Source organism: Lathyrus oleraceus, chromosome 1 (genome assembly GCF_024323335.1).
Source record: "Lathyrus oleraceus cultivar Zhongwan6 chromosome 1, CAAS_Psat_ZW6_1.0, whole genome shotgun sequence".
Lineage (NCBI taxonomy): Eukaryota > Viridiplantae > Streptophyta > Magnoliopsida > Fabales > Fabaceae > Lathyrus > Lathyrus oleraceus.
The window spans coordinates 397,919,507-397,991,595 of NC_066579.1; the positions used below are offsets into that span (position 1 = coordinate 397,919,507).

The following is a 72,089-nucleotide window of genomic DNA, read 5'->3' on the forward strand; positions in this document are numbered from 1 at the left end:
TCATTTGTTTTGTTTTAGGAGATTGGTGTAAATCCATTTATTGGTATCCGGTATCCACCTTTGTTTGTGAGATTGGTGTAAATCCATTTATTGGTATCCGGTATCCACCTTTGTTTGTGAGATTGGTGTAAGCCCATTGATTGGCATCCGGTATCACCTTGCTTTTATTTGTTACTTGCATTGTTTCCTCATTCCAAAGAACACACTTGAATCATCTTCTATATGATTTCAAGAGGTGAACTTCTAGGAAGTTTTACACTCATTAATCCACACCCTTTTGATTCTAAACCCCTTCTCACTTGTTGGTCTTTTAAAACTTGTAAATACATAGTGTGCAAACATTTACATGGCTTTTTCAAATTAGAAACCTGGACCTTAAGTCCTTGATTTTCAAACTTCACTTTTGATAACACTTCTTTCTGAATTGAATCTTAATCATACTTTGACCATATTTTGTGAATACTCATAATCAATTAACTTCACTCATTCAATTGTTTTGTGGCTTTGTCCATTGTTGATATGTTTTCATACATTAGCCATAGGTTTCAATTCTCATAGTGGTTGATGTAAATCTCACCACATCCTTAGTGAGTTGATTGTAAGTCTTCCATACTTATTATAGGGTTAACCCCTCACTAGTATGTTGAAGCTATCCTTGCATGGTGGATTGTTGGTCTTGGTTGAGTTTTCTCCCGTTGAGAATGAAAAGCCTTAGTGCTCTTGTTTTAAAATGAACCCACTAATGTTTTGGAAATCTTTTAGCCGAACTACGGCGTTTTTATCCTTTACCTTTTCATGGAAAGGTACGTAGGCAACGGGTTCATCCGTTCAAACACAAAAATAATAACTTGTACATTCTTTTCTCATCTTCCCAATCATGTTTGCACAATATGTCATAAACAAATAAACTTTTTATACAACAAGTGTGAAAAGGGCTCCCTAGGAGTACCTAGGACGTTTTGGGTGCCTAACACCTTCCCATTGCGTAATTTACCCCTTACCCCGTTCTCTGATCTTTTCATTAGTTTTCTATGTGTAAAACTTCTTAGGCTTTTGTTCGCTTTTTAGCCATTCCTATGGATAAATAAAAGTGCGGTGGCGACTCGATTTCTTTGTATGCTTTGCTTATGGTTTAATCAATAAATCATATAGCGACGAATACACCGCTACAGAAAAGTGGCGACTCTGCTGGGGAATAGTTCCTTGGTGTTATGGCCTACTTTTCACCCTTGTTGTGATATATTGTTATCTGTTATGTGACATATTTCTGTACAATTTGGGATAACTGTATTGATTGTAATGTTTGAATTGCTTGATATACATATGCTGTTTGCTTTGGTGATCTCTGTGAGATGAGTTCTGTACCCGAACTCGAGTGCACTCTAGGATAGGAGAATGGCATAGTCTTGTCGACTGGTGTGGAGTATTCCTTAGCCAGTTGACTTGCGAGTCCATTCACTTGGTGGAGGTCATGTTGGATTAATAATGTCACACAAGTTATTTGTGGTTAGGCATTATTCTTTCAATCATGTGCCTTAGAAGCCAAGGACCTTAGTTTACCAAGCCCATCTTGGCCTATTTTTAGGACGTAGTGCGGAGGTCGTTCAGATGTCAGTTCTGATGCGATTGTTACGCGATACTACACTCATAAGAGTCTCTCTTGAGAATATTTTTGGAATACGAGTATTCGTTCCTCCGATAATATTCGAAAGATGGGATGATGACTATGGGAACCTCTGGTAGAACATGTTCGGCAGGTTTAAACCCTAGTACACTCCCTTTGGGTGGTTCTTAACCGAGACTCCATGCTCGTGACTCTCAGCAAACCCGTGATTCATGGTTGAGTCGTTCAGACAACCTTAATATCAATGGAACCTGTGTGTTGATAAGGTGTAAAACCTAAATCCGCCAAAACGGATGGTTGATATTAAGGATGTTTGAGTCGGTTCATGTACCGTTAATATCAATGAAACTTGGGTGTTGATAAGGTGAAAACCTAAATCCACCAAAATGGATGATTGATATTAGGGATACAATGAGCTTTCCCATGACCTTTGTTTGGTGTGACTTGCTTGATCCTTGAGTGTGATTTCTGCATTCATGCATTCATGCATTCATCTACATTCATGTCATCAGAAAAATCAGAAAATTTTCAAGGAACTTAAAAGGGTTTATTTGCAAAATTTTCAGACATGGAAAGACCAAAAAGGCATACAAAGAAGTACAGCTTTAGACAGCCCGATATGAAAGAGTTAAGGAATCTAACATCTTATGTATTAGATCCCTTGGGTTTCAAAGCTCGTTATGGGAAGCTTCTGCCTCTGTTGACTACTCAAGTTGATGAGGGACTGATGAGTACTTTGGCACAGTTTTATGATCCTCTGTATCACTGCTTCTCATTTCCGGACTTCCAGTTGCTGCCTACGCTTGAGGAGTATGCTCATCTTATTGGGATCCCGATTCTGGATCAGGTGCTGTTCAGTGGCTTGGAGAGTATTCCGACTACTCGAGAGATTGCGAACTTGTTGCACATAGATGAAGCATTGATTAAAGCTAATCTGAATACCAAAGGTGGAATTCAGGGTCTTCCTTCCGAGTTCCTCATTGCTCAAGCTACCGTTTATGGAAAGGCCAGGAGTGAGGATGCCTTTGAGGCTTTATTTGTGCTGCTCATCTATGGGTTGGTCTTGTTCCCCAACATCGACAAATTTGTGGATGTGAACGCCATTAGGATCTTTTCAGTTCTTAATCCCGTTCCGACTCTGTTGGGTGATGCCTATGTCTCCTTGCATCTGAGGAATGCGAAGGGTGGAGGAGTTATTGTGTGTTGTCTGCCTCTACTGTATAAGTGGTTTATTTCGCACTTACCGCAGACTGTCGCTTTCAAGGAGAACAAGGGATGTCTACGGTGGTCTCAGAGACTCATGTCTCTCACTAATGACGATATCTCTTGGTATGATTGCGTGTATGATACTGTGCAGATTATTGACTATTGTGGTGAATTCCCTAATGTGCCTCTTCTTGGTACATGTGGTGGGATCAGCTACAATCCCATCTTAGCACGTCGTCAGCTTGGGTTCCCCCTAAAGGATAAACCCCATAACATTTTGTTAGAAGGTGTGTTCTTTCAGGAGGGTAAAGATCCCCAAGGCCTGAAAGCCAGATTTGTCCGCGCTTGGCGCAATATTCATAAGAAGGGTAGGAATGAGTTGGGTCCGAAGAATTGCATTGCTTTGGAGCCATACACTTCTTGGGTCAGACAGAGAGCTGCCGAGTACCTTATGCCTTATGATCATCCGAGACCTACACCGTTGGTTGTGGCTGGGCCTTCAACCCTCCCTAACCAAGATGTAGACGAGTTGAGAGAAGAAGACCTTTCACGTGCTTGGATCCGTGAAAGAGAAGAATTGCTTCATCAGCTGAAGGAGAAGGACGCTCTAATTGAGTTTCTCGAGCATCAGGTGATCGATGATCCGAATGATACTTGGACTTCTCTGCTTCCTCAGTCTTCCAAGTTCTGGAAGAGGAAGTATGATCGACTTGCAAAGGAGAAAGCGGATATGGAAGCAGCCTATGAGAGAGAGATCAAGAAGCTGTGTGCATCTCGTCTTCCAGTATCCCGAGCTTCTAGGGATCCATAGGATGTTTATTTTCCTTTTCTCTGTGTAATGATAAAAAATGCTGTACTTCTTTGTTCCAAATATATTTGATGAGATATTTTCCGTATGCTATTAAATGTTTAAATATTCAAAAATTGCAAATGAATGCCCTAAAATTTCCTTGAAATAAAGCAAAGCATATGCACAAGCATTTCATGCATCATCTTGCATAAGCAGGTATCTTGTTCTTGGTCTTCTTGTCTGTGGCCTGACTCTGTGCTCTTCATTTATTTTGAAGACAAGCTGACTCACCGGTACTATACAAGAGCCAATTCCACCAGAGTAATGGATCAGTTGGAACAAGAGAACCGTGAGTTGAAAGAAGAGGTCGCCAGACTTGGCGCTTTGATGGAGCAACTCCTTGCTGCTCAGAATCAACCTTCTCAACCGTCTGCAACTCCTCCCCAGAGAACGGTTATTTCAGAAGTTGTAGCTCCGACTGTGCCAGCTGCCAGTGCTCATTTTGTGCCCAATGCCATGCCAGCCGGGTTTCCTTGGGGTATGCCTCCAGGTTTCATGCCTGATATTCCTGCTCCAACCTTTGCTTCTATGCCGACATCTAGCCCGGTCCTTGCTGTTGCTCCTCCTGTCGTGCATACCATTCCTAGGGTAGACGACACCATCTATCATTCTGAGCCGTCTGAGGGCCCAGATGTTAATGAGAAGATGGAGGTCATGAACGATCAGTTCCTTGAGGTGCGTAAGGAATTGAAGACTCTCAGAGGGAAAGATCTGTTTGGCAAGTCTGCTGCTGAACTTTGCCTTGTTCCCGGTGTGAAAATTCCGATCAAATTCAAAGTGCCTGACTTTGAAAAGTATAAGGGGAACACCTGCCCTCTTGCTCATCTGGTCATGTACGCCAGAAAGATGTCTACGCAAACGGATAATGATCAGCTTCTGATCCATTATTTCCAGGATAGTTTGTCTGGTGCGGCTCTTCGTTGGTATATGAGCCTTGATAGTGCAAACATCTGGTCCTTCAATGATCTTGGCGAAGCCTTCGTCAAGCAATATAAATACAATGTTGATATGCCGCCTGACCGTGATCAACTCAGGGCCATGTCCCAGAAGGATAAAGAGACATTCAAGGAGTACGCCCAGAGGTGGCGAGAATTGGCTGCTCAGATCACTCCTCCGCTAGAAGAGAAAGAGATGACTAAGATCTTTTTGAAGACTCTTAGCTCATTTTATTATGAGCGGATGGTAGCAAGTGCTCCCTCTGATTTCACCGAGATGGTGAACATGGGGATGCGTCTGGAGGAAGGAGTCCGTGAAGGACGATTGGCTAAAGATGAGAGCTCTTATAAATGATATGGGGCGTTTAAGAAGAAAGATGGGGAGGCACATGTTGTGCAATCCCATTCTAAGCCAAGAAGACCCTCTGTTCAGAGGAAGCCTGTACATTGTACCGGCAATCAGCACCAGGTGGCTCATATAGCACCTGTTTTCAGGGATAATCCTCAGTATCAGCAACAACATCGTCCACAGCAACAGGCTTACCAGCCTCGTGGCAGCATTAGTAACCAAGCTAATCTGAATTATGATAGGAAGAAGATCAGCTTCGATCCGATTCCTATGTCATACGCTGAGCTATATCCTTCCTTGTTGGAAAGGAAATTGGTTACTTCCAGGGATCCTCTTGCTGTGCCTACAAACCCTCAGTGGTGGTATAAGCCAGACCAACACTGTGTGTATCATTCCGGTGCTCCGGGACATAACATAGAGAATTGCTTTCCGTTGAAGACTAAGGTGCAAGACCTTATGAGATGCAGCATTCTGAGCTTCGAGGACTCAGGCCCCAATGTTACAAAGAACCCATTGCCCGAGCATGGGAAATCTGTGAATATGGTCCAGGGGTGCCCTGGGAAGTACAAAGTCAAATATGTCAGTCATATTAGACAGTCACTGGTCGAATTACATCGTTTGCTGTGTCAATACAGCCATATGGAGCATGACCATGACAGATGCCGCATCTGTTCTGTTAACCGTCTGGGTTGTCGCCAAGTGCGAAGAGAGCTTCAAGAGCTATTGGACGAAGGAATCATAGAGATTCTTCAGAACCGCAATGTTGATGAAGATGAACCAGAAGTGAATGTTATCTCTCTTGTGTTCAAGTTGCCTGAGCCTGTTGTCATCCGTTATGATGGCAGCAAGCCGAAGGTCTCTCCTTCTCTAATAATTAAGCCTGCAGGCCCTGTGCCTTATTCTTCTGACCGAGCCGTTCCTTTCAGATATAACCCCGTTGCTGTGGAAGATGGGAAAGAAGTGTCGTTGCCTTCTACCTCTGTCACCAATATTGCCGATGTAAGTGGGTGGACCCGGAGTGGTCGTGTGTTTTCTGCTCCTAAGCCTCAGGCTAGAGCTGTTGCTTCTGATACTGTTGAGCGTCCGGTTGGGACGGCTGTTAATGTTCAGAATCCGGCACCTGTTGCCAAACCCTCCTCTGTACAAAAGACTCCCGATTCTTCTGTTGGCCCGAGTGGCGTTGTGAATGAAGAATGTGATGAGATGTTGAGGCTCATCAAAAAGAGTGAGTACAATGTTGTAGACCAGCTTCTACAAACGCCATCCAAAATCTCCGTCTTGTCTTTGTTGCTGAACTTGGAACCCCATAGAGAGGCTCTGCAGAAGGTTTTGAACCTGGCGTATGTCGATCATGATGTCACTGTAGAACAGTTTGATGGTATAGTTGCAAACATCACTGCTCGCAACACTTTGAGTTTCTGTGACGCTGATCTCCCTGAGGAGGGAAGAGACCACAACATGGCTTTACATATTTCTATGAATTGCAAGTTTGATGCCATGTCCAACGTGTTGGTGGACACTGGATCATCTTTGAATGTATTGCCAAAATCCACTCTTTCGAAGTTGTCATATCAGGGGCCTCCTATGAGGCAGAGTGGTGTTGTTGTGAAGGCTTTTGATGGGTCGCGTAAGACTGTGATTGGGGAAGTTGATCTCCCAATCAAGATTGGACCAAGTGATTTCCAGGTTACCTTCCAGGTTATGAATATCCACCCATCATATAGCTGTCTCCTTGGTAGACCATGGATTCACGAGGCTGGCGCCGTGACATCCACCCTACACCAGAAGCTGAAATTTGTGAAGAATAAGAAATTGGTCGTGGTAGGGGGAGAAAAGGCTCTCCTAGTTAGCCACTTGTCTTCCTTCGCGTATATTGATGCTGAGGATGAAGTTGGAACTCCGTTCCAAGCTTTATCTATTGATGAACCAATTGAGAAGAAGTCTCCTTCATTTGCTTCCTACCGTGATGCGAAGCTGGCCATTGAATGTGGTGCAGTTGCTGGTTTGGGGAAGATGATTGAGCTTGAAGACAACAAATCCCGGGCTGGCATTGGCTACTGTTCTGGGGCATTCAACGAGCTCGGTTTGTTCAAGAGCGCAGGATTCATCCATGTTGATCAACCTGAAGAGGCTCCTGCTATCTTGGAAGAGGATGCAGAGGATCTGAACAATTTCATCATACCTGGTGGTGTCTGCCACAATTGGGTCGCTGTAGATGTTCCTACAGTCATTCATAGATCAGAGTAATTGTTCACTTTGTTTAAAACCCTTCTCCCATGCCAAAAGGAGAAGTGATGACATTGTTGGCAGCATATATACAATGATGTTTTCATTCAATTAATGCATTGTTAAACATTTGTTTTTCCATTTGTTTTCACTTTTTGCTTTTTGCATGAAATCAATGATCACAAAAAACCCTAAAAAACAAGAATAAAAGCAATCCTTTTTCATCTACATAATGGTTTGCTTGTTTAAATTCTAAAGTTTTTATTATCCAAAATCATTATGCAGGTTGATTCTAAAACCCATTGAACATAATGATCCAACGCCATCTCCCAATTTTGAATTCCCTGTATTCGAGGCAGAGGAAGATGATGTTGAAGGGATTCCCGATGAGATTACCCGTCTCCTTGAGCATGAGAAGAAGATCATTCAGCCGCATCTCGAAGATCTGGAAATAGTCAACTTGGGGTCTGAGGATTGTGTTCGTATGGTGAAGATTGGGGCACTTCTTGAAGGGTCTGTCAAGAAGGGGTTGATTGAGTTGCTACGAGAATATTCAGATATCTTTGCTTGGTCATATGAAGACATGCCGGGTCTAGATACATATATTGTGCAACATTTCCTGCCTTTGAAGCCTGAGTGCGTGCCTGTGAAGCAGAAGCTCAGAAGAACTCATCCAGATATGGCAGTGAAGATCAAAGAGGAAGTTCAGAAGCAAATTGATGTAGGGTTTCTGGTAACTTCTACATATCCTCAATGGGTGGCCAATATTGTGCATGTGCCTAAGAAGGACGGAAAGGTCCGTATGTGTGTTGATTACAGAGATTTGAATAAAGCTAGTCTGAAAGATGATTTTCCTCTACCACACATTGATATGTTGGTAGACAATACAGCTAAATTCAAAGTCTTTTCCTTTATGGACGGATTTTCCGGTTATAATCAGATCAAGATGGCACCCGAAGATATGGAGAAGACAACATTCATCACACCTTTGGGAACATTCTGTTATCGAGTGATGCCCTTCGGTTTGAAGAACACCGGAGCCACATATCAAAGAGCTATGACTACCTTGTTTCATGACATGATGCACAAGGAGATAGAGGTCTATGTTGATGATATGATTGCTAAGTCCCGAACGGAAGTTGAACATGTTGAGCATTTGTTGAAGCTTTTTCAGCGTTTGAGGAAGTTTAGACTTCGCCTGAATCCGAACAAATGTACATTTGGAGTCCGTTCCGGCAAGTTGTTGGGTTTCGTTGTTAGCGAGAGAGGTATTGAGGTTGATCCTGCAAAGGTCAAAGCAATACAAGAGATGCCTGCACCCAAAACTGAGAAGCAAGTCCAAGGCTTTCTTGGCCGCTTGAACTATATTTCCAGATTTATATCCCACATGACTGCCACATGTGTGCCGATATTCAAGCTCCTCCGGAAAGATCAATCCCATGATTGGACCGAGGATTGCCAGAAAGCTTTCGACAGTATCAAAGAATATCTGTCTGAACCTCCGATCTTGTCTCCGCCTGTGGAAGGAAGACCTCTGATTATGTATTTGACTGTTCTTGAAGACTCGATGGGTTGTGTACTTGGTCAACAAGATGAATCAGGGAAGAAAGAATCTGCTATCTACTACCTCAGTAAGAAGTTTACTGATTGTGAGTCTCGATACTCAATGCTTGAGAAGACGTGTTGTGCTTTGGCTTGGGCTGCTAAGCGTTTGCGCCAGTACATGATAAATCATACGACTTGGTTGATATCCAGAATGGATCCGATCAAGTATATTTTTGAGAAGCCTGCTTTAACTGGGAGAATTGCCCGTTGGCAGATGTTGTTGTTTGAGTATGATATCGACTATCGAGCTCAGAAAGCTATCAAAGGTAGTATCTTGGCTGACCATCTAGCGCACCAGCCGATTGAAGATCATCAGTCTGTTCAGTATGACTTCCCAGATGAGGAGATTCTGTATTTGAAATGAAAGATTGTGATGAGCCTACACTTGATGAAGGTCTGGAATCTGGTTCCAAATGGACGATGGTGTTTGATGGCGCTGTGAATCAGTACGGAAATGGTATTGGGGCAGTAATCATTACTCCTCATGGCACGCATATTCCGTTTACAGCAAGGCTAACTTTCAAATGCACGAATAATATGGCTGAGTATGAGGCTTGTATTATGGGATTGGAAGAAGGCATTGATTTGAGAATCAAGCATCTTGATGTGTATGGTGATTCGGCCCTAGTTGTTAATCAGATCAAGGGTGAATGGGAGACGAATCAGCCTGGTCTCATTCCGTACAGAGATTATGCAAGAAGGATTTCAACATTCTTCACAGAAGTTGACTTTCATCATATTCCTCGAGAGGATAATCGGATGGCAGATGCTCTTGCTACGCTTGCTTCCATGATTGTGGTCAAGTATTGGAATGAAGTACCCAACATTGCCGTGATGCGCTTGGATAGACCAGCTCACGTGTTTGCAGTTGAAGAAGTGATTGATGACAAGCCTTGGTATTTTGATATTAAGAATTTCCTCCAGAACCAGGTCTACCCGCCTGGGGCATCTGTGAAAGATAGGAAAACTTTGAGAAGGTTGTCAAGCAGTTTCTACCTCAGTGGTGAAGTGCTGTATAAGAGAAATTTTGACATGGTTTTGCTCAGATGCGTGGATAGACACAAAGCAAACCTGTTGATGACTGAGGTCCATGAGGGTTCATTTGGTACTCATTCCAATGGACATGCCATGGCTAGAAAGATGTTGAGAGCAGGCTACTATTGGCTGAAAATGGAGTCTGACTGCTGCAAATATGTGAAGAAATGCCACAAATGTCAGATTTATGCGGATAAGATTCATATTCCTCCGACGCTGTTGAATGTGATTTCGTCACCATGGCCTTTCTCTATGTGGGGAATCGACATGATCGGCATGATTGAACCAAAAGCGTCCAACGGGCACAAGTTTATTCTCGTAGCAATTGATTACTTCACCAAATGGGTTGAAGCCGCTTCGTATGCGAATGTGACTAGGCAGGTGGTTGTGAATTTTATCAAGAACCAGCTGATTTGCCGTTATGGTGTGCCAGATAAGATCATTACTGATAATGGATCTAATCTGAATAATAAGATGATGGAAGATTTGTGCGCTGAGTTCAAGATTGCACACCATAACTCCTCTCCCTACAAACCTAAGATGAATGGGGCTGTTGAAGCTGCTAATAAGAATATCAAGAAGATTATCCAGAAGATGACAGTTACGTACAAAGATTGGCATGAGATGCTGCCATTTGCTTTGCATGGGTATCGTACATCTGTCCGCACTTCAACAGGGGGAACCCCTTTCTCTCTTGTTTATGGCATGGAGGTTGTTCTCCCAGTAGAGGTGGAGATCCCATCAATGAGAGTCTTGATGGAAGCCAAGTTGACTGATGCTGAATGGATTCAGAGTCGTTATGACCAGCTGAATTTGATTGAAGAGAAGAGATTGACTGCCATGTGTCATGGTCAGTTATATCAGCAGAGAATGAAGAAAGCATTCGATAGGAAGGTCAAGCCTCGTGGTTCTGAGAAGGTGACCTCGTGCTCAAGAAAGTCTTGTCTTTCGTGCCCGATTCCAGGGGCAAGTGGACTCCAAACTATGAAGGTCCATATGTTGTTAAGAGAGCATTTTCAGGCGGAGCTTTGATGCTTACAACAATGGATGGGGAGGATTTCACTCGTCCTATGAATTCAGATGCAGTCAAGAAATACTTTGCCTAAAAAAAAAGTATATGCAAATGAAAAAACAGAATAGCTCGCTAAGTTGAAAACCCGAAAGGGCGGCTTAGGCAAAAATGAGCGTCTCGGTGGAGAACCCGCAAGGGTGATCCAGGTAAAAGTTAGAGACTTGAAAAAAAAGTAATTTGCATCCCGCTAGATTGAGTACCTCACCCTGGGGCAATCTAGGCAAAAAATTAGGGATTTGGCAAGTAACTGCATCCTGACAAGACCGTCTGTTTCGCAGCTGTCTTTTCGTCAAAGGTTCTCGATTCGTCGTCAACTGAAGCTTCACATACATCGAGATTCAAATTGGTAGAGAAAGGATCATTATGTTCAATATAGCCCTCTTCCAATATATATCACTGATTTCAAATTTGTACAGATCTATGGAGTCTTGCCATTTGCTGGCTACCATTCCATCAAATAAATTTGAGCTTTTTATCCAATTATTTGCACTCTTATTTGTTTCAATTCAACAAATGTTTTGCATGTTTTAATTGATAAAATGTCATTGTTTAAACAAATAAATTTTTCAAAATTTGTTGTTTTAAACAAAATGAACATTCACAAGGATAGAAGGATACTAAAGAACGTCTCAGTCCTCTCCCAAGGGTGGCATGATGTCCAGCAGGTAAGGCATTTGTTCATATTCCTGGTTTGGTTGTATCCTCTTTCTCCTGCTTTGTTGTTGGGGTTGTTCCTCAAGCAGAGTTGTTGTTGTGGGTTGTTACCCAAGCAGAGTGTTGTTGGAGACTTTATTTTCTTCTCCAGCAGTAGTCTCTCCCCACTGCAGTCACTAGCAGAGTTGTTGATTCTCTCCTCAGCGTGGTTGCTTTCTCTTGGAAGATTCAGTGGTTGGTGGATTGATGTCCCGGTATTTTACCACTTTCCTCAGCGCAGTCGCCTGCAGATTTGTTGCTAGCTCCCCATCAGTGCGCTTATCCCTTCAGCAGGGCAGCGATTATGTTCCTCCTCAGCAGTTGTGGGTGTTCTCCTCAGAAGAGTTAGCATTTGGTGATCGATCCCCAGCTCTTCCATATCCCAGTGGATTCTTCAGTGAAATTCCCGGTAGATCTGCCAGTAGATTTGTGGTTTGGTGGATTGTATTTGTGCAAAATCCCCAGTGGAGTTGGTGTCTCCAACAGAGTCAGGTTTGCTTCTGTTGTTTTCCCTCAGAGTCTCCGCCAGAGCTGGTATCCTCGACAGAGTTGCTTTTGTGGCAGTTTTTGCTTGTTGAAATATCTGTTTTCCCGATAGGGTGGGTTGGTGATCTAGCATCCAGAGATTGGGTTGATGTCTTGACTGGTTGATCCTCAGTAGAGTGGCTTGTTGCAGAATCTACTTGTGTGATCTGTTTTTCCTTCAGTGGGTGTATTCCCGATGGAGTGGTTACTTGTGTTCTCCCCAGGTAGAGTTGCTTGTGCAGAAGTTTCTACATGGATGATCCGTTCTCCCTCAGTGGGTTGTTCCCCAGCGGAGTTGCGTGGAGTTGCTTTCATAGCAGTTTTTACTTGAGCAGCGAACTTTTGTTTCTAAGTTGTTACTGAAGATCCCCTGCAGATATCTCGGGATTTCTCCTGTTTCCCCAACAGATTCGTCTTTGTGGCTGGTTGTGCCTGTTGTGACTTTCTGTTCGTCAGTTGGGTTGTTGTTGATCCATTACTCAGAGATTTGATGTTTCTTTGATATCTCTGATCTTTTGGCTTTCCCGCAGATCTTTGCTTTTCAGCACGTAGATCTCCGGCAGATTGGCTTTCCAGTTGGTTTTTCCCCTGGAAGTATAGTATCGGGCGTTTGATTCCTGGACCCTGTTTGTGTTAGATATGTCTGTTTTGTCAGCATTCATCAAACATAAATCACGCATATTCATGCATAATCATAAACATTCAGATATTCATGTTGCATTTTTGCCATTTATCTTTTGTTTGTTGTTCTCCTGCTATGGGTTTCATAGATCTCTCCAATAGATCTCCCCAAGCGGATGTCGGGTGTTTAAATCTCTCCATATAGAGTCAGCCCCATAAGCAGAAAGCGTTTGTCTTTCCTTTTGCAGTTCCCCACTGAGATTATCCTCGTGGATGACGGTTTCTTCCGTTTCCTCCCAACACATATATTGGGATGGATGTTCCTATTGAGTTATATCCTCATAGGACGTGTTTTGATTCAGTCTGTCTTTTCGGTTTAACCCTGAATTGGCATTTGTCAACTGTTTCTTGTGCTTCCCTGTGGGATAAATGAATGAATTGCCCAGTAACCGGCGTTAGTTCTTTTATCCCCCAGCGCAATCTTTTAGGCCTCTACCCAGTAACCGGTAGTTGTAAGTCCTGTGTTTCTTGCCTTCTTGGCGGAATTTGTGGTTATACACCTTTTATTCCTCGGCAAGAGTTGATTTGGTTTTCTACCTAATGTTCGGTAGTCGTAAATCCTATTTTCCTGCTCTCCAGTAGTTTGTGGTTTGTTATAAACCCTATTTTGTTTCCCGTGCGGAATTGTGATTCCTTCATTTCCCACACGGAGTTGTTTGGTCTTCTACCCCGTATTCGGTAGATGTAAACCCTAATTCTTTTTATCCTCATCAGAGTTGTTGGCTACTACCCCGTATTCGGTAGTCGTAAGTCCTATCTCTTTTCCCCTAGCAGAGGTAACCTTTGTGGTTCAGTCTGGTTGATGGTGGATTTTGTGCTATTGTGGTTTTATTCCCAACGGAGTCTGTGCTTCTTGTGGATAATTGCCGGTTGCTAGCAATTTTATCCTCAGCTAGAGTTTTGGTATTCTACCCCGTATTCGGTAGTTGTAAACCCTAATTTCTCCCCTTTGCAGAGTTAACCTTGTTGTTCATCCTAACCGACGATGGTTACTCTTTATGGTTATCTTCATTCGTTGTTCGATGTTGATGTTCCTCCTTGCTTCTGGGCAATTGCCGTTTGCTAGAAATTGTTTTCCCAGCAAATCTTCTGGATCATTGCCGTATGCTTGCAATGTTATATCCTTTGAAGTCGCTAGTGGGTCCTTTCACCGTTTGCTAGTGATTTGTTCCCCGGATCATTGATTGTTTATCAATGCATCCCCAGCTAGTCCTTGTGGGTAATTGCCGGATGCTTGCAATTCATCCCCAGCGGGTCTTCTTTCATCTACCCGTTTGCTTGGTAATGATTGTTGCTCCCTTTGATTGGTCATCTTTATATACCTAATTTTGGTATCCCGATGCCTTTCTTTTCGGTCGATTTATCCTTTGTTAACCCAGTAACCGGTTGTGGATAATCTTCCATGCGAGTATGTTATCCACGTTCTGATGGTAATGGATAATATATCTCATGCACTCTTCAGTCGAAGCCGTTTTGTGTTTCCCTAGTTGAGTAAGATTCGTTTTTCCTTTGTGGAACCGAATATTCTTTGTTTCTAGGATAATTGCCGGATGCTTGCAATTTATCCCTTTGAGTTGTCTTTCGTTTACCCGTATGCTTGGTATCGATTGTCTCTCTTTTTGGTTAGTCACCTATTATATGCCCTAACCGGTATCTCTGGTGTCTTTTCCTTTCGAGTATATTATTCACGTTCTGACGGTAATGAATAATATGTCTCATTCACTCTTTGGTTGGAGTCCTTTGTTGATTTTCCCCAATAGAGTAAGATTCGTATTCTTTGTAGAATCGAATATCCATCCTTTAACAAGTTTGTGTTTTGGATGATGAGTGTTTTGGCAGTAAAAACCAATCCACGTTTCCGGTAGATCACCTATTATATACCCAGTAACCGGTATCCCTGGTGTTTCTTACCATGCGAGTATATTATCTACGTTCTGACGGTAATAGATAATACATCTCATGCGAGTATTCTATCCACGTTCTGACGGTAATGAATATTATATCTCATGCACTCTTCGGGTTTGTGTCCCCAGTTGAGTAAGATTCGTTTTCCCGTTGTGGATTCGAATGTCCATCCTGTAAGTCGATTTGCTTTTTCAAGCCCTCCTTTCGGATGATGAGTGTTTTGGCAGTATACCAATTCACGTTTCGGTTGGTCACCTATTATATACCTCGGTATCCCTGGTGTTCCATCCTGTTTGCTCCCTATTATGACCTCGGTCCCCTGTGGAGTCAGATTTTTCTGAGTCGATGTGCCTTTTTCAGGTCTTTCTCAGATGTTTGGTTGATCGATATCTCTCACCCTTATACCGGTCTTAGATATTCTTTCTTCCTGAGCTTGTTACCCTTATACCGGTAACACTTCATTTTGTTGCTTTTCCCCAGGAGTCAGCTTGTGTCTTTCCAAGGGATGTTTTGTCCTTTGGAATTCTTTCTTTCCCTAGTTAGAGTCCTTTACTCCCCAGTGAGGTCTCTAGTCCAGTCGTGTTTTGTTCACGTAATGTCAGTTTTTTCCCCTAATCCAGAGTCGTGTCTTGCTCACGCATTTCTTTCTCTTTTTTTAGTATCCCCCATGAGAGTCCTGTTAGAGTCTCTGTTCCTGGTGAGTGTATTACTCCGACGGATCGTCTTTTTTTTTCTGTGTGAACCATATCCCCACAGAGTTTGTGTCTTTTGCATGCATACATCTGCATCATGAGGTCTCTTAGGGACCAAAATTTGTCTCATTACTGTTATTTAAGCCTATTCTACCGCATCGAGATGAAGATTTCTAAACTTCACTTCTCCGGCTAGAATGACCTTAAATAGGGGCATCTGTAAGACCCCAATTTTGTCCCTAAAGATCCCTCATGGCATCATATCACATCATATCATTTGCCTCAAGGATCATTGTGCACCTTGCCTTCCCTGTGGGTGGGTTGTCTTTTGAGAGTGATTCTTGATCACCAAGCATGTTTTGCATTTGTATATCATTGCTTTTCATTTGTTTACTAACCAAAAGTACAAAAATATTGTCATTTAACCTTGTTACTTGTAGATGAAGCAACATTAGGTCAAGCCAGTCAAAGGCATTCATTGAGCCATAGATGGTGGGCATTCTGAAGAATTTGGGCACCATTGATCATTCACAAGAGTTCATATGAACCATGGTATCATTTTGAATCAAGATCCCAAGTGGTAGAGGCTTGGATTTCATCAGAGCACAGCTAGGTCAACTGAAACCCTAGAAAAGTCAACACAAGTCAACTGTGCATTCAATCATGGATTTGAAGGTGTGAGATGGTTAGAGAGACCTCATTCATGTCCATACAAGTCTCATTTGACATTTCAAATATCAACAATGAAGAATTTGAGGTCAGATGAAAAGTTTCCAAAAATAGTAAGTGACCTGTAATTTGGAACTGCCAAAAATGGAAAGGTCTTCTTCTCAAGTTTACATCATCAAGTAAGCTTCAAATGAAATTTAGTCCAACATGAAAGTTGAAGATCTTGCTCTCACCTTTCCAAAAAGTCCAAGAACATGAATTTCTCATTTGTGGTTGAAAAGTTATGGATCAATCTTTGCCAAGAAAATTTGAAGTTCAAAAGAGGATAACTTTCACACCACATGGCCAAATGAAGTGGTTCTTTTTGCAACATTTCTCTCTTGATGTGCACTATCATAATCATGCATCACATTTCATCAATTCTCATTGCAAAATTTTTGAACTTTTCACTTGAACTTTATTTGAATTTTGGAGGGAAAGTAACAATTTGAAAATTATGCTTTATTTCCACTTCCAATCAATTGCCTTTGCCTCCAAACAAGATTTGCAAGTGAATTGGCATAAAAATCATGCACTGTAGCATTGCCATGCACATGAAAGGGTGATTTTGCCATTTTGCATAAACATGCCAATTTCACTAATCACTTGCATTGTGGCTAAACATGATTAATAAGCTTGATTAACAGATGGTATATATTCATAATCATAACAGAAAATGCTAACAACAACTTCACAAACTCAGATCTGAAAATTTTCATCTCAACTTTCTCTCAACTTTTCATCGAATTCTTCATCTCTTTTGCTTTGCTTTTGATCTGTTCATCATCCATAAGCATTATTGAAGTGGATTGAAGCAAGGTCCTGCAGAATTCTTCAAGAATCATGGACTGTGGAGCTTATGCACATCCATGGCATTTGAAGATTACATCAAGATCAAGCATTGTTGAGTTGTTCTTCATCATCCATTCATCTATCCAAGCAGTGTAGAGCATCTGTTTCGCATTTCCAGGCCTTGAATCAAGCAAATTAACTTCTGCATCTTCATTGAGGTTAGATTTCGAATGCTCCAATTCTTGAAATAATCATGTGCTTCTTGTAGATCTTTGAACATAGGTCACACTGAGCTTTAGATCTCTTAATTTCATGCGGAATTGAAGTAGTTATGTTGATCTGAATTTTGGCATGTGAAACTTGTTGTGCTCGATCTGTTTGATATAGTTAGAATTAGGTAAAATTAATGCTGGATTGATGATGTGTGATGAAGGATGAATCGATTGATATATGTTTGGTAGATTTCTATGCATGTTTGTTCTTGGTGATTGATGAACACGATGAACTGTATGAATGTTCTAGGTTTTCTTTTCCAGATGCTTGTTTGATCCATTCCTTCGCTGATTGCATGTATTTTCATGTTATAACTCATGCATTGGTCCACATCATCATACACATGGCCATTTGATTGGTTCGGTTTAATTGCCTTTGCCACGTAATTTAATGAAGCGCTGCATTTTGGCAGCCAGCGCGCTTCATTCAAATTCTTACTCGGTTCGATTCCGAGTTCAAGCATTTTCCAAAGCTGCCTTGCATTTTAATTCATTTCATCATCCATGATCATGCTACTTCATTCATGCATTTTTATTTTTTTCTCTTCATTCAAAATTTCATAATTCAAAAAATACTCATCCAAATCACATGAAATTTTTTGCACAATGATATTCATGATGTCTTCTATTTTCTGGATATTTTTACAGAATTTGTTCACGGTTGAAAATGTTTTTGGCCTAGGGTTTATGTTTGTATGTCATATCTTGTACCTTGCTTGCTATTTTGGTTGTGAAATGATGATGGTTAATCCAATGAACATGAAAATTGACATGCATAAACTAGACATCCTAATGGTCATTTTGGTATATAGTTTGCATTTTTCTCATTTCTGGATGTTGAGCTATGATGTGATTAATGGAGGTGTGACAATGTGTGTCACACTATTTCTTGTCCAACTTGCTGATTTTATTTACCTTGCCAAATAAATGCCAAATGATCTGAATTTTTGCATGATGCTACTTCTGGATGTTAGGATTGATCATGATTTTTTGTAGAACTTTTGGATCCATTTCCAATTTGTTTGAGATTTTCTTTGCTGGTTGGTCATAATTGGACTTTTGATGAGTGTTGAACTTTCATGATTTGTGAAATTCTTATGCCTTATCATATGAGCTTGAAATTTTGTACATTGATTCTTGACATGTTGAAGTGTGTTCTGGCTTTGGTTTGAGTCATTTATCTTATGTCATTTCTGTTTTAGGATTGCCTTAAGTTGATGCACCATTTGTGGTCTTGTTTGAGCTTGTTTATGCTTACCTTGACTTGATGATTTTAATTGACATGCTTATACTTATCCAAATGCCTTAATTTTTGGTGTGTTGATCGTTTGATGTGTTCTGTTTAGACATGAGTTTTCTTGGAATTTATTGAGCCATTTTTGAGTTGATGTGGATTGGTTCATTCTGTTTGCATCATTGAGCTTTCAACTTGCATGCTTTGACATGATTTGTTTATGAAATGAAATTGGTTGATGCTTTTGACATGGGACCACTTGGATATTGTTCTTGATTAATTAATCTTGATTCTTGTAAATTTTCATGTTCTGTTTTGGATTATTTCTCCTTCTTTGACCCTAGGCCTTGTCCTAGTGGTTTGCTTCTCATGTTTGAGTTTGTTTTCAGGTTAAGAAGTACATGGCCTTAAGGAGATTAATTCACATGGCTTGAGTTGGTTTGTTTGATTGTTATGGACTAACATTGACTTGTTTTGTAGGATGCTTTAGCTCATTTGAGTTGAACTTGTGCCTTGCACATTGTGGCCTTATTTGTTTGATTGTATATTGTCTGTTGGCTGTTGGATTATCTGTTTGACTCTTTGAATTGAGTACTGATTGAGTTGGATTGTTTTCAGGTACATTAGTTGCTTAAGTTCATTTTGAACTTGCTTTTGATTGGTTGCTTAACCAATTAGGTATAATTTCTCTTCTTCATGTAGTCTTGAAGACCTGGCTTGTTATGTGGCCAGGCACCTGTCTGAAGTCCTCCTTAAGAGGCAATGTTTGTGATTGTTTATCTTTGTCCCCAAGCAGGAAAAGTCCTTTGATAAGGCAATTGGTAGATAAAAGAGATGTGTAGTCCATCTCCTACTATTCTGCGTGTCATCCCTTTGCTCACATTACATGTTGTAGCATTGTGGATATTAACCCAAGATCTATAGAGTCATTAACTTGTGGAGAGAGTTCCAACTTTCTGAACTCCCACACCTTCTATCATTTGAAGCTCTCCCTGATCAGGGATAAGAGCCATGAGGCACACCCCTCATATCCTTTCATCTGCTTCACCTTAACCCTCAATGTTAAGGTTAAGAGCACCACTCACCCCATTCCAGTTGACTTTAAAGTCTAACCCTTGCTTGAGCCTAATTGCTTGTATATAGTGTGTGTTATTTGACTTGATTGGTTGATTCATCTGTACATGTTTGTGTGTTTACCTTTGTGCATTTATCATCATTAATTGCTCATTATTGCATGATCATCATTTCATATCTTTGTGACACATATGTGTTTGTCCATTGAGGAATCAACTGTAAGTCCATTCATTGGCCATTGTTCCTATGATTTGGAAGGGATTGAGTGTAAGACCATTTCATTGGCCACTTATGTCATCTTAGCCTAGTGCTTTTGTTTGTTTGTTGTATGTGAGGATTCAATTGTAAGTCCATGTTGTTGGCATTTGTTTTCCTATGATCATCCTGTGGAGATTGGAATAAGTCCAGATAGATTGGCATCTGATATCCATGTTTTGTTTTGTCTTGGGAGATTGGAGTAAGACCATTTATTGGCATCTGGTATCTTTGTTTGTTTTGCTTTGTGAGATTGGTATAAGTCCATTTATTGGCATCCGGTATCATTTGTTTTGTTTTAGGAGATTGGTGTAAATCCATTTATTGGTATCCGGTATCCACCTTTGTTTGTGAGATTGGTGTAAATCCATTTATTGGTATCCGGTATCCACCTTTGTTTGTGAGATTGGTGTAAGCCCATTGATTGGCATCCGGTATCACCTTGCTTTTATTTGTTACTTGCATTGTTTCCTCATTCCAAAGGACACACTTGAATCATCTTCTATATGATTTCAAGAGGTGAACTTCTAGGAAGTTTTACACTCCTTCATCCACACCCTTTTGATTCTAAACCCCTTCTCACTTGTTGGTCTTTTAAAACTTGTAAATACATAGTGTGCAAACATTTACATGGCTTTTTCAAATTAGAAACCTGGACCTTAAGTCCTTGATTTTCAAACTTCACTTTTGATAACACTTCTTTCTGAATTGAATCTTAATCATACTTTGACCATATTTTGTGAATACTCATAATCAATTAACTTCACTCATTCAATTGTTTTGTGGCTTTGTCCATTGTTGATATGTTTTCATACATTAGCCATAGGTTTCAATTCTCATAGTGGTTGATGTAAATCTCACCACATCCTTAGTGAGTTGATTGTAAGTCTTCCATACTTATTATAGGGTTAACCCCTCACTAGTATGTTGAAGCTATCCTTGCATGGTGGATTGTTGGTCTTGGTTGAGTTTTCTCCCGTTGAGAATGAAAAGCCTTAGTGCTCTTGTTTTAAAATGAACCCACTAATGTTTTGGAAATCTTTTAGCCGAACTACGGCGTTTTGATCCTTTACCTTTTCATGGAAAGGTACATAGGCAACGGGTTCATCCGTTCAAACACAAAAATAATAACTTGTACATTCTTTTCTCATCTTCCCAATCATGTTTGCACAATATGTCATAAACAAATAAACTTTTTATACAACAAGTGTGAAAAGGGCTCCCTAGGAGTACCTAGGACGTTTTGGGTGCCTAACACCTTCCCATTGCGTAATTTACCCCTTACCCCGTTCTCTGATCTTTTCATTAGTTTTCTATGTGTAAAACTTCTTAGGCTTTTGTTCGCTTTTTAGCCATTCCTTTGGATAAATAAAAGTGCGGTGGCGACTCGATTTCTTTGTATGCTTTGCTTATGGTTTAATCAATAAATCATATAGCGACGAATACACCGCTACACTAATCATAAGATCACACACACTTTTGAGCCATTATCCAAGCAACCAAGCCATTACACAATGAATCATTCCATTTTTGGCATAAAGGTTACACTTCCATTTGTGTAAAGTGGCTTTAACCCAACATTAAGTATCATTGAGCTCCCAAACGGCTTTGGCTATGATACATACCAACTCTAAACATCAAGTCCACTCCTACACTTCAGATAAAGCTCAATAAAACACTCCAAGCCCCCCATGCTTTTGCCATGCTTCCCACTTGGTGTTTTGTGCAAGAACCAATCAAGCAAGCAAACCAGTACAAGTCATGATTATTTTATGATATTTGAGGCTTATTGAACCCTCAAGGAGCCATATAAATAGAGGACAAAGCCTCATCTATCCACACACTAAGCTTTCTAAGAAAAACTCCATTCTTGAGAGCTTTTCAACCTTAACCTCTATTCTCTCGTTTGGCTCGTGCATTCTGCAAACCAAAGGCTCCAATCATCTTCTAGAATCTCATAAGCATTAAAAGAGGCATCAAAAAGTAGTGTTGAAGAGGCATTGGACCTTGCTCCAATAGGTATATTCTTGCACTTTGAAACTCATCATACATACATCATTTTATTTTGATTTCTGAAGAAAATATGTAGCATTTATTGTGTTAAGAAGGATCATTAGCTTACATGTCATTTATATTGTTGTTTATGTGAAATTATATTGCATGAAACCCAAAGTTTCAGTTCTGGATTTTGCATCCATGCATCTCCATCTTTGAGTATTAGCCAAAACCTATGGTACCATTGTGTTCCTTGCATTTTTCTATGCGATTTTGATCTTTATTTCATGAAAAATGGTTGAGAAATGAGAGAAATATGATTGATGGAAGATTGGAAAAATAGTGAAAAAAAGAAAACGAAAATGAGAGAGATGTTGAAGATGATGCTGAGTTGGCATTGGAAAAAGTATATGGAACCCCAAGGACGTGGGTTCGAACCTGGATAGCGTAATGTTTATTTTTTCTCACTTGTTAAATGTTCATTTTTCTTCATAACTTCAAAAACCCATAACTTCATGATCCTTTAACCTTTTTGACCCATTCTTTTTGCCATGTGTTCATAAGAATGCCTATTTTATGATGATACCAAAAAAATACAAAAAATATTATTTATTTCACCACTTTTTATTGGATAGAAAACATGTTCTTTTTAGGTGTTTTTAGTGATCATAATCAATCTCTTTGGTTCATCTCTTGTTTTTTCTTGTTGTTGAATGTCTGTATGATCATAGCACACTCTTCAATTTTATATATTGTTGTACTTAACATGTTTAAACTTGATTATTTTCATATCATGTCTAAATTGATTCACCTTGAAAACATGTTTGAATGAAGGGTTAGGAGATGGTTAGGGTTTCCACTTGCTTGTTTCTTATTCATGCCATGATTAGGGTTTAGGTGTAAACTTGTCCCTAACGTGCTCTTGCCTCTTGTTTAAATTGTATGACTAGTGGTCCATTTAATATTTTACTTTATCCATACCATGTTCATATGATCCATATTTTGAATATCCTTCTCTCGTCACAACTTGACTTGACAACCAATATCTTGATTATGATACTTGTCTTATGTGGTTTGATACCCTTGTGTTGAGTAATGTACACTTGTTTAAATCATGTCTTGTAATTCTATCCCAATTTGTGATGTTATATCCATATATTGTAATTGTTTATCACTTCATCCAAGTATTTCCTTTATAAACTCCCATGATGATTGAATACGTATCTCATACCTGTTCATGTGATATCTCTTGTGGTGTTACGTAAACCTTTGTCATGTCTTGTTTATGATCATCATACTTCAAAAACATGTAAGTATCTTGTTCATGGCTTACCAATTTATGTATCTTTATTTACCTAAATCCAAGGGAAAGGATCTTATGTTGACTTCTTAGTCATATATTGTCTGTTTGTTTGTTTATTTTATTTGTCCATTCATGCATTAACCCTACCCCCTTTTCAAACTAAAACACCCATTCAAACCTTGAATTACCTTTAGTCAATGGATCTTTCAACTACACTTGAAAATGCTTTAGTACACATGAAGCATTTCAAACACAGCCTTCGACTTACTTTTAGTCAATGGATCTTTCAATTACCGATGCTTTAGTACACATGAAGCATATCAACTCAAACTTTGACTTACCTTTAGTCAAGTAACACTTTCCAAAACATTTTTTTTACCCCTTTTATTATCCCATCAAAAAAATGCAAACAACTCTTAAAAACATAGATGAAATAAAAAGGTTCATGTAGAGTACTATAGATGTTTAGGGTGTTAATACCTTCCCTTTGCATAACCATCCCCCGTACCTTCGATCTCTACTTGCTTTGCTCCTAGTTTTATTATTTGCTATGCATGTTTATTTTGGGTTTATTTTAAATCTTTTCCCTTCCTTTGGAAAAATAAAATTTCGGTGGTGATATCAATGTTTTACGAGTCAAGTTAATCTAATAGCTTGGTCTCTGATTCTCATCGGGACAGAAATGGCGGCTTCACTGGGGAAACTTCCCAAGAGGGTTACACCTATTTTGTTTTCATCTATGTTTTATTATTTGTTTGTTTATATTTGCTTGGGTGATCTTTGTGTTAAGATAAGTCCTAACCCGGACTTGAGTGCATATTGAGATAGGAGGGTGGTATAGTCAAGTTGGCTTGGGTGGAGTAATCCCGAACAAGCCAACTTGAGAATCCCCCAATCAGTGGAGGCCCCTTTAGGGATGGTATTTGTTGAATGAGAAATCGTGAAGACATTTGCTATCTTTAACCTGGGAGCCTGAGAAGTTGATGACTTTAGTATCCCTTTACCCTACTAAGCCTTGTTAGGATGTAGTGTGGTGACTATGGAGGTGTAAACCTGAATTAGTTGATACACGATACTACACTCAGATGAGTTTCTCTTAATAATATTATTGGTTGACAAGTAATTGTCCAAACCGGTAATATCCGAAAGATGGGATTATGACTCTGGGAACTTTCTTAGAACCTTGGTTCCCGTCTTGATGATAAACCCTTAGCACTTAACCTGTTAGGATGGTTAAACCCATGGCCTCATGCTCATGAACTCAACCCTATGAACCCTATGTATTTGATATTGATGTGTTTGTGAATTCATACATTCATGCATTCATTAACATCATCTTAATTAAAGTCTTCAAAGAACTTAAAAGCATTTGATGCAAATATCATAGGAATCTTTCACTATGGATTTTGGAAGAAGAAGAACTCAAAAGTACACTTTCAAAAGTCCAAAATTGGAATGTTGAATAGAGTTAGGATCTTTGGTGGTTAGTCCTGAAGAATTCAAAGGTAGATATGGGAGACTTCTACCTCTTTTGAAGACCAACATGATGGAGGGGATTCTTGCTATATTGGTCCAATTCTATGATCCATTTTACCGGTGCTTTACCTTTCCAGATTATCAGCTTGTGCCTACCTTGGAGGAGTTTTCTCACTTGATTGGCCTACCCATCCATGATTAAGTTCCCTTTTCCAATTTATAAGAAATTCCAAAGCATCAAGACATTGCAGAAGCTACTCATTTAAAGATGTCTGAGATTAAAGCTAATATAACTACAAAAAAGGAGGAGTTCTTGGCTTGCCTGCTAAATTCTTAATAGAGGAAGCTCGTTATTTTGCTTGTATGAATAGTATAGATGCTTTTGAGGCTATTCTTGCCTTTCTTATCTATGGATTGTTCCTCTTCCCTAATGTTGATGACTTTGTTGACATTAATGCTATCAAAATATTCTTAATTGGAAATCCAGTTCCTACCTTGCTTGCAGATGTTTACCATTCAATCCATCTCAAGAATTTTCATAAGGGAGGAATGATCATATGTTGTGCAACTCTGCTCTACAAGTGGTTTATTTCGCACTTGCCTCGATCTACTGCCTTTTGGGACCTTAAGGACGGTTTGTTATGGTCACAAAAGATTATGTCTCTCACTCATTCTGATATTGATTGGTTTGATCGTGCTTATGAGGGGGTGACAATTATTGATAGTTGTCGTGAGTTTTCTAATGTATCTCTTCTTGGTACAAATTGGGGCATTAACTACAACCCGATTTTGGCTCTCCGTCAGTTTGGATACCCAATGAAGGACAAGCCCAACACCATCTTCTTAGAGAGTCTCTTCTTCAAGGAAGGAGAGGACAACGAAGCATTCAGAGAAAAGATTGTGCATGCCTGGCGCCACCTCCATAAGAAAAGAAGAGAAGTTCTAGGAAAGTTAGATTGGGTCTCTTTGGAGTCTTATCTCCAATGGGTGCAAGTTAGGGCCGTCAGTTTGAAAATGCCTTATCCTCGACAAGAGCCTTTGTCTTTAATTGTTAAAGAACCTTCTCTCATTTTCATGACTGACGCGGAGAAACTCAAGATTTTTTTGACTAGGGTGCAACGAGAAAAGGATGCTTGGAAGAATAAGTATCAGATCGTCCACACAAAGAACGAAGAGCTTCAAAGACACTTGAAACAGAGGAATGATGAAGAGCTTGCTAATAAGAAAAGAAAGGTGCAAGAGGATTTATTTTCCTCTAGCATTATTCCAGTTCCTGGTTCAGATAATCGTCCTACCTCAGGCACTTGGAAGAAGATTGTCGACAAGCTAGTGATTGAAAAAACTCAAATGAAGGACCGAATCAAGGAGCTTAATAGGAAGGTCAAAGAGGGATTGGATCGTCTTCTCAGCAACTTCCTTAGGATTCTAGTTGTTTTCCTTGTATCTTTTGAAAGTGCACTTCAAAAAAATTGTAGCCTTTTTAATATTAGTGAAATGAGATTTTTTTTAGCCATCAAAAGAGTAATGTTTCTCTCCATGATGTTTGTAATAATTGTGTTTATTAAAGTTACTTAAAAGACATTTTCATTGCACATCATGAATCATTCTAAACATTACATTTTTTTTGCATTCCCAAGACGTATCCCTGTCTTTCACTCCAATAGACAAACTGTTTCACCGGTATAACACTCGAGCTAGTCGTCAGAAAAGGATGGAACAACTTGAACAGGAAAATCAGGATCTCAGGGAAGAGGTTACTTCACTCAAAAGCAATTTGGAGAGACTCATAACGATGATGGAAACACTGGTGGCTGTTCAGAATCATCCATCTCCAGAGACCATTCAAACAACTGTAATTTCAGAAGTCAAATCTACGCCCATTTCTGTGGCACCTGTGAATGCTCCTCAATATCAGATGCACCCCAAATTCCCTTGGGGCATGCCACCAAATTATACACTAGGAGGTTACCGTCCACAAGTTCCTGAAGCTCCCGTAGTGCCTGCTGTCATGTATGTGCCACCTCTTGTGATACACACTACTCCATACCATGAAGAGCCCATCTTTCACGCCACTCCAAGTGAGAGTATGGGAGTATATGATAAAATGGATGATTTCCAAGATCAATTTGCTGATATGCAAAGAGAGATTAAAGCCTTTAGGGGAAAATATCTATTTGGGAAGAATGTCCACGATCTCTACCTTGTGCCAAATGTCAAAATACCTGCCAAATTTGAAGTACCTGACTTTGAAAAGTACAAGGGGGATTCTTGTCCAAGGAGCCACTTAACTATGTATGCTCGAAAAATGTCCACTCAAACTGACAACCACCAGTTGTTGATTCACTACTTTCAAGACAGTCTGAATGGTGTCGCTCTCAAGTGGTACATGAACTTGGATAGTGCCCATATCCGCATATTCAATGATATCGGTGAAGCTTTTATCTGGAAATACAAGTACAATGTCGACATGGCGCCAGACAAAGATCAACTCTGGGCTATGTCCCAAAGAGACAAGGAAACTTTCAAAGAATGTGCACAAAGATGGCGCGAAGTTGCCGCCCAAATTTGTCCTCCTCTCGAAGAAAGTGAAATGACTAATATTTAATTGAAGACTCTAAGTTCTTTCTACTATGAACGAATGATAGCGAGTGCACCAAATGACTTCGCGAACATGGTGAATATGGGGATGCGTCTCAAAGAAGGTGTCCGTGAGGGACGATTGGTTAAAGATGGTGGTTCATCTAGCGGCGTCAGAAAGTTCGGAGTTGGGTTCCCTAAGAAGAAAGAGCAAGACGTCAGTGCGGTGGTACACAGAAGACCAAGGCAGAGATATCAACAACAACATATTGCAGCGGTAGCTCCAGCCTACCAACCACAATTCTTACAACAGCCTCAACCACAAGTTCAACAACGACAACAACAACAACCTCAGTACATTCAACATAATACCATGCAACAACAACAACATCCTCAACAACAGGCATGTCCACAATACAACAATAACCAAGTTTAAAGAAGGCCACAATTTGATCCAATACCGATGACTTATACAGAATTATTCCCATCTTTGGTCGACAAGAAACACATTCAAACTAGACCTCTTCCCCCTGTTCCAGAGAAAATTCCGTATTGGTACAAAGCTGACCAGTTTTGTGCTTACCACCAAGGGGCACCCGGACACAATCTAGAAGACTGTTATGGCTTGAAGTCTGATGTCCAAAGATTGATCAAAAATGGAATTCTATCTTTCAGAGATGTCAATCCAAATGTACAAGTCAATCCACTACCTCAACATGGAGGAGCTTCTATCAACATGGTGGAAGGTTGTCCTGGTACTTTCAGAGTTCATGATGTACGTTATCTAGAGGGAGATTTGGTTGAAATACACCTTAAGTTGGGTGAGCTCATCTATATAACACCACAAAACTATGCGGCTTGCGGACTTTTCGGTACAACTCTCCATGGTTGTCGCATTGTAAGGGAAGACTTGCAAAATGAAATAGACAACGGACTTATCCGAGTTGATCGAAATTGGAACTTCAATCAAGTCAATATGGTTGAGGGTTGTCAGGCTAATTACCAAATCTACGATGTGAGATTTGTGAGAGGATCTTTGGTTGAGATGCACAAAAGTTTGTTTCGGCTTTCTTTTGTTCCATCACATGATTATACCACCTGTGAAGTTTGTTTGATAAACCCACGTGCATGTTCCCTTGTGCGGCAGGACATCCAAGGATTGTTGGATGCAGGAACTATCACTGTTGTCCATCCCAGAAACCTCGAGAACAATGTCAATGTTATAATCCCTCAGTTCAACATTCCTAACCCCTTGGAGATCACATTCAATAGTTGTAGCTCTACAAAGTCGCCTTTGGTTATCTACTTAGAAGGCCTAGCTCCGTACCAATTTGACAAAGCCGTACCCTATAAGTACCAAGCAACCATGATCAAAGATGGGAAGGAGGTTCCTCTACCCTCTATGCCTTCTATCATCAACATTACCGATGTAAGTGGGGTCACAAGAAGCCGACGTGTATTCACTACGGTACCACCAAGAAATGTTGAAGCTTCAGTTGGAAAGAAAATGCAAGTTGAGGCGTCAACTATGAGCAATAAACCTGATATTGTGGAAGAGTCTAGTTGGGCTAATATCAATTCAAAATTTGATGAGGTTTTGAGATTAATCAAGAAAAGCGAATACAAAACTGTGGATCATCTCCTACAAACCCCTTCCAAAATATCTGTTTTATCCCTGCTAATGAGTTATGAGGCTCATAGGGAGGCTCTACAAAAGGTGCTCGAGCAAGCTTATGTCGACCATGATGTAACGATTGACCAATTTGACAGCATCGTTGCCAACATAACTGCCTGCAACAATTTGAGCTTCAGTCATGAAGAACTCCCAGTAGAAGGCAAGGATCACAACATGGCTTTGCATATTTCCGTGAATTGCCTTACTGATTCTCTATCCGGTGTATTGGTGGACACAGGTTCTTCACTCAATGTCATGCCAAAATCAACTTTGTCTAGATTGACTTTTCAAGGAGCTCCTATGAGATCTAGTGGGGTTATCGCCAAAGATTTTGATGGTTCTAAAAAGACTGTCATCGGAGAAGTGGATCTCCCCATGACCATTGGCCCACATACCTTTCAAATCACCTTTCAAGTGATGGATATCCATGCTTCTTACAATTGTTTGTTGGGTCGCCCTTGGATCCATGAGGCGATGGATGTCACTTCAACTCTTCTCCAGAGGCTCAAGTTTGTAAGAAAAGGGAAGCTAGTCACAGTATGTGGAGAAGAAGCTTTAGTGGTAAGTCACCTATCATCTTTTTCTTTCGTTGATGCTGAGGACGAGATTGGAACCCATTTTCAAACTCTATTTGTTGCTGACAAGAATGTACAAGAGAATGGAGCTTCCATTCGTTCCTTCAATGATGCATGGCAGTTAGTCGAAGATGGATCAACGAGTGGACGGGGATAAGTTGTGAGTCTCCCTGAAAACAAATTTTGTGAAGGCCTTGGCTTCTCACCTACATTTTCAAAGTTTTCTTAACAAGACGCGGTTCTCCGTCCTATTCAAGAAACTTTCCGAAGTGGAGGGTTCATCAATCCTACTCAATCTGAAACAAATGTTGTCATTGAAGAAGACCCCGAGGAGGATGCACAAAGCTTCGTGACGCACGGGATGGTATGCCAAAATTGGATAGTTGTTGATGTTGCTAAGATTGTTCATGTTTCTAAGTAATATTTTATTGTCATTTTAAAAAGAAAATTCCTTTCGTTCTGCCCAAGACGAAAGAGTATTTTGTTGGGCTTTGTTTCAAGTTCCCCTTATCATTAATAAAAATGTTCATTTTGTGTTCCATTTCGTTTTATTTTTTGCCTTTCAAAAAATGGTAACCTAAAACAAACAAACAAAAATCACTTTCAATATCTGCATACAAATTCCATCATTTTATCCTAAAAAACAAGCATAAATCATGTGTGCAGATTAATCAAAGTCACACCCATTGAAAGCAATGACCCTATGCCTCTCCCAACTTTGTTTTCCCTGTATTTGAGGTCGAGGAAGAAAGTGATGAAGAGATTCCATATGAGGTATCCCGGCTACTTGAACAAGAAGAAAAGGGCATTCAGCCCCACAAAGAGCCAATAGAAGTGATTAACTTGGGTTCCGAAGAAGATAGAAAGGAGGTCAAGATTGGGGCATCGCTCATCCCGGATGTCAAGGAAAGGATGATAGATCTTCTTAGAGAGTATACAGATGTATTTGCTTGGTCTTATCAAGACATGCCACGTCTTGATATCGATATTGTGGAGCATCATTTGCCATTGAAATCAGAATATCCACCGGTCAAACAGAAATTAAGAAGAACACGCCCATACATGGCTCTCAAAATCAAAGAAGAGGTTCAGAAGCAGATTGAGGCCGGTTTTCTTATTACATCTAAGTATCCTCAATGGTTGGCCAGCATAGTGCCCGTTCCAAAGAAAGATGGTAAACTTTGAATGTGTGTCGACTATAGAGATTTGAACAAAGTCAGTCCAAAGGATGATTTTCCTTTACCTCATATTGATATGTTGGTCGACAGCACTGCAAAATTCAAGGTATTTTCTTTCATGGATAGATTCTATGATTACAATCAGATCAGAATGGCGCCCGAAGATAGGGAGAAAACATCATTTATTACACCTTGGGGAACATTCTACTACAGAGTAATGCCTTTTGGTTTGAAGAACGTTGGTGCAACCTATCAGTGAGCCATTACAATGCTCTTCCATGACATGATGCACAAAGAAATTAAGGTCTACGTGGATGACATGATTGCTAAGTCCAAGACCGAAGAAGAGCATGTTGAGTATTTATTAAAGCTGTTTCAACGTCTGAGGAAGTACAAACTCCGTCTGAACCCCAACAAATGTACTTTCGGTGTCCGTTCAGGAAAGTTACTAGGCTTCATTGACAGCCAGCAAGGTATTGAGGTAGACCCTGATAAAGTCAGAGCCATTCAAGAAATGCCTGCACCAACAACAGAGAAACAAGTCAGAGGATTCCCCAGACATTTGAATTACATCTCCTGATTTATATCTCACATGACTGCGACTTGTGGGCCAATTTTCAAGTTTCTTCGCAAAGATCAAGGTTGTGTGTGGACTGAAGACTGCCAGAAAGATTTTGATAGTATCAAGGAGTACTTGTTAGAGCCTCCTATTTTGATTCCTCCGGTGGAAGGAAGACCTTTGATTATGTATTTGACCATATTAGAAGATTCCATGGGTTGTGTGCTCGATCAACAAGATGAAACTGGAAGAAAGGAGCATGCCATTTACTATTTGAGTAAGAAATTCACAAATGTGAGTCTCGATACTCTATGCTCGAAAAAACTTGTTGTGCTTTAGCTTGAGTTGCTCGTCCTCTCCGTCAATATATGCTCAATCATTCTACTCGGTTGATCTCCAAAATGGATTCGATCAAGTACATCTTTGAAAATCCTGCTTTAACTGGAAGAATTGCTCGTTGGCAGATATTGTTGTCAGAATACGATACTGAGTACCATACCCAGAAGGAAATAAAAGGAAGTATCTTGGCTGACAATTAAGCTCACCAGCCAATTGACGACTATCAATCCATTCAATTTGACTTCCCCGACGAGGATGTAATGTACTTGAAAGCAAAAGATTATGATGAATCGTTGCCAAGTGAAGGGCCAGATCCAGAATCCCGTTGGGGTTTGATATTTGATGGAGCTGTTAATTCTTATGGTAATGGAATTGGGGAAGTCATTGTCACTCTTCAAGTTTCTCATATTCCATTTACTGCAAGATTGACATTCACTTGTAGAAACAACGTGGCAGAATATGAAGTGTGCATTATGGGTCTGGAAGAGGCTATCGACTTGAGAATAAAAATTCTTGACGTATATGGAGATTCAGCTTTGGTGATTAATCATATCAAAGGAGAATGGGAAACCTGTCAGCCTGGCTTGATTCCTTACAAAGATTATGCGAGGAGGCTGTCAACATTCTTCAACCAAAGTGAATTTCATCATATACCTCGTGAGGAGAATCAGATAGAAGATGCTCTGGCAACTTTATCCCCCATGATTGTTATGAACCGGTGGAATGATGTGCCTACAATAAATGTTATGCGCCTCGACAGACCTGCTCATGTGTTCGCCGTAGAAGAGTTCATTGATGGCAAACCATGGTATCATGATATTAAATGCTTTATTCAAAGACAAGAGTACCCACCCGGGGCATCAAACAAAGATAAGAAGACTCTTATAAGGTTGGCTGGTACCTTCTTTCTGAATGAAGATGTGTTGTACAAAAGAAACTTTGACATGGTCTTGCTCAAATGCGTGGATAGACACGAAGCAGGCATGTTGATGACGGAAATTCATGAAGGATCATTTGGTACCCATGCCAATGGACACGCAATGGCTAAAAGGATGTTAAGGGCAGGTTACTATTGGCTAACAATGGAGTCTGACTGCTACAAATATGTGAAGAAGTGTCATAAATGTCATGTTTATGCTGATAAGATTCATGTGCCTCCAACTCTCCTTAACGTTATCTCCTCTCCTTGGTCTTTCTCTATGTGGGGAATTGACATGATTGGTATCATAGAACCTAAAGCTTCGAACGGGCATCACTTCATTCTAGTGGCCATTGATTACTTTACCAAGTGGGTCGAAGCTACATCATACGCCAATGTGACAAAGCAAGTGGTGGCCCGATTTATCAAGAGTCAACTAATTTGTCGTTATGGTGTTCCAAGTAAGATCATTAATGATAACGGATCAAACCTGAACAACAAGATGATGAAGGAAATGTGTGCAGAATTCAAGATCGAACACCATAACTCATCTCCTTACAGACCCAAGATGAATGGGGCCGTTGAACCTGCGAATAAGAATATAAAGAAGATCATCCAGAAAATGATTGTGACTTACAAGGACTGGAATGAGATGCTCCCTTTTGCTTTACATGGGTATCGTGCATCCGTCTGTACTTCAACTGGGGCAACCCCTTTCTCTCTTGTATATGGCATTGAAGTAGTGCTCCCCGTGGAAGTTAAGATCCCATCAATGAGAGTCTTGATAGAAGCAGATTTGTCTGAGGCTGAATGGTGTCAAAGTAGATTTGATCAGTTGAATTTAATTGAATAAAAGAGAATGAAGGCTTTATGCCATGGTCAATTGTATCAACAAAGGATGAAGAAAGCTTTTGATAAGAAGGCTTGACCGCGTGTGTTCAGAGAAGGCGACCTCGTTCTCAAGAAGATCTTGTCTTTCATTACTGATTCTAGGGGCAAGTGGACTCCTAATTATGAAGGATCATATGTTGTTAAGAGAGATTTCTCCAGTGGTGCTTTAATTCTTACAACTATGGATGATGAGGAGCTCCCTCATCCTGTGAATACTGATGTAATCAAGAAATACTTCACCCAAAATATATATATATATATATATATATATATATATATATATATATATATATATATATATATATATATATATATATATATATATAAAAGAACAACTCGCTAAGTTGAAAACCCGAAAGGGCAACTTATGCAAAAAGGAGCGTCTCGGTGGGTTGAAAACCCGAAAGGGAGGTCCAGGCAAAAGTTAGAGACATAAATAGAAAATGATTATCTTGATAGATTGACACCCTCAAGGGACAATCTAGACAAAAGTTAGGGATTATAGCAAGTAACTGCATCAGGCCAGACTTGATCAACTTAAAGCGACCTCGCCCATCAAAGTCTTCTCAATCAAATTACTCTCTCCAGAAACTCGAACACAATGGATTTCAAAGTTGATAGGGAGAATAGTGGCCATTTCATTTTAATGTAGCCTTTTCTTGTATTTACCATTTTTTTCATCTTTGTAAATAATCTATGGGGTCCCGTCATTTGCGGACTACCATTCCTTCAATAAAATTCGAGACTTTATCCATTTGTTTGCAAGTCTTATTTTACTTCCTTCTCGCAAAATGACATTTTACTTTTGATGAGAAAATTCTTGAAACAAAAGCTTAAAATATTATGTTCTATCTTTTAAGAAGTGTGTGTGTGTTTCTTTTAATTTATGAATACAATAAGGAATGTCAAGAGTAATCTCATAAAAGGTTGGATCCTAATGTGTGAAGCTCAATGCTTTCTTAAAATAATGCCATTATCCCCAATGGAATTGCAGTAGTGGATGATTCTTGCTTCTTTATGAGACCTTCCCTCCCCTTGGCACCATTATGTTGGTATCCCCAGAGAAGATTGGGCTTGGACGAAACTTTACTTCATTGACGACTTCTTGTTTTATCTCAAGTGAGGCTTCCATCCTGTTGAGATTAGCTGAGTGTTCATTTGTACTGAGATGTTTATTTCCTCTCCAGTTCGTCTACTATTGCCTGTTTTGTCAGCATAAACATGACACACATTCACGCATGCATATACATCATACGTAATTAAATTCATAGCTCATATTCATATTTCATCCCATGTGTTGCTTTACTTAACTTGGTTGCGTTTATCCCCCAAGTGATATATACTTCCTTTCTTCAGTAGAGCCATCGACCTTAAGCAGAAATTCTATACCCTTTCTAAATCCCCATTGAGTTTATTCCTCGTGGAAGATTTTGTTGTAGCTTTCCTTCCCATACTTGGATAGGATAAATCCTCAGTTTGAGATCATTCCTCACTAAGAAGACTTTGTTTGACTATTCCTCTCCACTGTATTCCTGGATTGAACCTGAAATCTAACAGGTCTGATTTTGAATCTCTCTAGGCTATAAAAACCTAGATTGATGGTACATTTATTTTGTACCTTCAAATACTTCGATCCCCCGTGAAGAAAACTTGTTTATGGTTTCTCATCAAAGACGATTTTTGTTCCCCAACAATGTTCTTGTAACACTTTCTTTGAAATCCCTACCTAACAACAAGTGGCAGTCTCTTTATTTGAGAAGCTTGTTTTGTTCCCGGATTTTTGTTTCGAATGAAAAATGGTAGTCTCTTTTTCGAGAAGTTTGTCCATTCCCCAGTGAAGTTAGACCACATATCAACTTCCTTATTCTTCCATCAAATGGTTATCTCTGCGAAAAATTCTTATCAGAGAAGTTGGTTGGAACTCTTTCACCCTTTTCAAGTGGAATACTTGATTAAAGAAAAAAGAAACCCATTCGTGGCATACAACCCGAATCGTGTGGGAATTTATTCGACAACAAGTGGGGGTCTCTTTATTTGAGAAGCTTGTTTCGTTTTAGATGACAAATGGAAGTCTTTTTTCGATAAGTTTGTCTATCCCCAGTGAGGTCCTTTCACCAAATGGTTATCTCTCTGAAAAATTCCTGTCAGAGAAGTTTGTTGGAGCTCTTTCACCCTTTTCAAGAGGAAGTCTTGATTAAAGAAGAAACTGAGACTCATTCGAAGCATACAACCCGAATAGTTTGTTGAAGTTTATTTGTCCTTTTCAAGTGAAATACTCGATTAAAGAAGAAATGGAAACCCATTTTGTGGATTACAATCCGAATCATGGTTGAAATTTATTATCCAACGACAGATGGAAGTCTCTTCTCCGAGAAGATTGTCCATTCCCCAGTTGAAGTTTATCAAAATATGAATTACTCTTCCGTCAAATGGCTATCTCTCCGGATGAATCCCGTTAGAGAAGTTTGTCGAAATTATCACTTTTACTTCTCTAGAGTGAAGTTAAAAACAACTAATGGCAATTTCCCTAGTAAGCCTGTTTTCAAAAATCATCCTCATTCAAATGGCTATCTCTCCGGAAAATTCCCGCTAGAGAAGTTTGACGAGATTCCATTCAGATGTTGTTATTTTATCTTTATTGGAGAAATTTGTTTTAAAGGTCCCTGTGGTGTCATTGGTTCCCATCTCCCATTTAATGATCACACTTTTCTCAAATGAAAGTCTATTAAAGAAGAAACTGGATCCTTTTTCACATATTGGAAGTTGGTTCTCATTCAATTATCAGAACTTACATTCTCGTGCACCGGTGGAGTGTTAATTTTACCCCTAGTAATTTTAACACTTTCCCTAGTTTGGTAGCCTTTGGTGTTATTCCCTGGTGTTAGTCCCTCTTCTCTGCTTGGTTTCTCCAGCAGTAGTTTGTCTTCTGTGGCATCATAACCCATGGAATTCAGAGTCTTGCATTCGCATCATATCATAAGCATCATTTTGGTATCTTAGGATAAAATATTTTGTATTTTAATATTTAAGTCCCTCCAATCTCGTCGAGACGAAGATTTCAATCTTCATATCTCCGGATGGAGGAAACTTAAATAGGGGCAGCTGTAATAACCTAATTTTCACCCATAAGATCCCTTATCATTTGTATCATTTTCATAACATCAAGGTTATCAAATACTTTTGTGTATGTCCTTATGCTTTTCTAACCCACAAAAATACACAAATATATATATATATATATATATATATATATATATATATATATATATATATATATATATATATATATATATATATATATATATATATATATATATATATATATATATCTTGCTTTGCTTTGTTTGCAAGTTAGGGTTTTGGCATCAAGAAGTACAAGGGATGGATCAATCAAGGCTTAATGGGATCATAAATTTATCAAGGTAACCAAGAGTCTCCCTCCATCAACAATCAAAGTTTGTACTCACCTCAATTCAAGTTCATCAAGCCATAATTCATTTGACACTCAAAATTAGGGTTTTGTTCAAAGTCAGCTTAATGTTGGCTCTTTGACCAAAGCATGATTTTATGGCTTGAGAAATGATCCAAGGTATTCAAATGTGAACTCATAACCCACTCATACAATTCAGAGGGCTCAAGAGGTTAGGTTCATAAGCAGATGAAAGTTTGAAGACAATTGATGAAAAAGTCAACAGATGCTTAAAGTCAAAGTTTGACTTTTAAGATTTTTGGTCAACTATGGACTTTTCAAGTCAAGTATTATGAAAATATGATCATTAAAGTCATTAGATCAAGTTTAGTCAAGAAAATCAAGGTTACTTGCAAAAAGGGTAAAGATGGAGAATTTGAAATTCTTACTATGTCCCTAAAAACATGTCCAAGTACCCAACTCTTCAAGGCCATAACTTATGATCCAAGCCACCATTTTCTTTGCTCTAACAATCATATTAAATACCTTGCTTCATACTTCAACTTTGTCCTAGGTGATAAAACCTCAGAAAATACACGAATAAGGAGATATGGGGTCATGAAGTGGATGATTCATTTGTTTGTCAAGTGGTAAAACACTTAGTGAAATTTTCAGCATGCTGACCTAGTCAAGTGACCAACTTTATGCCAATGTTTCACCAAGATCCCGATTGATTCAAGCAAAGTTATCAACATGAAAGTTGTAGATCATGATTCCATCTTTCCAAAATGTCTGAGATCAAGATATTACCATGCTCGAGCTAAGAGAATCAAATTTGGGAAGACAACCTCATGTAATGGTTCATAAGTCAAATTCCAAGCCAAAGTACACTACAAATCCAAACAAATCCACAAGTACAGGTACTTCTTGCTTATAAATCTCACTCTAATCAGAAGATCATACACACTTTTGAGCCATTCTCCAAGCAACCAAGCCATTACACAAAGAATCATTCCATTTTTGGCATAAAGGTTACACTTCCATTTGTGTAAAATAGCTTTAACCCAACATTAAGTATCATTGATCTCCCAAATGACTTTGGCTCTGATACATACCAACTCTAAACATCAAGTCTACTCCTACACTTCAGACAAAGCTCAATAAAACACTCCAAGCCCCCCGTGCTTTTGTCGTGCTTCCCAGTTGGTGTTTTGTGCAAGAACCAACCAAGCAAGCAAACCAGTATAAGCCATGATTATTTTATGATATTTGAGGCTTATTGAACCCTCAAGGATACCTATAAATAGAGGACAGAGCCTCATCTATCCACACACCAAGATTTCTAAGAAAAACTCCATTCTTGAGAGCTTTTTAACCTTAACCTCCATTCTCTCATTTGGCTCGTGCATTCTGCAAACCAAAGGCTCCAATCATCTTCTGGAAACTCATAAGCATTAGGAGAGGCATCAAACAGTTGCTGGAAGTAGTGTTGAAGAGGCATTGGACCTTGATCCAATAGGTATATTCTTGCACTTTAAAACTCATCATACATACGTCATTTCATTTTGATTTCTGAAGCAAATATGTAGCATTTATTGTGTTAAGAAGGATCATTAGCTTACATGTTGGAATTTTGGTATCATATATGAGATGTCGAAGGTAATGTCACGACACTAATATCTGAGTTACACAAACAGAAGAAATATATAAAATGGTAATGCAAAAGACACAAGCAATTATTAACCTAGTTCGGTGCAACTCACCTACGTCTAGGGGCTACCAAGCCAGGAAGGAAATCCACTAAAATAGAATCAGTTCAAAGACTCTCCGTACACTTCAACAAGTTACAGTCTTTCTCACCTAATCTCTACCCGTTCAATTTCTACCTAAGCACTCTTAGATATGAGAACCCACTCACTTCCCTACAATCACACTTGTGATCTTAAACAACAATCCCTTAAGAAAAGAAAACACTTTTCAATAACACACTCTTGATTTTACTTCATAGTTTCAATCAAGAAGACACACACTTGATCTTGCTTCACAGCTTTGATCAAGTAGACACAAACTTGATCTTGCTTCACAGCTTTGATCAAGTAGACACACACTCTTGCTTAACAGCTTTAGAGTGACAAATTACAACCACAAATCAGTCCAATTCAATCATCAAAAGATGACTTGGATGGCTTACAAGTCTCACGACTAAACAGACACAAACCCTAGCTCTCTCTCTATATTTCGCTCAGTATTGGTTGTGTTGTAAAACAGGTTTTCTAAGTCCCTTTTTATAGAAGCTTTCAGCTGGGCTTGGACATCTTGAAAACCCTAAATCTATTTTCCAATTAAATCTTTTCATAACAGCTGTTTAGATCTCCTTGGAAAATAAGTAAATCAGGTTGTAATCCATGATTGAATTCGCCAGCTAATCAGATCTTCAATCATACATAGATTGCCATTAATTGTGCAATCACAAAACACCAGACATTCATACTGAATATTCTGTGTATAGGACGTCATGACATCGGGTCTGACATCTTGGACAAATCCTACATAATTCCATAATTCCTTTTATAACTTCCAGCAGGTACACAAACATCAGATGACATGACATTGAGTATGACATCCTGATACAATCCTGTATAATTATGTTTTTCCATTTTAACTCCAGCAGGAACACCCATATCAGATGCCATGTCCTTGTGTATGACATTCTGAAACAATCCTGCATGATTATGTTTCTTAAGCTCTAGCAAGTACATATGATATCTCATGTTAAGACATCACACATAACATCTTGTGAACACTCTTTGTTTTACCAAAATTGCTGCCAACACTTAGAATCAACAAACTCCCCCTTTGGCAAATTTTGGATAAAACATATATTTGTCCTTTTTGTTCACAAGAAAACTATCAGCAGTTAAATAACAGTTTAAACAGCAGTAGAAGCAAACATAATTACTAGATATAGCTACTAGTAGTACACACATGCACAAGGGTACTTCTCCTCCCCCTAAATTTGTGCAACAGAAACAGAATTACTAGTTATGGATGCAACTAGTAAGACACACAAATGTACAAGGGTACTCCTTCTCCCCCTAAATCTGTGCATACATCAAACAACCTCCATGAACATAACAACACCTGTAACAGTCAGAACAACATTCTGACATCTGCTTCAACATCAACACCTGTGCACCATATCATACATCCCCTTTGACATCTGTAAACAGAACAACATTCTATTTTAACACCTGTGCACTTTCAAAAATAGTTGTCCTTCAGTTCAGCTACATACATCTCACTACTCCACAACTGCTTCCACATCAACACTTCTCCCCTTTTTTAGTCAAAATTGACCAAAGGTGACCAATTAGACAAAATAAATGTCAATTAGTCTATTAGAGAATGTCAGATCAGATGTTATAACATTAAACATGTTAAAACATAATAGTTAGGTAGTACAAACCATCATCATTCACAACTGTGATAGCTGGGATAATGAACAAATCCAAGGAACTCATCAAGAGCCCAAAATATTACAAACAAGCATCAATGAGGACTGCCACAAATTACACATTTTCCCAAAAAAAACAAAAAAACTTCAACATCCAAACAGCAGCACCAGAACAGCTTCCAAAACAACAGTCACAACAACACACCTCACAGAATTTTCAATCTTCAACACAAAAGGGGGGAAACCATCAATTAGAGGAAGAAGTATCACCTTCCCCTTCAGAGCCTTCAGAGCTTTCAGAGCTGCCATTGGATTGGGCTTTTGACCTCTCTCTTGATGTATTTGCATCTGAATCCTTACCAGCCTTCTCCATTTCCTCCTTTTCCAGGCTACAAATAAGAACCTCCAAAGCTTCTTTTCTTGCCTTGGCCACCCTTATACCATTATCCAATTCCTTGCAGGTATCTTTTAGTTGATCAATTAAGCTCCCTTGAGATGCAGGCTCCCTTCTGGAAGATGTCATGACAACATCATTTACATGACTTCCCTCAAACAGCTTATAATGAATGGATAGTGGGGGCTTTCTTCTGCTTGGAATGTCATTTGTATTGAGTATGCCTGGTTGTTGACTCAAGATAATACCACAAATAATGGATGGGAAGGCAATGGGCAACTTCACAGCATTTGTGGAGGCATGTCTGATGGTTTGATCAAATATAAACTTTCCAAAGTCATAGTTTATCTTGGTTCCAATTGCATGAATGATTCTTCCAAGACTAATGGAGATGGTAGAGATATGATTAGTAGGCACCCAGTTGGCTGAACCAATCTTGTGTAAGATGGCATATTTGACAGTGAGCTTGCTAGCTGATAGGTGATTCCTACTAGGCCATTCCTTAACTTGGCCAGCTGTAATAATCCTACAGACCTCATTGTCTGTAGTCTCTAGGTCCACTCCTCCATCAGTTCCTCTTCCTAGGAACTTGTTGATAATGCTTGGTGAGAATTTCACACATTTTCCCCTTACAAACACCTTGCAGAACTCCCTGCTGCTCTTTTCATAGATATCCTCAGGGATATTCACAATAAACTCTTTTACCAACCCCTCATAACATTGGGGTAGAGCAACCACAGTCTTCATTACTCCAGCATTTTTGATTAAATTAATTACTTCTTTTACCTCTACAACCTCTTTTTCAAGCTCTCTTTCAACAGCTATCCTCCTCTGAATGACAAATTTCCATTTTGTAGCACCATCTTCTAAATGAAAGGAGATATTGTCTAAGTGCACAGCAACAACTTTTCCAGGAGACTTCTTAACAACCTGCCTTTTTGCAGGGGAGATGTCTGGGACATCGTCTTCGACATCGTCATCAGAGTCAGAACTGTCTCTTTCTTTCCTTTTCCTAACCTCAACTTTACTCCAAGATTTTGAGGGTCCTACACCAGCAACCTTTTTCACTCTTCTTGTTGTTCTCATTTTAGCCACACTTTTCCCTTTTCTAGTCCTCAGTTTCTCAGCTACACTAGGTTTTACAAGATGGACCAAAGAATCATCCTCTTCTTCAGAGCTTTCTTCCTCTAGGTCAATAATATTCTCCTGAGACATATTTGCTGGTTTCTTGCTAGGTAGGGTTTTACCTAGAGAACACAGCCCCTCAGCAGCCACTTCCTTTTTTGATCTAGATGAGTCATCATCTTTCTCAGCTTGGGGTTCCTCCTCAGGAGAGGGGTCCCTTCTGGACAGAGGGGTAGAAACCCCTTTTACTTCATGCCCTTCACTTAGAATCCTAGTAACTAGATTCCTAATGGCACGATCAGCATAATGCATGTCATTTAGAAGAGGGGATTTATCAGGGATATTTCCTTGCTTGTTTCCAGCCATGGAAGAGGGACCTGGGGTGTCACCTAGTGTAGCGGGGTATTCGTTACCATTAGAGATATTGACTAAATCCAAGGTAAACCATACAAGTCGAGTCGCCACCGCACTTCTATTTATTCAAAGGAGTGGTTAGAAAGCGAACAAAAACCTAAAAGTTTTATCGAATCAAAAACTAGTAAAAATGTCAGAGATCTGGGTAAGGGGGTTGGTTATGCAATGGGAAGGTTTTAAGCACCCAAAACATCCTAGGTACTCCTAGGGAGCCCTTTTCATAAGTGTTGTTCTAGTCTAAAGGGTGTAGGTATATCTAAAGTACTATTTACTAAAAGGAAGGTTAAAAGAAAATGACTCGCAAGGATGTTGCATTCACTACCAACGCATCTCATCTGAGTATGAGAATCAGAGTCTTCGTAGCTCGGCTACCTATGGGTTAAAGGTAAGTGTGCTCGGTAAGACGTCGCATCTTATGCCTACGTATCTCATCTGGAATGAGAATCAGAGCAAAACGTAGTTCGGCTAGCTAGGGGAACAAGGGTTTCGATTGCAACTAGGGCAAGGGAAAGGGACGGTCTCGATCGCAACGAGGGCGAGAGAAAAGAATCGCAGCAAGGGCGAAAGCAAGCAAGGATTAGTTGTTAGTCGTCAGTCAAACTCGGCAAGACATCGCGTCTCGTGCCTACGTATCTCATCTGAACATGAGAATCAGAGTTGTCGTAGTTCGACTAACTAGGGGTTAAGGATTTCCATCTGAACATGGACTTACAAAAGAGGACACCAGCTGTGTCAAAGGAGGGTGGGCAGTGTGTTCAACGTCCTAGCAGTAGGTGTCGCAGCTCGCTGGATCGAGTCTTAGGCAGTTACCTCTTTGCAATGGAACGAATTGACATGCCACAAGATCGGAGACGCACGGAAGGTCTAAAAGTGGGGAATCTCTACTCTAGAGTTGTCATGCAATATGGACCTATGTGTTAGGATTTACAAAGGGGAACATCTACCTAATGTTAGCATGCAAAGAATAGGGGAATTCTACCTATGTTATCATACAAAGGGTTCTACCTAATGGGTGCTACCTAAACGGAACAAGAGTCGAAGGATGGAGTGCGAAGAGGAGTTACGGATAAGGGTAGATGGAGATGCCGGAGGCAATCGACTTACAGGTAGATGGCGATGCCTGAGGCAATCGACTTACAAGAGGATGGATGAATGTGTGTTGGTTCTGTTAAGTTTTTAAAATGATTACTTGACGTTGGATCGAGCTTTTGATCTTATTTTGAAATGGTTATCGGATGTTTGTTTTAATTCTTGTATTAACAGGTGGCTAAAGAAATAAAGAAATAAATATTATACACTTTATGGGAGAGGGGTACATTTGTTATGAATGGGGATTGTTCATGGCAAACAAACAATAAGAATATATGCCTCATACATTATACAAGTAGGCAACAGTTATCAATCATATCGGATAAATAAACAATATATAATCAAACCAAAGAATCAAATAATGGAGAATTTAAACAATTTATGGGAGTATGAGCATGTTAAGTAATCAAGCAATAGAAAGCATGAATGAGAGAAACAAGTATAAAACATAACAGATGAATCAAACAGATGAAAATATGCACACGAAGGGTCCACTGAATAATTTAATTAGGAAATGAGGTAAGGACCAAATAAAATCAAGGTTAAAGGCCTCTAATACATGGCATATGAGATGAACAAGGGAGGATCAAAAGATCTCTTCAATTTCCATAAGCAATCTCTAAGTCAAACATCGATCATAAAGAAGTCAACTGAAAATTCAAGTCAAATTAAAAAATAACAAATAAATAGTAAATTAATCAAGAAAATTATGAAAAATTAAACTAAATAAGGTAGGGTCAGGACATCATCATCCCCCAAAAAGATTTTTAAAATAATGAAAATTGGCACGTGAATTAATTAAAACAAAACATAGGTCAAACCAAAAGTTAATTAATAAGACTAGGTTAGAAATAAATCAATAATAAATAGTAAATTAATCAAGAAAATTATGAAAAATTAAACTAAATAAGGTGGGGTCAGGACATCATCATCCCCCAAAAAGATTTTAAAAATAATGAAAATTGGCACGTGAATTAATTAAAACAAAACATAGGTCAAACCAAAAGTCAATTAATAAGACTAGGTTAGAAATAAATCAAGAATAAATAGTAAATTAATCAAGAAAATTATGAAAAATTAAACTAAATAAAGTGAGGTCAGTACATCATCATCCCCCAAAAATCTTTTAAAAATAAAGTAAATTGGTACGTGAATTAATTAAAATAAAACAGAAGTCAAATTAAAAGTCAACCAACCAAACTAGGTAAAAAATAAATCCAAAATAAATTGAAAATGCGAAATAAAATTCCAAGAAAAGGTCAGGTTTACCATGAGACAGTGGTCAACATTCATCCCAAAAATCAAATGCTAACAACAATTTTAAGTCATAAAAATAAAATCAATAAAAAAATGTGTGTTAAAATGGACCATTTAGAATAAATAATTAAAATAAAATATTAATATTAAAAAAATACGAAAATAAAAATTATATAAAATTAAATAAAACGTTAAGAAAAGTGAAAAATATTTTTGGGTAATTTTATGGACGAAGAAAATATTTTAAATAAGAAAAAGAAATACGAAAATGGAAGGATTAATGGTGATGAACATGGTAAGCAAGCGTAGATATATCAAAACATGGCCATGGAAGAGATGATTACCTAATGGAAAATAGAAGTGGAATGGAATCTGATATGTGATGAAGCTTTTCCTCCTTGCCACGAAATTCCAAAATGCCCCTTCAGGGTTAGGGTTTCAGCTTCTTAAATAGGGTGGATTAGGTGTTCTCATGGGCTTTTTAATAAGTGATTTATCCATAAGAATAAAAGTGTGAAGTGAGGTGTAAAATGTTGTTATTTTGGGCCAAACTTAAGTGAATGGGTGTCCAATTCATGGCCAAAAGAGGTAAAAAAAACGTGACTGGTATGCTTAGAAAATTTGATTGGGTCAGCCGGGCCCAAAATTTGCCTAGAAAATCAAGTCATGGTGCCCACTTTAAATGAGTGTATCTCTCAAACCATGGATCTGAATGAGATGATTCCAAAAGGATGTGAAAGAGGACATGGTAAGGTACAATTTTTGTGAATAAAGTATTTTCAAATAATTCCTTGAAGTGCAAGAAAACTGGCCAAGAAGTCTTGACAAATTTTGAAGATTTTGGACTTAGAAATTTTTCTAAGTATCCTAAAAAAATGTCTCACTTTGACTAAGCATAACTTTCTCAATTTTAATCCAAATGGAGAAAACTTTATATCTCTAGAAAGCTTGGAACAAGAGGAACAACTTTCATGTTGGAGAAATTTTCAAATGGAGCTCTTATCTTGATGCGAAATGGGCTTAAAGTGAGTGCAACGATCATGAAAACTTGCCCTAAATGGAAAGTCAACCATTTCCAAATTAAGTAACTTTCCCAATTCCTGATTAAATGATGAATCCATGATCCAACCTTGATCAAATTTCACATGTAGGCTCCCTTAGGTATAGATTTTGAGATTCCACTCTCAAAATGTCAGGAGTTGACTTTTCTGGCCCCACAGTTGACGTTTCCCAAACTATCTGATTCCCGATTCCATTGATCAATTGAAGCACTTCTAGCTCAAATAAAGAGCTAATTTTTTGTATGTAGACCCTTGTGGACATATGGAGGACCATGGAAAAGAGTTTCACCCCAAATAATCAGAAATAAACTGATTTTATACCAAACCCTAGTTTTAGGGCAAAATGATCAGGAACTGATTGCACTGATTGCCAATGGATCTTTCTGAGATAATTGTGAATCTTCCTAGGCCAAGATGCCTCTCTAATCATGACATGGATAAGCTCCTCTACTTCCAACCAAACATTGTCTGTTGCAGGTAGCCATGAAACCCTAATTCCTGATTAAATCCAGATGAACACTCTGATAGCTTTGAATCCTTCACTGATGAACTGAGGACCATAATAAGATACTTGGACCCCCCTGAGACCCTTGAGACTTGTATACTTATAAAATGAAGTCCAATTCTCAATCTTGCTTTGTGTGGGCTCCTTCTGTTAAGGAGTAATCGATCAAAACCTGATCTTCATGTCACTAATGCAGTATGCAATGAGCATGACCTAATATGATGCTAATGAAGTGTAAAATATAATCCCATGCTTCCAGGAAAAATGAAGGGTAAATTTTGGGGTATTAAAGTTGCCCCTATTCAATCAACTAGAGAACCGAAAGGAATATAGCAACGACTTTCGCACTTTCGAGGTATCAAGTGATTGAATACGATAAAAGCCCGAAAATTTACACTGAAGTGAAAAAATGAAGTAACAATGCCTGTCAGAATCGGCCAAGAGGTGGTCTTGAAAAAGAATCCATCTGGTACGGTGAGAGTCGGTCTGAACACCGAAACAAGGAATGTTAGCCTGAATACCAAAATAAATGGTAACACAGAAATAACCATGGCCTGAATTCCGCTCATCAATATGAATACTGGAAATGACTTCGATTTGAGCATCGGACGATACTTGATTATCAAACATCGATCTGAACACCGGGAAACTGGCCTGAATGCAACTTCGATCTGAATACCGGAAAACTAGCCTGAATGCCACAAGTTGCATCAACCTGAATGTCGGAAACTTCTTCGATATGAACATCGGAAAACTGGCCTGAATGCCACTTCGGTCTGAATACCGGAAACTTGGCCTGAATGCCACAAGTTGCGTCGACCTGAACGTCGGAAACTTCTTCGATCTGAACATCGGAAAACTGGCCTGAATGCCACTTCGGTCTGAATACCGGAAACTTGGCCTGAATGCCACAAGTTGCGTCGACCTGAACGTCGGAAACTTCTTCGATCTGAACATCGGAAAACTGGCCTGAATACCGCTTCGGTCTGAATACCGGAAACTTTCATGCCTGTCAGCATCGGCAGAAATAGGGAAAATGATAATTGAGGCGGCGCGTGGGTCAACGACCCCTGCTGGGAATAATAAAGATAAGTCATGAACAATCTTCAGTCTGAGTACTGGAAACAACTTCTGGCTTATCACTTGGGATACCGAGAACGCCTTATGCTTTACATGCGTATGTTTGAATTTTTCAATGGCGTAATGCTCCATGAAAATGGAAATGCTACGCAATTTCGGAGGATGCAATGCAATATGATTCTACATGCAGGGATGCGAAATGCTTGATTAGAGAGAACGCCAAGCTGAGGCAAGGAATTCTGCTGGGGAAATGATCACCATCTTCTGGACCCTGGCAAGGCTGTTGGAGATGCATAGCACAAAGAACTCTGTGGGGAAATGACCCGTCACATGGTGTTCTGGAAAATAACAAAATACCGAGGCTCTGACTCGGGAGAGAATGGCACTGAAAACTTGCTGCTGAGGAAAGCGACAATGGTTCTGGCAACCATAATCTGCGAGAGAGACGACTCAGCAGGGGAAGCAAACACCGATACGGTACCGAGATTTTGCTTCAAGGAAAGAGACCATGGGTCTAGCGTCGAGATCATCGATCTGGCATCGAACTCTGAGGAGCATCCGCTTCTACTGGGAAGATACAGTCTGACACTATCAACTCCGCTGGGGATATACAGTCTGACACTATCAACTTCGCTGGGGATATACAGTCTGACATTGTCGACTCTACTGCTGAAACAAATGCTTGGGGAAGTACATCAGTGAGAGCCTGCTGGGGATTGAAGAATCCAACGCTCGGACCAGCTCTGCAGGGATAAGATACCAAATTCTAACTGTTGAGGAAAAACATTCGCGATCATTTGATGGGGACCTTAAGGAAATGCCCCGAATGTACCTGTTCTGAATAGACGATCCAAAGAACTTAAAATTTACAACAATTTTCAATGTTTATTAAGCATGTACCTGTAAAGCTCTTATGTTTCATGATGCAATGTTTATCAAAAATTCAAACGTCATTTTTGCAAACAAAACAGTAAAATGAAAATGAATACAGAGATGTACTGAGTAACATGATTTTATTGATTGAGTGGCCTCTGAATAGGTATTTACATCAGGAAGCAATCCCTGGAAAGAGGTAATTGCACAACAGATAAAAACAGAAATTAATCTAATGGCAATGTGAAATGGATTTCTATCGGGTTCCAATTCTGCTATGACTCGCTCGTCTTCAAGATCCTCCAGATGATCAGCTTTCTGAAAAAAGTGATTGGACCGTTTCTTATCCTTCGAAAGTTTCCAGTTATCGACACGAGATGAGATTCAGAACTACTCAGAACGCAGTCATTCGCTCAATCCCTAACTTTTGTCTGGATCGCCCTTTCGGGTTTTCAATCCACCGGGATACCCATTTTTTCCTAAGTTGCCCTTCCAGGTTTTCAACTTACCGGGTGTACAATATTTTCATTTTTAATCCCTAACTTTTGCCTGAACCTTTTTCATTTTCTTGGTTCGCCGGGATGCCCATTTTTTGCCTGGACTATTCTTTTTATTGTCCAGCGGCTCTATTTTATGCGAAGTATTTTTTAACTGCGTCTGAGTTCACAGGGGAAGTGAAGTTTTCACCATCCATAGTTGCAAGCATTAAGGCTCCACCATCAAAAACCTTGGTGACAATATACGGTCCATCATAGTTAGGAGTCCACTTGCCCCTGTGATCTGTCTGAGGAGGAAGGATCCTTTTCAACACCAAATCTCCGACTTGGAAGCATCGAGGACGCACTTTCTGATCAAAGGCTCTCTTCATCCGACTCTGATACAATTGCCCATGACAAATGGATGCCATTCACTTCTCTTCGATAAGACTCAACTCATTGAACCTGGTCTGAATCCATTCAGCTTCGTCTAACTTGACATCCAACATGACTCTTAGAGAAGGAATCTCCACTTCAACAGGTAGGACTGCTTCCATACCATACACAAGGGAATAAGGGGTTGCCCCGGTCGATGTACGTACTGAAGTACGGTACCCATGCAAGGCGAAGGGTAGCATCTCATGCCAATCTATGTACGTAACGACCATCTTCTGCACAATCTTCTTTATGTTCTTATTTGCTGCCTCAATAACACCGTTCATCTTAGGACGATAAGGGGAAGAGTTATGATGTTGAATGTTGAAGTTCTTGCACAACTCTTTCATCATTTTGTTATTGAGATTAGAACCATTATCAATAATGATTCTTTCGGCAATCCCATAACGACAAATGATTTCTTTCTTGATGAATCGGGCAACCACATGTCTGGTGACCTTCACAAATGACGCTGCTTCGACCCACTTGGTGAAATAGTCGATGGCAACAAGGATGAAGCGATGCCCATTGGAAGCAGTCGGCTCAATCTTTCCAATCATATCAATGCCCCACATAGCAAACGGCCACGGCGAAGATATCACATTCAGAGGATTTGGCGGAACATGCACCTTATTAGCATAAATTTGGCATTTATGACACTTCCGAGCATATTTGAAACAATCAGATTCCATGGTCATCCAGTAATAACCCGCTCTCAACAATTTCTTAGCCATTGCATGTCCGCCGGCATGAGTACCAAAGGAGCCTTCGTGAACTTCCTGCATTAACATGTATGCTTCGTGTCTATCCACGCATCTGAGCAAAACCATGTCAAAGTTCCTCTTATACAACACATCGTCTTTGTTCAAGAAGAAACTGCCTGCCAATCTTCTCAAAGTCTTTCCATCATTGTTGGATGCCCCTGCAGGGTACTATTGATTCTTCAGAAAGCACTTGATGTTGTGGTACCAGGGCTTGTCATCAACTACCAGCTCAGCAGCAAACACATACGCGGCCCTATCAAGGCGCATAACATCGATCCTGGGAGCATAGTTCCACCGAATCACCTTGATCATGGAGGACAGAGTAGCAAGAGCATCTGCCATCTGGTTCTCATCACGAGGTATATGATACAGCCTTATTGTTGTGAAGAAAGTCAACAGTCTTCTCGTGTAGTCTCTGTAGGGGACCAGATTAGGCTGGAGAGTATTCCAATCACCATTCACTTGATTGATCACTAGAGTTGAATCTCCGAAGATGTCCAGAGTCTTGATTCTCAAATCAATGGCTTGCTCGATACCCAAGATACAGGCTTCATACTCAGCTTTATTATTGGTGCACTCAAAAGTCAGACGAGCGGTGAAAGGCATGTGGGCACCTTTCGGAGTGGTAATGACATCACCAATTCCACTTCCTTTGGCATTGATGGCCCTATCAAACATTAAAGTCCACTTTTCATCTGGATCAGGTCCCTCCTCAACAACTGGCTCTTCACAGTCTTTCATCTTGAGGAACATGATGTCTTCATCCAGAAAATCAAACTTCATCGGCTCATAATCATCAATCGGCTGCAGAGCAAGATAGTCTGACAAAATACTCCCTTTGATGGCTTTCTGGGATGTATACTGGATGTCGTACTCTGTCAGTACCATTTGCCAACGAGCAACCCTTCCCGTGAGAGCTGGCTTCTCAAATATATACTTGACTGGATCCATTTTGGAGATCAGTAAGGTCGTGTGAGTCAGCATGTATTGTCTCAATCGCTTAGCAGCCCATGCGAGTGCATAACATGTCTTTTCAAGCATTGAGTATCTCGACTCACAATCTGTGAATTTTTTACTCAGGTAGTAGATGGCATGCTCTTTCCTACCTGTCTCGTCGTGTTTCCCGAGAACACAACCCATGGAATTATCAAGTACTGTCAAATACATAATCAGCGGTCTCCCTGGGACTGGAGGCATAAGGATTGGAGGATTCTGCAAATACTCTTTTATCTTCTCGAAAGCCCTTTGGCAATCATCATTCCACCTGATGGCCTGATCTTTTCTCAATAATTTGAATATTGGCTCACACGTGGCTGTTAGGTGAGAGATGAACCTTGCAATGTAGTTCAACCTTCCTAAGAAACCACAGACTTGTTTTTCTGTTCTTGGCTCAGGCATTTCTTGTATCGCTTTCACTTTGGCCGGATCCACCTCAATCCCTTTTTCACTAACAATAAAACCCAGCAGTTTTCCAGATCTCACCCCGAAAGTACACTTGTTCGGATTAAGCCTTAGCTTGAATTTCCTCAAACGCTCAAATAGTTTCTGCAAATTCACCAGATGTTCTTCTTCCATCTGAGATTTGGCAATCATATCATCAACATAAACCTAGATTTCATGATGAATCATATCATGGAAAAGAGTTACCATAGCTCGTTGATATGTTGCCCCAACATTTTTCAAACTAAACGGCATCACCTTGTAGCAGAAGGTGCCCCATAGGGTTATGAAAGTTGTCTTCTCCATGTCTTCTGGTGCCATCTTAATTTGATTATAGCCAGAAAAGCCATCCATGAAGGAGAATACCGAGAACTGAGCCGTGTTATCCACTAAAACATCGATGTGAGGTAATGGGAAATCATCTTTAGGACTAGCTCTGTTCAGATCCTAGTAGTCGACACACATCCGTACCTTTCCATCCTTCTTAGGTACTGGAATGATATTTGCAACCCATGGCGGATAATTTGTAACTGCTAGGAACCCTGCGTCCAACTGTTTTTGCACTTCTTCCTTTATCTTGACAGCCATCTCTGGTCTTGTTCTTCTGAGCTTCTGCTTGACCGGAGGACAATCCTCTTTGAGAGGCAAACGGTGTACCACAATGTCTGTGTCAAGCCTTGGCATGTCCTGATAAGACCAAGCGAATATGTCAACATACTCTTGCAGCAATTCAATCAGCCCCTTCTTCACATTATCTTCCAAAGCAACCCCTATCTTGATCTCTCTCTGATAACATGAAACTATATCACATTTTTAGACTTGATTTAATTAAATTATATCGTTATTTGATTCAATTTATTTTATATTATTCGATATTACTCGGTATTTTCTTATTATTTATTTCAGATATCATTATTTAAAGCACGTGTGAAAAAGAAAGAAAAGGGGTGCAAAAAGAAGATTTTCTAGGAAAAGCAGCAAGCTGAAGCACCAAAGCCCAGCCCACGTTTGGAACAAAGGAAATGGCTGTCACGACCGCCACACTCACGTGCCGAGCGTCACGCCCCAAAACCTTGTGTTACGACCGTAACACATAGTGTGACGGACGTCACACATTTCACCCTATATTTTAGGCTTAACGTGCGTAACAGAGTGGACAGTTTTCCCCTAAATTTCCTCCTGCACTCGTTGACGCTTTGGAACCCTACGGAAGATACTTTTGAGGAAACGGTTATTTTGAAGGGTGAATATAAATAGACCTCACAAAAGCAAATGGGCTCTCTCTCTTCTCCGTGCAATATTTTCCAGCACTCTAAATTTTCAAGCATTTTATTTTCTTTTCTTTTCTAGTTTAATTTCCGAAGCATTCAATTTAGTTTCTCACGATAGTTTCTACACCGGAAACTATTGTGTAATTTTTACTGGATCTAACCTTACGTCAGATCATAGTATTTTATTCCCTTGTTTTTACTTTCCTATCTGATCGAGAATTTTGAAGAACAAATTCAACCGGCTTGTGGTGGAGTGTTCGAGCATCGAAGTTAGGAGATAAAATCCAGATTTCTAGTATCTTTCTAGGTTCATTAATTAATTGATTTATTGTTTTGATTTACATATGATTTGTTCCGCTGTTTATATATATTGTTTGTTTGATATGGCCGTATTTACGCATAATTATTGTTTATGAATGTTTAGCATGTCTGGCTAATTAATTTAGATATCGGTATGTAAAGTAAGCGGAATAAAGGAATCAAAATGGAGTTGGTTTAAATTTATTTCAAAATATAGTCACTCTTTTTCTGGTCTCAATTTACAAAGTTAATACCAAGGTTTTTTTACGAGAGTAAAAGACATACAGAAGTTAAAATCAATAGAACGACGGTTTGAGTTTTTAACTGGACAGTGTAAATTGAACATTAACTTTAAATCAGGGCGAAAGCAATTTTTAAGGTTAATTAAATTCTAATCATTTTCAAAAATTATTTTTAAAAGTTAAATGTGAGGACGAGAGTTAAGCATTTAAGTTTAATCATATAGTCTAAGTCAACAGAGCGAGAGTTTGAGATGAGGGCGTTTAAACGGTTAGTATTTTCTCAAAAAGAGTTTCTATAGATTCTATTATTTTCAAAAGTGATTTTAGATTTGACGAAATAGTGAGAGCGTATGTTAAAATATAAAGTCATAGTCTAATTCAACAGAGCGAGAGTTTGAGGAAAAGACTTTTAATTAATAGTGTCTACTGAAAAGACTTATTTTAAAATTAAGAAAAAGACCAACGAAGATTTGATTCCCTAATTACGACGAACTACATACTGATATCCATATTATTTGATATTTTATCTAGACCCAAATTTAGTTTTATTTTTTCCCCTAATCATTAAAGTATCATCCGCCTTAGCTTTACGCAGTAACCCTAGAAAAATGGTAGATCGATTCATTAAGTCCCTGTGGGATCAATATCTTTTAAAACTATGCGATTAGACTGTGCACTTGCAGTTAGTACCCCGATAGACTCATAAAGTCGAGATCAAGTTTTTGGCGCCGTTGCCGGGGACTTTTATTTAGTCGATATCGTAACTCTTCTGTTACGCTGTAGAGACTAAGGCAATTTTTATTTTTATTTTTTCTTTTTCGTTGATTTGTATGCCACACACTCGCTCACAAGGCGAGCCGTACTACTTACGAATCAACGACGTTGAACAATATCTCCGATTATTATGACGAATTCGGGAGTATCGTGTTAAAAACAATCTTCCTCCAATCGAAATTCCTGATCTCAAAAATCTCCTTCCTTTGACGATACTAGCGATGGCCGAACCAGCTCGTGCTCTTTGAGATTACGCTGCTCCATCGCAGGATGAGCCGCATTCGAGTATTGCTCCACCCGCAATCGAAGCAAACAACTTCGAACTTAAACCTTCACTGTTGCAGGCAGTGCAACAGAATCAATTTTCTGGAAATCCTACCGAGGATCCAAACCTTCATTTATCCGTATTTGTCCAATACGCTGACACTGTTAAAGCTAATGGTGTCACTTCAGAGGCAATTCGACTTCGTCTCTTTCCTTTCTCGTTAAGAGATAAAGCTAGAAGATGGCTTCAGTCTCTTCCTTCCAACTCAGTCACCACATGGAATGAATTGAAGAAAGTCTTTCTTGCCCGATATTTCCCTCCAAGCAAAACAACTATGTTGAGAGCCCAGATAAATGGATTTAAGCAAAAAGATAACGAGTCTCTTTTCGAAGCATGGGAAAGATACAAGGACATGATGAGACTCTGCCCACACCATGGTTTAGAGGACTGGTTAGTAATTCACACCTTCTACAATGGTCTCTTGTACAACACAAGGTTAACAATAGACGTCGTCGCCGGTGGTGTGCTTATGGATAAACCTTACACCGACGCTTATCAACTTATCGAGAGCATGGCCCAAAATCATTATCAGTGGGGAAGCGACCGAACAATGGTAGAAAAACCTCAAACGAAAGGTGGCATGTACGAGATAAGTAGCCTTGATCATGTTAATGCAAAAGTGGATGCTCTTGCCCAGAAAATTGAAAGTTTAAATGTATCACCTTCAGCCACCGTGGTTTCCGTAACTCAAAATTGCGAAGTCTGTGGAATTCAAGGTCACACTCCTACAGATTGTCAACTCCTAACAGGAATTCAAACAGAGCAGGTGAACTATGCTCAAGGAAATCCTTACTTGCATACCTATAACTCAAACTGGAAGAACCATCCTAATTTTTCATATAAAAGTAACAACGCTTTATACGCACCAGGTCAAGCTCCCAGTCAAGCTCCAGCTATACCTCCTGGATATCAAAATCCGACCCCATCTACACCTAACAATAACATTCCTAGGAAATCCAACTTGGAAATCATGATGGAGAACTTCATAGCTTCTTAACAGCAAACCAATAAAGAGTTCTTAAACCAGAATGTACACACTAGCGAACAGATTAAACAACTAGCAAGTAAAGTAGATGCCCTGGCTACCATAACAAAATGCTGGAAACACAAATCTCGCAAGTACCTCAACAACAAGCGCCTACTGCTTCCCCAACTGGTACATTTCCTGGACAGCCCCAACCTAATCCGAAAGGCCAGGCTCATGCAATTATATTACGAAGTGGTACAGAGGTAGAAGGACCATCTGACCCAAGGAATGAGAACCAAAACTCTAAAAAGTCAACTAAGGAAGAAGGTAAACCTAAGGAAAAGGAAGAGTGTAATAAGGAAACCGTAGAGAAAAAAGAACCTTATGTACCCCCACCGCCTTACAAACCACTTATCCCTTACCCTCAAAGGCTAATTAAAACCAAAGACGCGGGCCAATTTAAAAAAATTTGTTGACCTACTGAAACAATTAAACGTCACAATTCCTTTTACAGAAGCTATTACACAAATGCCCTCATATGCTAAGTTCTTAAAAGAAATTTTATCTAATAAAAGGAAACTTGAAGATAGCGAAACCGTTACACTCACTGCTGAGTGTAGCGCAATAATCCAAAATATGCCTCCTAAACTTAAAGATCCTGGTAGTTTTTCTATACCCTGTCATATAGGAAAATTTGTCATAGACAAAGCTTTATGCAATTTAGGAGCCGGTATCAGTGTTATGCCCTTGTCCATATGCAAGAAACTTGAAATGGGAGAATTGAGACCAACTAAAATGTCTGTGCAATTAGCAAATCGTTCCGTTAGATATCCCGTAGGAATTCTTGAAAACGTTCCCGTACGCATAGGTCAATTCTACATCCCCACCGACTTTATAATTATGGACATAAGAGAAGATGAAGTTACCCCCATTATATTGGGAAGACCCTTCTTAGCAACCGCCGGTGCTATCATAGACGTAAAACGAGGACGACTCACTTTCGAAGTAGGAGAAGAGAAAATTGAGTTTATTCTTTCCAAATTTTTGAAAGCACCTGCAATAGAAGACACATGTTACTTCATGGATATCATTGATGAATGCATAAAAGAAACAGAATTCGAAAATGACGATTTGTCTGACTATCATGTAGAAGATAGACTGAACCAATGTTTAGCAATAACATCAGATCCTACGCAATGCCTTAAGAAACCAACCCTCGACCTGAAAACACTTCCCAAAAATCTGAGACATGAATTCCTAGACCTAGAACTTGAACGACCAGTAATAGTCAATGCAGACCTAGGAAAACTTGAAACCGAAAAACTCCTACATATCTTAAGAAAATATCCAACCGCATTAGGATACAACATCACCGATCTTAAAGGGATAAGTCCTTCTATTTGTATGCACCGCATCATGCTAGAAGAAGACTGTAAAACTTCTAGGGAACATCAGAGGAGACTAAACCCGATCATGAGTGAGGTAGTGAAGAAGGAAGTAACGAAGTTATTAGAGGCAGGTATCATATATCCTATATCCGATAGCAAATGGGTTAGTCCTGTACACGTAGTACCAAAGAAAGGAGGTATAACAGTGATCGAAAATTAAAAGGGAGAAACTATAACCAAACGAATTGAATCGGGATGGAGAATGTGCATTGACTACAGAAAGTTAAACAAAGCGACCCGAAAAGATCATTTTCCTTTACCATTCATAGACCAAATGTTAGAACGACTAGCCAAGCATTCTCATTTCTGCTATCTAGACGGTTACTCAGGTTTCTTTCAAATATCGATTCATCCTGATGACCAAGAAAAGACAACGTTCACGTGTCCTTTTGGTACCTTCGCTTATCGACGAATGCCGTTTGGCTTGTGCAATGCTCCTGCAACCTTCCAAAGGTGCATGATGGCAATATTCGCCGATTTTCTCGAAAACATCATGGAAGTCTTTATGGATGACTTTTCCGTATGCGGGCAAAGTTTCGAAGAATGTCTTGAAAACCTAGAAAGAGTTCTAGAACGATGTGTAAAAGTAAACCTAGTACTTAATTGGGAAAAATGTCACTTTATGGTACAAGAAGGAATTGTTTTAGGACACATCATATCAAATAGAGGAACTGAAGTAGACAAAGCCAAAATAGAAGTAATCGAAAACCTTCAACCTCCGAAAACTGTGAGGGAAATACAAAGCTTCTTAGGACATGCCGGTTTTTACCGACGATTCATTAAAGATTTCTCTAAAATAACTAAACCTTTAACCGGATTATTAATGAAAGACGCTGAATTCATCTTCGACAATAAATGTTTAGAAGCATTTCAAACACTTAAACAAGCATTAATCTCCGCGCCCATAATGCAAACCCCGGATTGGAATGAACCTTTCGAAATAATGTGTGACGCAAGTGACTACGCCGTAGGCGCTGTTTTAGGACAACGAAAAGATAAAAAACTCCACGTCATATATTATGCGAGTAGAACTCTAGATGAAGCGCAAATGAATTACACCACGACCGAGAAAGAACTTTTAGCAGTAGTATTTGCACTAGATAAATTTCGTTCCTACTTGGTCGGAGCTAAAATAATCGTTTACACTGATCACGCTGCCATTAAGTACCTCTTAACAAAAAAGGACGCTAAACCTAGACTCCTAAGGTGGATCTTGTTGCTACAAGAATTTGATTTGGAAATCAAAGATAAAAAAGGAACTGAAAACATAGTAGCAGATTACCTCTCTAGACTTGAAAACCTGGAACCGGAAAGAACATCGATCAACGATGATTTCTCGTACGATAAACTTATAGCTAATTTGGAAGAAAATAGAGCTGACGAACAGGTAGAGACCACCTTGGCTGTATGCGTTACACCATGGTACGCTGACTTTGTCAATTATTTAGCCGCCGGAGTGGTTCCACTTGATTTATCCTACCAACAAAAGAAACGATTCTTCCATGACATAAAACATTATTACTGGGACGACCCTTTACTTTTCAAAAGAGGCCCCGATGGTATTTTTCGTCGCTGTATACCTGAAGAAGAGGTAGAAAGTATAATCCAACATTGTCATTCCGCTCCTTATGGTGGACATGCAAGTACATCCAAAACCTGCTCTAAAATCCTACAAGCCGGTCTTTATTGGCCAAACATATGGAAGGATGTACATACCGCTGTCAAGAAATGCGATAGGTGTCAACGCACAGGAAACATATCTAGACGTGACGAAATGCCACAAAAAGGCATTTTGGAAGTAGAAATTTTCGATGTGTGGGGAATAGATTTCATGGGACCTTTTCCACCTTCTTTCGGTAACAAGTACATACTCGTAGCAGTTGACTACGTATGAAAATGGATTGAGGCTATAGCTTCTCCAACAAACGACACACGAGTAGTAATTAAACTCTTTAAGAATATAATCTTTCCAAGATTTGGTGTCCCAAGAATAGTCATCAGTGACGGTGGATCTCATTTCATATCTAAGATACTCGAAAAATTATTGTTTAAGTATGGTGTAAAACATCGAGTAGCAACACCTTACAATCCTCAAACTAGTGGACAAGTGGAAGTGTCTAATAGAGAAATTAAACAGATATTGGAAAAAATAATCGCTACATCGAGGAAAGACTGGTCATCAAAATTACCCGAAGCTTTATGGGCATATCGAACCGCTTACAAAACTCCCATAGGAACAACCCCATTTAAGCTTATTTACGGTAAATCTTGCCACCTCCCAGTGAAGTTAGAACATAAGGCCTATTGGGCTATTAAAAATTTAAATTTAAACTATAAGGCCGCCGGTGAAAAGCAAATTCTATATATAAACGAATTAGAGGAACTTAGACAAGACGCATACGAAAATGCCAGAATCTACAAGGAAAGAACGAAAAAATGGCATGATAAACGTATATCAAGGAAAACTTTCAAACAAGGCGATGTTGTCCTATTGTTTAACTCTAGACTTAAGTTATTCCCAGGAAAACTGGGCTCTAGGTGGTCTGGCCCTTTCCAAGTCACTAATGTCTTTACTAGTGGGGCTGTAGAAATTAAAGGAAAATCTATTGAATCATTTATCGTAAACGGACAACGTCTAAAGCATTATCATTATGCTGAGAACAATGAAGACTCGCAAGTCCTGTACTTAGACGTATTGTCTCCAAAATTAATAGATTAACATTTAATAGTTTTATGTCGAGCTTGCGACATTAAACAAAGCGCTTCGTGGGAGACAACTCACAAATTTTTTATTTTTCTTTGATTATTCTTTTGATTTTATTCAGTTTTCATTCTTCATTTTCTTTATATTATTGAATTTTTCTTCTTCTCTTCTTTCGGCATCTGGCCAAATCCTGACTAAAATTCTTGTTTTTCTTTTCTTTAGTTAACACTAACCAGATGGGACATATTGATCGCATGGGTATCAAATTCCGAGGGAGAGCTCAGAGACAAAAATTTGAAGAACTTGCTGAGAGAGAGATGCACACAAATTTTTATGCTGATGATTGTGCAATGACCGTTCTTGGGCTAAGAGATAGTATCATATATCTGCTGAGTCAAATAGGGTGGGAAACCATTCCTATTCGGAGACAATTTGTTACTTACCGGAGGCTAACTCTAGAATTCCTTAGCTCCCTGATTTATTTACCGAACCATGAAAAAGGAATAAACCGAGGTTTCATTCAATTCAGGATGTTCAATATGGAGTATCAGTATAACATTAGAGAATTTACCAACCTCTTAGGGTTCCCTACTTCTTTTGACACATTCACCATGAGCCAAGAAGACCTCTTTGAATATCGAGAGCTTGAGCATTTTTGGGGAAGTTTTACGGGAAACGACGACCCTGAGGAACATGAGTTTCTTTCTGGAAACATACATAACCCAGCTTTTCGTTATTTCCACAAGATCCTAGCACACACTCTTTTTGGGAAAAGATCAAACATTACCACAGTATCACGTGATGAACTTTTTATAATATTTTGTGCTTCCCAGAATCGTCCAGTGAATGGTGTCACTTATATGTTGGCGAGTTTTGACCTCCTTATTCAAGATGACCGTGCACCGATTCAAATAGGAGGATTGATAACTATGATTGCTAATGTTATTGGATTGCGCCAACCCATGCTTGATTTGAACCCATTTTGTGGTATTCAGCCTTTTGAATATACTTTTCCTTTTCAACACTATGTTTATAGGAAACCTTGGACCTGAAGAGTTTGAACTATTAATTAACAACCAAGCTTTTTACCTATTCACCATGCCTAGCCCGATGACTAGTGTCCATAACCGAAATAATTGGCTCTACAACCTGGATGGAATACCTTCTCCTATTAGATCTGTTGAAACCATCCAAGATTATGAGATTCTTGACAGCTAGATTCCTAATGCTGAGTCTGATCCGCAGACACCAACTGGTTACGATGATGCTGCCTCTCCACCTCATCCTACCCCGTCCGCAGAATCGGCAGTACCTGATCTTAGACATCATATGCCCGGAACTGATTATAATACCGCTATTCAAGCCTTGATGTCCGAACAAGATGCCATTAGAGAAGAGTTAACTATGATGGGACATGAATTTATGGAATACATGAGTTGAACGACAAATCAATTTCACGAGTTGCTACACCGTGTCAATTCCTTTGCTCCTCCGACGAGAGATTCTACAAGTGGCTAGAAGAATTGGAGTAAACTAGTTTTAGTTTTAGGAAATTTATAGTTTCGTTTGACAATACTTTTAATCTTAGGATTTATTTTTCGCATGCTTTATTTATCTTCAGTCGAATATTACATTATGTTTATTTTTATGAAGCTACTGGCATTATTGGTTAAATTAAATTTTATTTTGACTTATGCACTGTCTAAAATTACCAATGATGATTGTATGCTACTACTTACATGGCTTATTAGAGAAAAAAATATATATTCTATGGTGTAGTAAAGTAGCATTCATGGCAATTTAAAAAAAAATAATAAAATAATAATAAAACAAAACCTGTCACGAACGTTGTCACGAACGTTGCAAACTCAGAAGTGTGACGAGCGTCACACAGGCTGTCACGGTCGCCACGCACCCCATGACGCCCGTAACACATGCTGTCACGAGCGTGACAACTTGTTTCCTCGTAAAATGTTGTTAACCGTTACGACATGACCGCTACTCCCTTCATCTCACCTCTTTACTCCATTCCACTCACCTTCATCCCCATTAATTTTTTTTTCACCCACTCCTCTTCCCAATTTCAAAACTCTTCCTATAAATACCTTCTCTACATCTCTTCCTACACCACATCATTCCATTCTATACACAAAAAAATAATATATTTCATCCTCTTTTCCTTCTTTCTACCTACCAATCAAAATGGCGGAGAACCAACATCAAGAAGTGCAATTCGGAAATATTATTTTCCGATCTGAAGATAGTAATTATCAACGGGAGCAATTCGTTCGGTTCCAGCAACGCGGTGTCATCTCTACCAGGTACCCAGATTTCAATTGCTTATAAGAATTAGGATTACTTCAAGTTATGCAATGGATTCTTAGGCTTTCCGATTTAACTTTTCTGTGCACACAAAATCACCCAACATACCCATCACTCACCTTGGAGTTTTTAAGCTCCTATTCATACATCACTCCAACCGGTGAGGACGAGTACTTAACCGGTGTCGCAAAATTTCGTATGTTCAACACTGAGTATGCACTATCTCAAGAACAGTTGAGTGCCATGCTACATTTTCCTGAAGGAGACGACGTCCACCCAAGAATCCCTCCAAACTCAGAATGGAACACGAACACATTCGACCTTTTTGGAAAAATATCTGGTGTGGAAACCACCAATTGGGATGCATTACTTGTTTCGCACATACACAACCCCACTATCCGGTATTTTATCCGTATTTTGCAAAACACCATCTTTGGAAGAGCCAACAACAGCAAAGTCAACGCGAAAGAATTATTCTTCCTACACTGCATCTTTTCAACAGATACAAAGGTAAACGCCGCCTCTTTCTTACTTCACCATATCCGTACCCTTTGTGCTCGAGGCAGTCAACCTTTTGTGATTGGAGGATTAATAACCACCATCGCACTCGGTTTAAATCTAGGGGACCGACTTCAGAATTTGCAATCTCTGCCACCCCTGTTTATGGATATCAGTTATTGTCGCTCCTGTCGCTTAATCAAAAATAGGGTAGGCGGGAAGTATTATCTTATGGTGAATAACCAAGAAGTCCCGAGCGTCGTTATGCCCAACATTGCGCTCACCGATGTTACTAACCCCAACAGATTCATCTACGATCTGAATGCTCCCGAACCTACCATACCTACACAAGCAAACCCGCCCCCAGACGAGTTTGATGAAATGGAGCAAGGTGATCAAGGTGATCAAGGTCCTGCACAACATTCGGTCCCACTGAAGATATCGTTTCATGGAATTTAAGATACCATTGACGAGAGACTTGTTTTAAACCATATATGGATCTCTTAAGCTTGCAAACCAAATGCTCACCACTATTAGAAGAGAAACCTTCAGGTTGTTTCATATAAACCTCCTCCTCTAAATCACCATTAAAAAAGGCTATTTTCACATCCATTTGATGCAACTCAAGGTCAAAATGTGCAACTAATGCCAAGATGACACAAAGAGAATCTTTCTTAGATACAGGAGAAAAAGTATCAGTGTAATCGATTCCCTCCTTTTGAGTAAATCCCTTAGCAACGAGTTTGGCCTTGTATCTCTCAATGTTGCCTAATGAATCTTTCTTGGTTTTAAATACCCATTTACAACAAATGGCCTTTGCCCCATTAGGTAACTCTACAAGATCCCATACGTCGTTGTTTTTCATGGAATTCATTTCATCATTCATGGCATCATACCACAAATTTGACTCTTTGCAACTCATGGCTTGTCTAAAGCTCTCAGGATAATTCTCAGCTCCAACATTATAGTCAGATTCTTGTAGATACACAATGTAATCATTAGGAATAGCTGATTTTCTTATCAACATTTTCTTGTGGATCTTGTTGTTCAACTAATTATTCATCATCTTGATGACCAACTTGATTTATTGGATCATCAGTAGCTTGTGGAGTCTCGATGATTGGTTGATCAACATCCATTTGAACTTGAGGGATGCTGTAAATAGTAACCAATCTATTACTTGAAGTGGAAGGTTCATACTCTATATGATCATGCACATAAATTGAATTTTTGATTTGATCGCTCCCACTAGTCAAATGATTTTCAAGAAACTTTTCATTTCTTGACTCCACAATCCTAGTTGTATATGATGGACAATAAAATCTATAACCTTTAGACCTTTCAGCATATCCAATGAAATACCCATTAATGGTCCTCGGATCTAGTTTCTTTTCTTGTGGGTTATAAATCCTCACCTCAGACGGACATCACCAAACGCGCATATGTCGCAAACTCGGCTTCCATCCTTTAAATAACTTAAATGGTGTCTTTGGGACAGCCTTGTATGGAACCCGGTTTAGAATATACACAACAGTCTTTAGTGCTTCATTCCATAATGATTTAGGAAGGTTAGAGTTGCTAAGCATACTCTGCACCATGTTCAATAATGTTCGGTTTCTTCTTTCTGCAACACCATTTTGGTTCGGAGAACTGGGCATGGTGTATTGGGCAACAATCCCATGTTCTTGAAGAAACTTAGCAAATGGACTAGGTGCTTGTCCACTCTTAGTGTATCTACCATAGTATTCACCACCCCGATCTGATCTCACTATCTTTATTTGTTTTCCACACTGGTTCTCAACTTCAGCCTTAAAGACTTTGAAGGCATCCAATGCTTCATATTTATTGTTAAGCAAATAAATATTCATATATCGTGAGTAATCATCTATGAAAGTGATGAAATATTTCTGACCATGTGCATCCATATCAGGACAGCATATGTCTGTATGAATTATTTCTAATATACTTGAACTTCTATTGGCACCTTTCTTAGACATGTTGGTTTCCTTTCCCTTAATACAGTCAACACAAGTTTCAAAGTCAGCAAAATCTAGAGTATTAAGTACCTCATCTTTTACTAACCTTTTAATTCTCTCTATGGAGATATGTCCTAATCTTCGATGCCATAACATAGTAGAATTCTCATTAATATTACACCGCTTAGTGTCAATTTGAACATGCATTGAACTATAAATGGATTCTATCTGTAAATTAATACAATAAAGACCATCAGACAATATACCATTCCCAACACATTTCGAATTATAAAATAATTCAAATAAGGTGTCTTTAAAATTAAAGGAATATCCAAAAGGTACAAGTCTAGAAACTGAAATCAAGTTTCGTGAGAAACTTGGTACATAAAAGGTCCTTTCTAATTTCAAAACAAAACCATTATTCAAAATTAAATTGCAAGTTCCAATAGCTTCCACATGTGAGCCCATCCTACTTCCTGATAGGACAGTCCGCTCACTTCCCACTGGCTTCCTTAGGTTTTGCATACCCTGTAAGGAATTTGTTATATGGATTGTTGATCCAGAATCAATCCACCAGGTGTTAATATTAACATCAGTCATATTAGATTCATAACAAACAAATGAGAATAAATTACCTTTCTTCTCAAGCCATTCTTTGAATCCAGGACATTTCTTCTTCATGTGTCCTCCCTTTTTACAAAAGTAACACTTTAATTCTTTCTTGATATCACCTTGCGGTGGTATTTTGAATTTCCCTTTATGATTGGCATGTGACTTGTCAGTTTTGAAAGCTTTGTTCTTCCCGCGAGTGCTTGTCAGCAATGCACTCTCACTCTGTTCCATTACAAGCCTTTCTTCTTCCTGAACACACATGGTCATTAATTCATTGATTGACCATTTGCCTTTATGTGTATTGTAGAAGATCTTGAAAGGCCCATACTCAGATGGAAGAGAGTTCAGAATATAGTGCACCAGGAAGGAGTCATACATATCAACCTCAAGTTTCTTAAGTTGAGCTGAAATGTCACGCATTTTCATTATGTGCTCACGCACACCTTTCACACCGGTGAGTTGGTAGGAGGAAAATTTCATAATTAATGTGCTTGCCAAAGTCTTTTCAGAAGTGACGAACTGATCGTCAATGGCTTTCAGCAAATCACAGACATTCTCATGCTGATCGACAGAACCACGTATTCCACCTGTGACCTTAGTCTTAATGAACATCACATTGAGCCAGTTGGATCTCTCCCACCGCTCATATAGTGCGATTGCAACTGGAGTACTTTCATCTATAATTGCAGGTGGTTCATCTTTCCTAATAGCATAATCTATGTCCATCCATCCTAGATAGAGGATAATTCTTTCCTTCCACACCTTATAATTATCTCCTCTGAACTCGGGAATATCACATCGGATATCAGAAAAATTAACAGGTTGAGAAGCTAAAAAGATAAACAAAACTGATGTCAAAATTTGAGGCATAAATATTATCCAAATTGTATGTATTATCAATATAAACATACCATAAAATAAATCTTGCAACATAAAAATTACAGGTGGGCTAAATTTTAATGTAACAAGATTTAAAAAAAATTGCGATAGGTTTTTCAAACCTCACACTTTACGTGCATGATATAATTTTGTTTTTCTATCCAAAATTAATATTTTATGATAAAACTATCAAATTATGTACCAATTCATAATTCCTGTGGGCAAGTTATGAAAATATTTTGACATTTTATCCTAATTAATCATACAAATATAATAAAAATTCATGTAAGATAATATTCATTATACCACGTATAATTAATTATAATTTTATGTCTAATAATTTATGTGATCTCAAAACTTTAAAAAAATAATCTTAATTAATTTAAGGATGCTGTGGCTAATCCAAATTAATCAAAATTATAACGATCACTAGACATAGTAACTCAATTATATGAGAGAACAAAAATAAATAAATAAATAAATAAATAAGATCTCTTATACAATTGCTTAACAAAATAATAACATTATAAATCAATTTTAATTTATGCACAAATTTAATTCAAAGATTAAATAATAAGGAATAATAATCGGTAAAAATGAAATCATATGGATATGAACAGAATTAAAATACCTGTTTAACAAAGCAAGCAGCGGTAACATTCATGAATGTCATGGATCAAGATTTGGGTTCAATACCTAGCCATAGCAAAAACAGAAAAATAATTTTATTACTGTTCATGCCGTAAGTTTCCAGAAAAAAAATTTAGAAAGTTAATTATTTAATCTTTTGATATGTTTTGAAACATAATATTCTAAAATTCAAAACTCAAAATTAAATCACAAGAAAATACCGAATATGGAAGAACCATTCGAAAATAAGGCAGTAGAGGCTCTGATACCAAATCTTAGAATAATATATATATATTATCCTATGTTCCTGCTAACAAAAGAATAATAAGATCAATAAAACAATATGCAGAAATAGAATTAGAGGTTTTACCTCCAGCCATTGTTGCAGTGTTGTGAGTGCACTGCCTTTGATTCTTCCAAGCTCTTGCTCTCTCAATATAGATGGTGTATTTATTTTGTGATGAGAGAAAACTTTGGGGACCAAAGACTATTTATAGGCTTGATTCTACCATCAAGAATTTAAAGCCATTAAAACTCATTACCACCCAATTAAATGGTCATATCAATTTACATTAAAACCAAAATAAATCATACCCTTTTCAGAACCAAAATCCCAAAACTACGGACCACAATAGGATTGGTTTTTTTAAGAAACTGTTACATTTATGTGACCTGTAAAATTCAAAACAGGTACAAAGGGAATTCCATTTACCTCCTGGTGACTTTCCAAATGTTAAGCATTTCAAAGAGAGCATGTCTGATTATAAGATTGACAAGTTTGAAAAATTGAAACCCAAAATGATACAAGTAGTTGATGACATGCTTGCCTATGACGTTCCTAACCTCTTGAAGAATTTTAAGAATCCCTATGATTAAATTTACCAGCACTTGATCCACTGAAGAGTTGATTTTGTTGGAGTGACATTTGTAATATAAAAAAAATTACGGGTTATTGATGTAATTAATGTAAGTTCGTATTGGATCTTTATGTTATAATATACATCCGGAGCCCATTCTTCGGTAATCGAGTTTTATTGTTCAACTATGACCTATGTATTCTTCTTATAACTGTCATCACCGTTTTTCCCTTATAGTAGCGGAAGGTTTCAATTTATTGATGAAAAGAGGGATTGAATAGAGGAAGTTTAATGATTTTAAATTTGATAATGGTGAAGATCGGTTCACTCATTGTCGCATTACGCGAAAAACCGGCGGGAAACGAAAACAACAGAGCCGCCACCGTGCGTTATTTATCCCAAAAGAGGGAAAGGAAACGCTCAGAGTAAACCTAGGAAAGAACATGGTCTCGCGACCAAAGAGGATGGGTTCGGGAGTCGGTTATGCGAAGGGAAGGTATTAGCACCCCTACGCATCCGTAGTACTCTACGGGATCCACGCACAAAAGGAAAGAATATTGGTTGCTAAACACTGCTCAAACACATACACACTGGCTGAAAGAGACAAAAGAGACTGACTGAAACTGACTCGGCAGGATGTCGCATCCTGGGCCTACTTAGTCTATCAGGCATAGACATCAGAGTCGAAGTAGTTCGGACTGGGGAGACGACACATGCTCGCTAGGATGTCGCATCCTATGCATACGTATCTTCTCGGACGAGAGAAGAATCAGAGCATTCGTAGCTCGGCTGACACGCACACAAACAAACACAAACACAGGCAAACGTGGAGCCTGAATGCCAATCACTGGGCTTACATCGGCTTCCAAGCACACAACAAGACAAAACAAAGACACAGGCGCCCGGAGAGATCAGCTCAATCTCCTGCCTACATACTTCATCTGGTGTGAAGATCAGGGCGATGTAGTTCCCTTACGCAGGGACAAAAGGATCTAGCCTAACCAGATAACAGAGGGAGACACAACTCTAGGGAGACTACGACTCGAGCCTAGATGTTGTCATGCAAAGTCAACCCTAAGTTAAGGTTTCTAGCTAAATGGCACGAGGGCCAACCTATCCTAGACAAGGCTTGCACAGGAAGCAAGGGGGGTCTCGATTGCAACTAGGGCAAGAGAAAGGGGAGGTCTCAATTGCAACTAGGGCAAGAGAAAGGGGAGGTCTCAATCGCAACGAGGGCGAGAGAAGAGAATTAGTGTTAGTGGTTAGTCAAACTCGGCAAGACATCGCGTCTCGTGCCTACGTATCTCACCTGAACGTGAGAATCAGAGTTGCCGTAGTTCGACAAAACAGCTCTAAGCATGGCTCACACAGGAAGCAAGCCACACAGACTTGACTTGCACAGGAAGCAAGTCAAGCACAACCTACCTTGCACAAGGGCAAGTCTAAGCTACACCTAAAGAGGCAAAGCAAACAGGCAATCACAATCACAAGAAGCACACTCCATATGCATACAAGAGGCTCACACAAGGGTTAGGCACTAGGGCCAACTGGAATAGGGTAAGTGTGCTCTTAACCTTGCCATTGAGAGGCTAAGGTGAAGCAGATGAAAGGATGAAGTGAGGATGAGACCTCACAGCTCTTATCCCTGGCCAGGGAGAGCTAATAGACAAATGAGCATGGGTCCAGAAAGTGGGAACCCTTCTATACTCGAAGACTCTGACACTGTACACTTTGTACAAGATCTTGGGTTTGTATCCCAATGTATCAACACACAGCAGTGTGAGCATAGGGATGACACAACAAGAGTAGTGGGGGATAGATTGCATATCCCTACCTTCCACCAATTTCCTTTTTTGAAGGACTTTCAATATGTACAGGGACAAGATTTAAACACACACAAACATTGCCTCTTAAGGAGGACTTCAGACAGTTTGCCCGGCCAAATAACGGGTCGGGTCTCCAGACTACATGAAGAAGAAGTAATTATACCTCAAGCAAGTTGCTAAAAAGCAAAGCAAAGCAAGTTCAAAGAACTTAAGCAACTAAGAGTACCTGAAAAAGTCAAACCAATCAGTAAACATTCCACAAGTTTAAATCAAAAGGAATTGGTAAACAGTCAACACAGATGGTCAACTGTGCAAGGCACAAGACTCAAACACATGAGTCAAACCTACAAAACAAAGGTTAGCATATGATAAACAATCAAGTTCAAACAAGTTTGGATGATCTTTGAGGCATTGGTGCTTAACCTGAAACAGGAACTCAATTGTAAGCTCAAAAGACCACTAGGACTAGCCTAGGGTCAAGGATGAAAGAAAAAGTCAAAACAGCAAAGAAAAGTCAACCAAAGTCAAGGTCAAACATTCAAGAAGCTATTTCAATTGGACTCACAATCACATCATGCATCATCATCAACTCATAAGCAAAAGAAGGCAAGGCATGGCAAATGAAAGCACACAAAAGTCAACAGAATGACTTGCATCAAAAGTCAACCCAAACGATCTCAAAAATCATCAAATAAATCACATTCAATCCTAACATCTAACATGGTAAGCATGTCAAATTTCATGGCATTTGGATGAGAGGAAGGCAGTCAATGAAAATCAAGAAATCAAACCAAATTTCAAGTAAGCACAATGAAAGTCAACAAACATGGGTCAACTTCAAAAAATCATAACAAATTGAAAACAGATGAGAAATGAATGAGATTAACACCAATGCAAAGCTCAAGATGTCTAGTTATCACATATGAAATTTCATGATCATATAATATGGTATGAGAATTTCCCAAAGGATATGGCAATGTGTAGCACAAAAAGTCAACATTTGACTAGGCAGGGAAGAAAATTCTCAAATAAATGGAAAACAGCACAATCAAATCCAGGAAAAATCACACATGAACAAGACATGTAAGGGAGGGATCATACAAAATTTGGGGTCATTTGGATGTAAGGAAGCATGTTAACCAAAATTGGGAAAATGCACATCATTGGTGTGACACAAGTTGTCACACCCTAGTTCAAAAATTCATATCCAGCAAACCACATATGATAAATGCATAAACTCTACATGGAAATAAAGGTGAATGTGTCTAGTTTCTCCACAAAAAAGTTCGGAACCAAAGGATGCAACATGATCATTTCACAATTGTTTTGGCAACATGTATCATTTTTGGTTACATAACACAAACCCTAAGGCCAATTAAAATCCAATGATCCAAAAAATCTGTAAAAATAATGATAAAAAACTAGACATTTTCATGATCAAGATGCAAAAAACCCCACTGGATTTGGATTTGAAACGAGCAAGTTGTGATTTTTCAAAGATTGATGAACAAATGAAATAATTATTTGAATTTAAATGAAATAACATGGATTTAATTTGGTCCGAGTGGCAATCTGGTAATTTGGAGACTCATTAAACGAAACACGGTCGTTTAAGCCAGGCAATTGAATCGTTGTGATTGGCTGTTGCCCAATGAAACAGTAAATTTACAGAAAAACAACAACAACAGCCAATCAAATGCATTGTTCTTGGGCAGGGTTTAAAGATCATGTAACCTAGGGTTTTAGAAACCGCATGCATTTCGACTCCATGCAATCATCATCAATTGAAACCCAAACAGCATGGCATACAGCATTAACATTTGATGCAACATCAAACCAACACAAACCAAATATATTTCATGGGAATTTTCTGGGCAGAGCTAGGATAAAACGCAACAGCAAAGCTTCATCATTAACATTCATCCATGAAAATCAAAACACCCAGAACATGAAATTAAGCATGGCAACACGACAAACAAACATCACTCATGCATATTCTAACAGCCATAATCAACAAATTGAGCTAAAGCAGAAGAATCAAACCAAAACAATTTTGCACATGACACTTTAAAATCAGATTTCTTCCACATAACTCAACCATTTAACACGATTCAAGTTGCAATAGACTCAACAATGAACATTCTACCATAAACATAGCATAGATTGGATAAAGAAGAGAGTCGAAAACTAACCAAAATGAAGCTCAATGATGAAATAGCTGTTGTTTGGCTGTGCAGTAATGAAACAGATAAAGTTTATGGCTCCCAATGATGAATGCTCGAGGACTTTGAGCTTAACGAGGCTTGGAAAACCTTAAATCTCAACCTGCCATTGGAAGAGCTTGGTGAAAACAGAACATGGTGCTCAATTCCAGTTGGTATTTGCTGCTTCCAATAGTCTCCAAATGACGTCTAGATGATGAAGTAATGAAGAGATACTCGGGTTCTTTGAAGGGTTGGTCAGAAATCCCAAATCGTGCCAATTCCAAAATGAGAGTGTGAGAGTGTTTTCTGTATGATAGGCTGCTGCTAGGGTTGTGAAAATGGCAGAAAATGAACTTAAATACCTTTGTTTAACAATGCTAATCCAAATGCTTAAGCTTGCTTTACTTAATAAAGCCAAATTGCAAATTGCTAAGTTTGTGCATAAGCATATGGAGGGTGCATGGTCTGCCACGAAAATGGGCCTTGGCAAGCTGCAAATAACACTTACATCATCTGTTTTTGGTCTGCTCATGAAGTGCTTAGCTTGGATTTACTTAAATGAACCAAAATGCATCATTTTCCACTTGTGAACCAAAGGTGTATATGGAGGTGATATGATGGAATGCTGCTCAATTTAGGGCTTGGAACATCTTGAAAATATCATTTAAAATGAATCCCAATTGGCCAATTGTGTAAAAAATGCTTAAATCAAAAAGTCAAACTTGAGTCAAACTCGATTTTTAAATGGAACAAGTCAAAAAATGCCATTTTGATTGGCAAGGTTTTGGTACATGATGTTTATATTTTTGGAAAGAGGAGGAAAAATGTGGTTTGTAGGAAAAAACCCCACCAAATTTGGCCTTATGGTTCATGAGATATGGCTTGTTGAAGTTCACAAATTTGTGAAAATGAATTGATCATATCTTGCTAACCATTCATGGGATTTGAGAGTTCTTGGACTTTTTGAAAATGGGAGAACAAGATATTCAACTTTCATGTTGGGCAAAAATTCATTTGAAGCTTGTATCATGATGCAAGTTGAGGATCAAGAAGTTTCCATTTTTGGCAGTTGAAATTACAGGTCCAGTTTCTATTTTTGGAAATTTGCTGATTGGCTTCAAATTCTTCAATGATGTTGATTGCCATGATATATGAGGCCTATTGGGACATGAATAAACTCTCTCAAACCATTTCCATCCATCAAAACCATAAAATCAACCACAGTTGACCAACTTTGACTTTTCTAGGGTTTTTGCCC

The 72,089-nt window shown here is 39.1% G+C and overlaps 2 protein-coding genes and 1 non-coding gene across 3 annotated transcripts; 2 read left to right on the top strand and 1 right to left on the bottom strand.

The window, feature by feature from the left end:
- The first annotated feature begins 27,547 nt into the window (after positions 1–27,547).
- Positions 27,548–29,491, top strand: LOC127110610 (uncharacterized). The gene has a single exon (XM_051046154.1). The coding sequence runs from the start codon at positions 27,548–27,550 to the stop codon at positions 29,489–29,491; it is 1,944 nt and encodes a 647-aa protein (XP_050902111.1).
- Positions 29,492–31,670: 2,179 nt separating this feature from the next.
- On the top strand, positions 31,671–60,467 carry LOC127110626 (uncharacterized). Its single transcript, XM_051046155.1, has 2 exons — positions 31,671–32,357; positions 60,273–60,467. The coding sequence occupies exons 1-2, from the start codon at positions 31,671–31,673 to the stop codon at positions 60,465–60,467; spliced, it is 882 nt and encodes a 293-aa protein (XP_050902112.1).
- LOC127115985 (small nucleolar RNA R71) lies at positions 54,183–54,289 on the bottom strand. Its single transcript, XR_007800979.1, has one exon. It is a non-coding gene; the product is annotated as a small nucleolar RNA R71 (small nucleolar RNA).
- Positions 60,468–72,089: the final 11,622 nt, after the last annotated feature.

Coding starts and splice junctions, on each gene's coding strand:
- LOC127110610 (XM_051046154.1), top strand. CDS start 27,548: ATGACTTATACAGAATTATTCCCATCTTTGGTCGACAAGAAACACATT.
- LOC127110626 (XM_051046155.1), top strand. CDS start 31,671: ATGTACTTGAAAGCAAAAGATTATGATGAATCGTTGCCAAGTGAAGGG. Junction 32,358..60,272: donor ACAAAAGAAACTTTGACATG/GTCTTGCTCAAA, acceptor TCTGATCCGCAG/ACACCAACTGGTTACGATGA.